The sequence below is a fragment of the Bufo gargarizans genome, chromosome 2 (assembly GCF_014858855.1).
Source record: "Bufo gargarizans isolate SCDJY-AF-19 chromosome 2, ASM1485885v1, whole genome shotgun sequence".
NCBI classification, from domain to species: domain Eukaryota; kingdom Metazoa; phylum Chordata; class Amphibia; order Anura; family Bufonidae; genus Bufo; species Bufo gargarizans.
This window is the reverse complement of record NC_058081.1, coordinates 438,891,581-438,963,669: the sequence shown is the minus strand read 5'-3', so window position 1 is coordinate 438,963,669 and position 72,089 is coordinate 438,891,581.

The following is a 72,089-nucleotide window of genomic DNA, read 5'->3' as shown; positions in this document are numbered from 1 at the left end:
CATATCAGGGAAACTGTCTGAGCCTCAAGTTATGCAGCAGTCTCTTATGCTGTTTGAAGACTCTGCTGGCAGGGTTTCCCAAGGGCATCCACCTAGCACTTCCCCAGCGGTGGAAGACATAGACTGCACTGACGCACAACCACTTATGTTTCCTGATGATGAGGACATGGTAATACCACCTCAGCATGTCTCTGATGATGACGAAACACAGGTGCCAACTGCTGCGTCTTTCTGCAGTGTGCAGACTGAACAGGAGGTCAGGGATCAAGACTGGGTGGAAGACGATGCAGGGGACGATGAGGTCCTAGACCCCACATGGAATGAAGGTCGTGCCACTGACTTTCACAGTTCAGAGGAAGAGGCAGTAGTGAGACCGAGCCAACAGCGTAGCAAAAGAGGGAGCAGTGGGCAAAAGCAGAACACCCGCCGCCAAGAGACTCCGCCTGCTACTGCCCGCCGCCATCTGGGACCGAGCACCCCAAAGGCAGCTTCAAGGAGTTCCCTGGCATGGCACTTCTTCAAACAATGTGCTGACGACAAGACCCGAGTGGTTTGCACGCTGTGCCATCAGAGCCTGAAGCGAGGCATTAACGTTCTGAACCTTAGCACAACCTGCATGACCAGGCACCTGCATGCAAAGCATGAACTGCAGTGGAGTAAACATCTTAAAAACAAGGAAGTCGCTCAGGCTCCCCCTGCTACCTCTTCTGCTGCTGCCGCCTCGGCCTCTTCTGCTGCTGCCGCCTCGGCCTCTTCCTCCGCCTCTGGAGGAACGTTGGCACCTGCCGCCCAGCAAACAGGGGATGTACCACCAACACCACCACCACCTCCGTCACCAAGCGTCTCACCATGTCACACGGCAGCGTTCAGCTCTCCATCTCACAAACATTTGAGAGAAAGCGTAAATTCCCACCTAGCCACCCTCGATCCCTGGCCCTGAATGCCAGCATTTCTAAACTACTGGCCTATGAAATGCTGTCATTTAGGCTGGTGGACACAGACAGCTTCAAACAGCTCATGTCGCTTGCTGTCCCACAGTATGTTGTTCCCAGCCGCCACTACTTCTCCAAGAGAGCCGTGCCTTCCCTGCACAACCAAGTATCCGATAAAATCAAGTGTGCACTGCGCAACGCCATCTGTAGCAAGGTCCACCTAACCACAGATACGTGGACCAGTAAGCACGGCCAGGGACGCTTTATCTCCCTAACTGCACACTGGGTAAATGTAGTGGCAGCTGGGCCCCAGGCGGAGAGCTGTTTGGCGCAGGTCCTTCCGCCGCCAAGGATCGCAGGGCAACATTCTTTGCCTCCTGTTGCCACCTCCTCCTTCTCGGCTTCCTCCTCCTCTTCTTCCACCTGCTCATCCAGTCAGCCACACACCTTCACCACCAACTTCAGCACAGCCCGGGGTAAACGTCAGCAGGCCATTCTGAAACACCGCACAGGAGTTGTGGCAGGGTATAGAACAACAGACTGACGAGTGGTTGCTGCCGGTGAGCCTCAAGCCCGGCCTGGTGGTGTGCGATAATGGGCGAAATCTCGTTGCAGCTCTGGGACTAGCCAGTTTGACGCACATCCCTTGCCTGGCGCATGTGCTGAATTTGGTGGTGCAGAAGTTCATTCACAACTACCCCGACATGTCAGAGCTGCTGCATAAAGTGCGGGCCGTCTGTTCGCGCTTCTGGCGTTCACATCCTGCCGCTGCTCGCCTGTCTACGCTACAGCGTAACTTCGGCCTTCCCGCTCACCGCCTCATATGCGACGTGCCCACCAGGTGGAACTCCACCTTGCACATGCTGGACAGACTGTGCGAGCAGCAGCAGGCCATAGTGGAGTTTCAGCTGCAGCACGCACGGGTCAGTCGCACTGCGGAACAGCACCACTTCACCACCAATGACTGGGCCTCCATGCGAGACCTGTGTGCCCTGTTGCGCTGTTTCGAGTACTCCACCAACATGGCCAGTGGCGATGACGCCGTTATCAGCGTTACAATACCACTTCTATGTCTCCTTGAGAAAACACTTAGGGCGATGATGGAAGAGGAGGTGGCCCTGGAGGAGGAGGAGGAAGAGGGGTCATTTTTAGCACTTTCAGGCCAGTCTCTTCGAAGTGACTCAGAGGGAGGTTTTTTGCAACAGCAGAGGCCAGGTACAAATGTGGCCAGCCAGGGCCCACTACTCGAGGACGAGGAGGACGAGGATGAGGAGGAGGTGGAGGAGGATGAGGATGAAGCATGGTCACAGCGGGGTGGCACCCAACGCAGGTCGGGCCCATCACTGGTGCGTGGCTGGGGGGAAAGGCAGGACGATGACGATACGCCTCCCACAGAGGACAGCTTGTCCTTACCCCTGGGCAGCCTGGCACACATGAGCGACTACATGCTGCAGTGCCTGCGCAACGACAGCAGAGTTGCCCACATTTTAACCTGTGCGGACTACTGGGTTGCCACCCTGCTGGATCCACGCTACAAAGACAATGTGCCCACCATACTTCCTGCACTGGAGCGTGATAGGAAGATGCGCGAGTACAAGCGCACGTTGGTAGACGCGCTACTGAGAGCATTCCCAAATGTCACAGGGGAACAAGTGGAAGCCCAAGGCAGAGGAGGAGCAAGAGGTCGCCAAGGCAGCTGTGTCACGGCCAGCTCCTCTGAGGGCAGGGTTAGCATGGCAGAGATGTGGAAAATTTTTGTCAACACGCCACAGCTAACTGCACCACCACCTGATACGCAACGTGTTAGCAGGAGACAACATTTCACTAACATGGTGGAACACTACTTGTGCACACCCCTCCACGTACTGACTGACGGTTCGGCCCCATTCAACTTCTGGGTCTCTAAATTGTCCACGTGGTCAGAGCTAGCCTTTTATGCCTTGGAGGTGCTGGCCTGCCCGGCGGCCAGCGTTTTGTCTGAACGTGTATTCAGCACGGCAGGGGGTGTCATTACAGACAAACGCAGCCGCCTGTCTACAGCCAATGTGGACAAGCTGACGTTCATAAAAATGAACCAGGCATGGATCCCACAGGCCCTGTCCGTCCCTTGTACAGATTAGACATTAACTACCTCCCCTTAACCATATATTATTGTACTCCAGGGCACTTCCTCATTCAATCCTATTTTTATTTTTATTTTACCATTATATTGCGAGGCTACCCAAAGTTGAATAAACCTCTCCTCTGTCTGGGTGCCGGGGCCTAAATATATGCCAATGGACTGTTCCAATGTTGGGTGACGTGAAGCCTGATTCTCTGCTATGACATGCAGACTAATTCTCTGCTGACTTGAAGACAGATTCTCTGTTACGGGACCTCTCTCCTCTGCCTGGGTGCTGGGCCTAAATATCTGACAATGGACTGTTGCAATGGTGGCTGACGTGAAGCCTGATTCTCTGCTATGACATGCAGACTAATTCTCTGCTGACATGAAGCCAGATTGTCTGTTACGGGACCTCTCTCCTCTGCCTGGGTGCTGGGCCTAAATTTATGAAAATGGACTGTTGCAGTGGTGGGTGACGTGAAGCCTGATTCTCTGCTATGACATGAAGACTGATTCTCTGCTGACATGAAGCCAGATTGTCTGTTACGGGACCTCTCTCCTCTGCCTGGGTGCTGGGCCTAAATTATGACAATGGACTGTTGCAGTGGTGGCTGACGTGAAGCCTGATTCTCTGCTATGATATGAAGACTGATTCTCTGCTGACATGAAGCCAGATTGTCTGTTACGGGACCTCTCTCCTCTGCCTGGGTGCTGGGCCTAAATATATGACAATGGACTGTTGCACTGGTGGCTGACGTGAAGCCTGATTCTCTGCTATGACATGAAGACTGATTCTCTGCTGACATGAAGCCAGATTGTCTGTTACGGGACCTCTCTCCTCTGCCTGGGTGCTGGGCCTAAATTTATGAAAATGGACTCTTACAGTGGTGGGTGACGTGAAGCCTGATTCTCTGCTATGATATGAAGACTGATTCTCTGCTGACATGAAGCCAGATTGTCTGTTACGGGACCTCTCTCCTCTGCCTGGGTGCTGGGCCTAAATTTATGACAATGGACTGTTGCAGTGGTGGCTGACGTGAAGCCTTATTCCCTGCTATGACATGAAGACTGATTCTCTGCTGACATGAAGCCAGATTGTCTGTTACTGGACCTCTCTCCTCTGCCTGGGTGCTGGGCCTAAATATCTGACAATGGACTGTTGCATTGGTGGCTGACGTGAAGCCTGATTCTCTGCTATGACATGCAGACTAATTCTCTGCTGACATGAAGCCAGATTGTCTGTTACGGGACCTCTCTCCTCTGCCTGGGTGCTGGGCCTAAATATATGCCAATGGACTGTTGCACTGGTGGCTGACGTGAAGCCTGATTCTCTGCTATGACATGAAGACTAGATTCTCTGCTGACATGAAGCCAGATTGTCTGTTACAGGACCTCTCTCCTCTGCCTGGGTGCTGGGCCTAAATTTATGAAAACTGGACTCTTACAGTGGTGGGTGACGTGAAGCCTGATTCTCTGCTATGATATGAAGACTGATTCTCTGCTGACATGAAGCCAGATTGTCTGTTACGGGACCTCTCTCCTCTGCCTGGGTGCTGGGCCTAAATTTATGAAAATGGACTCTTACAGTGGTGGGTGACGTGAAGCCTGATTCTCTGCTATGATATGAAGACTGATTCTCTGCTGACATGAAGCCAGATTGTCTGTTACGGGACCTCTCTCATTGTCTGGGTGCTGGGCCTAAATTTATGAAAATGGACTCTTACAGTGGTGGGTGACGTGAAGCCTGATTCTCTGCTATGACATGAAGACTGATTCTCTGCTGACATGAAGCCAGATTGTCTGTTACGGGACCCCTCTCCTCTGCCTGGGTGCTGGGCCTAAATTTATGAAAATGGACTCTTACAGTGGTGGGTGACGTGAAGCCTGATTCTCTGCTATGATATGAAGACTGATTCTCTGCTGACATGAAGCCAGATTGTCTGTTACGGGACCTCTCTCCTCTGCCTGGGTGCTAGGCCTAAATTTATGAAAATGGACTCTTACAGTGGTGGGTGACGTGAAGCCTGATTCTCTGCTATGATATGAAGACTGATTCTCTGCTGACATGAAGCCAGATTGTCTGTTACGGGACCTCTCTCCTCTGCCTGGGTGCTGGGCCTAAATATCTGACAATGGACTGTTGCATTGGTGGCTGACGTGAAGCCTGATTCTCTGCTATGACATGCAGACTAATTCTCTGCTGACATGAAGCCAGATTGTCTGTTACGGGACCTCTCTCCTCTGCCTGGGTGCTGGGCCTAAATTTATGAAAATGGACTCTTACAGTGGTGGGTGACGTGAAGCCTGATTCTCTGCTATGATATGAAGACTGATTCTCTGCTGACATGAAGCCAGATTGTCTGTTACGGGACCTCTCTCCTCTGCCTGGGTGCTGGGCCTAAATATATGCCACCGGACTGTTGCACTGGTGGCTGACGTGAAGCCTGATTCTCTGCTATGACATGAAGACTGATTCTCTGCTGACATGAAGCCAGATTGTCTGTTACGGGACCTCTCTCCTCTGCCTGGGTGCTGGGCCTAAATTTATGAAAATGGACTGTTGCAGTGGTGGGTGACGTGAAGCCTGATTCTCTGCTATGACATGAAGACTGATTCTCTGCTGACATGAAGCCAGATTGTCTGTTACGGGACCTCTCTCCTCTGCCTGGGTGCTGGGCCTAAATTTATGACAATGGACTGTTGCAGTGGTGGCTGACGTGAAGCCTGATTCTCTGCTATGATATGAAGACTGATTCTCTGCTGACATGAAGCCAGATTGTCTGTTACGGGACCTCTCTCCTCTGCCTGGGTGCTGGGCCTAAATATATGCCAATGGACTGTTGCACTGGTGGCTGACGTGAAGCCTGATTCTCTGCTATGACATGAAGACTGATTCTCTGCTGACATGAAGCCAGATTGTCTGTTACGGGACCTCTCTCCTCTGCCTGGGTGCTGGGCCTAAATTTATGAAAATGGACTCTTACAGTGGTGGGTGACGTGAAGCCTGATTCTCTGCTATGATATGAAGACTGATTCTCTGCTGACATGAAGCCAGATTGTCTGTTACGGGACCTCTCTCCTCTGCCTGGGTGCTGGGCCTAAATTTATGACAATGGACTGTTGCAGTGGTGGCTGACGTGAAGCCTTATTCCCTGCTATGACATGAAGACTGATTCTCTGCTGACATGAAGCCAGATTGTCTGTTACGGGACCTCTCTCCTCTGCCTGGGTGCTGGGCCTAAATATCTGACAATGGACTGTTGCATTGGTGGCTGACGTGAAGCCTGATTCTCTGCTATGACATGCAGACTAATTCTCTGCTGACATGAAGCCAGATTGTCTGTTACGGGACCTCTCTCCTCTGCCTGGGTGCTGGGCCTAAATATATGCCAATGGACTGTTGCACTGGTGGCTGACGTGAAGCCTGATTCTCTGCTATGACATGAAGACAGATTCTCTGCTGACATGAAGCCAGATTGTCTGTTACAGGACCTCTCTCCTCTGCCTGGGTGCTGGGCCTAAATTTATGAAAACTGACTCTTACAGTGGTGGGTGACGTGAAGCCTGATTCTCTGCTATGATATGAAGACTGATTCTCTGCTGACATGAAGCCAGATTGTCTGTTACGGGACCTCTCTCCTCTGCCTGGGTGCTGGGCCTAAATTTATGAAAATGGACTCTTACAGTGGTGGGTGACGTGAAGCCTGATTCTCTGCTATGATATGAAGACTGATTCTCTGCTGACATGAAGCCAGATTGTCTGTTACGGGACCTCTCTCATCTGTCTGGGTGCTGGGCCTAAATTTATGAAAATGGACTCTTACAGTGGTGGGTGACGTGAAGCCTGATTCTCTGCTATGACATGAAGACTGATTCTCTGCTGACATGAAGCCAGATTGTCTGTTACGGGACCCCTCTCCTCTGCCTGGGTGCTGGGCCTAAATTTATGAAAATGGACTCTTACAGTGGTGGGTGACGTGAAGCCTGATTCTCTGCTATGATATGAAGACTGATTCTCTGCTGACATGAAGCCAGATTGTCTGTTACGGGACCTCTCTCCTCTGCCTGGGTGCTAGGCCTAAATTTATGAAAATGGACTCTTACAGTGGTGGGTGACGTGAAGCCTGATTCTCTGCTATGATATGAAGACTGATTCTCTGCTGACATGAAGCCAGATTGTCTGTTACGGGACCTCTCTCCTCTGCCTGGGTGCTGGGCCTAAATATCTGACAATGGACTGTTGCATTGGTGGCTGACGTGAAGCCTGATTCTCTGCTATGACATGCAGACTAATTCTCTGCTGACATGAAGCCAGATTGTCTGTTACGGGACCTCTCTCCTCTGCCTGGGTGCTGGGCCTAAATTTATGAAAATGGACTCTTACAGTGGTGGGTGACGTGAAGCCTGATTCTCTGCTATGATATGAAGACTGATTCTCTGCTGACATGAAGCCAGATTGTCTGTTACGGGACCTCTCTCCTCTGCCTGGGTGCTGGGCCTAAATATATGCCACCGGACTGTTGCACTGGTGGCTGACGTGAAGCCTGATTCTCTGCTATGACATGAAGACTGATTCTCTGCTGACATGAAGCCAGATTGTCTGTTACGGGACCTCTCTCCTCTGCCTGGGTGCTGGGCCTAAATTTATGAAAATGGACTCTTACAGTGGTGGGTGACGTGAAGCCTGATTCTCTGCTATGATATGAAGACTGATTCTCTGCTGACATGAAGCCAGATTGTCTGTTACGGGACCTCTCTCCTCTGCCTGGGTTCTGGGCCTAAATATCTGACAATGGACTGTTGCATTGGTGGCTGACGTGAAGCCTGATTCTCTGCTATGACATGCAGACTAATTCTCTGCTGACATGAAGCCAGATTGTCTGTTACGGGACCCCTCTCCTCTGCCTGGGTGCTGGGCCTAAATTTATGAAAATGGACTCTTACAGTGGTGGGTGACGTGAAGCCTGATTCTCTGCTATGATATGAAGACTGATTCTCTGCTGACATGAAGCCAGATTGTCTGTTACGGGACCTCTCTCCTCTGCCTGGGTGCTGGGCCTAAATATATGCCACCGGACTGTTGCACTGGTGGCTGACGTGAAGCCTGATTCTCTGCTATGACATGAAGACTGATTCTCTGCTGACATGAAGCCAGATTGTCTGTTACGGGACCTCTCTCCTCTGCCTGGGTGCTGGGCCTAAATTTATGAAAATGGACTCTTACAGTGGTGGGTGACGTGAAGCCTGATTCTCTGCTATGATATGAAGACTGATTCTCTGCTGACATGAAGCCAGATTGTCTGTTACGGGACCTCTCTCATTTGTCTGGGTGCTGGGCCTAAATTTATGAAAATGGACTCTTACAGTGGTGGGTGACGTGAAGCCTGATTCTCTGCTATGACATGAAGACTGATTCTCTGCTGACATGAAGCCAGATTGTCTGTTACGGGACCTCTCTCCTCTGCCTGGGTGCTGGGCCTAAATTTATGAAAATGGACTCTTACAGTGGTGGGTGACGTGAAGCCTGATTCTCTGCTATGATATGAAGACTGATTCTCTGCTGACATGAAGCCAGATTGTCTGTTACGGGACCTCTCTCCTCTGCCTGGGTGCTAGGGCCTAAATTTATGAAAATGGACTCTTACAGTGGTGGGTGACGTGAAGCCTGATTCTCTGCTATGATATGAAGACTGATTCTCTGCTGACATGAAGCCAGATTGTCTGTTACGGGACCTCTCTCCTCTGCCTGGGTGCTGGGCCTAAATATCTGACAATGGACTGTTGCATTGGTGGCTGACGTGAAGCCTGATTCTCTGCTATGACATGCAGACTAATTCTCTGCTGACATGAAGCCAGATTGTCTGTTACGGGACCTCTCTCCTCTGCCTGGGTGCTGGGCCTAAATTTATGAAAATGGACTCTTACAGTGGTGGGTGACGTGAAGCCTGATTCTCTGCTATGATATGAAGACTGATTCTCTGCTGACATGAAGCCAGATTGTCTGTTACGGGACCTCTCTCCTCTGCCTGGGTGCTGGGCCTAAATATATGCCAATGGACTGTTGCAGTGGTGGCTGACGTGAAGCCTGATTCTCTGCTATGACATGAAGACTGATTCTCTGCTGACATGAAGCCAGATTGTCTGTTACGGGACCTCTCTCCTCTGCCTGGGTGCTGGGCCTAAATTTATGAAAATGGACTCTTACAGTGGTGGGTGACGTGAAGCCTGATTCTCTGCTATGACTATGAAGACTGATTCTCTGCTGACATGAAGCCAGATTGTCTGTTACGGGACCTCTCTCCTCTGCCTGGGTGCTGGGCCTAAATATCTGACAATGGACTGTTGCAGTGGTGGCTGACGTGAAGCCTGATTCTCTGCTATGACATGCAGACTAATTCTCTGCTGACATGAAGCCAGATTGTCTGTTACGGGACCTCTCTCCTCTGCCTGGGTGCTGGGCCTAAATTTATGATAACTGGACTCTTACAGTGGTGGGTGACGTGAAGCCTGATTCTCTGCTATGATATGAAGACTGATTCTCTGCTGACATGAAGCCAGATTGTCTGTTACGGGACCTCTCTCCTCTGCCTGGGTGCTGGGCCTAAATTTATGAAAATGGACTCTTACAGTGGTGGGTGACGTGAAGCCTGATTCTCTGCTATGACATGAAGACTGATTCTCTGCTGACATGAAGCCAGATTGTCTGTTACGGGACCTCTCTCCTCTGCCTGGGTGCTGGGCCTAAATTTATGAAAATGGACTCTTACAGTGGTGGGTGACGTGAAGCCTGATTCTCTGCTATGACTATGAAGACTGATTCTCTGCTGACATGAAGCCAGATTGTCTGTTACGGGACCTCTCTCCTCTGCCTGGGTGCTGGGCCTAAATATCTGACAATGGACTGTTGCATTGGTGGCTGACGTGAAGCCTGATTCTCTGCTATGACATGCAGACTAATTCTCTGCTGACATGAAGCCAGATTGTCTGTTACAGGACCTCTCTCCTCTGCCTGGGTGCTGGGCCTAAATATATGCCAATGGACTGTTGCACTGGTGGCTGACGTGAAGCCTGATTCTCTGCTATGACATGAAGACTGATTCTCTGCTGACATGAAGCCAGATTGTCTGTTACGGGACCTCTCTCCTCTGCCTGGGTGCTGGGCCTAAATATCTGACAATGGACTGTTGCATTGGTGGCTGACGTGAAGCCTGATTCTCTGCTATGACATGCAGACTAATTCTCTGCTGACATGAAGCCAGATTGTCTGTTACGGGACCTCTCTCCTCTGCCTGGGTGCTGGGCCTAAATATATGCCAATGGACTGTTGCACTGGTGGCTGACGTGAAGCCTGATTCTCTGCTATGACATGAAGACTGATTCTCTGCTGACATGAAGCCAGATTGTCTGTTACGGGACCTCTCTCCTCTGCCTGGGTGCTGGGCCTAAATATCTGACAATGGACTGTTGCATTGGTGGCTGACGTGAAGCCTGATTCTCTGCTATGACATGCAGACTAATTCTCTGCTGACATGAAGCCAGATTGTCTGTTACGGGACCTCTCTCCTCTGCCTGGGTGCTGGGCCTAAATATATGCCAATGGACTGTTGCACTGGTGGCTGACGTGAAGCCTGATTCTCTGCTATGACATGAAGACTGATTCTCTGCTGACATGAAGCCAGATTGTCTGTTACGGGACCTCTCTCCTCTGCCTGGGTGCTGGGCCTAAATTTATGACAATGGACTGTTGCAGTGGTGGGTGACGTGAAGCCTGATTCTCTGCTATGACATGAAGACTGATTCTCTGCTGACATGAAGCCAGATTGTCTGTTACGGGACCTCTCTCCTCTGCCTGGGTGCTGGGCCTAAATATATGCCAATGGACTGTTGCACTGGTGGCTGACGTGAAGCCTGATTCTCTGCTATGACATGAAGACTGATTCTCTGCTGACATGAAGCCAGATTGTCTGTTACGGGACCTCTCTCCTCTGCCTGGGTGCTGGGCCTAAATTTATGAAAATGGACTCTTACAGTGGTGGGTGACGTGAAGCCTGATTCTCTGCTATGATATGAAGACTGATTCTCTGCTGACATGAAGCCAGATTGTCTGTTACGGGACCTCTCTCCTCTGCCTGGGTGCTGGGCCTAAATTTATGACAATGGACTGTTGCAGTGGTGGCTGACGTGAAGCCTGATTCTCTGCTATGACATGCAGACTGATTCTCTGCTGACATGAAGACAGATTCTCTGTTACGGGACCTCTCTCCTCTGCCTGGGTGCCGGGGCCTAAATATCTGAGAATGGACTGTTCCAGTGGTGGGTGACGTGAAGCCAGATTCTCTGCTATGGGACCTCTCTCCAATTGATTTTGGTTAATTTTTATTTATTACATTTTTATTTTAATTCATTTCCCTATCCACATTTGTTTGCAGGGGATTTACCTACATGTTGCTGCCTTTTGCAGCCCTCTAGCCCTTTCCTGGGCTGTTTTACAGCCTTTTTAGTACCAAAAAGTTCGGGTCCCCATTGACTTCAATGGGGTTGGGGTTCGGGTTCGGGACGAAGTTCGGATCGGGTTCGGATCCCGAACCCGAACATTTCCGGGAAGTTCGGCCGAACTTCTCGAACCCGAAAATTCAGGTGTTCGCTCAATTCTACAATTGAGTGAGATCACATGTTGCAAAAGGTCAGGGACATGCACAAGAAACAGATGAGGGTGACACAAGTGCAAACCAAAGAGATGTAGATGATGATGCAGTGAATCGCACGTGGGCGCCGGGTGAAGAGGGGGCATCATCATCATCAGTGGGCAAGTGTGGCAGCATGCCTGTGAGACAGCAGGGTGGAAGTGTGCCCGTAAGAAAGCAGGGTGGAAGCAGTGGGAGATCTACAGCCAAACGCGGGAGAGGTACACTGTCTGCTACTTGGGAGACTACCTGTGAGGAGCACACTAGCAGTGCACAGGTTCATAAAAGCAGCAGAAGGACGCTGACACGTAGGCGTGCCGTGCCTCCTCTTACCTCTCCCGGCACCCCCCTTCATGTCGACCTGTCTCGTGGTCAAGCTCCACAACCCCGCTCCAGTTCTTCTACTCTCTCCCCTCGGCACACGGCATCTTTCCAGGTGACCCGATCTCTGGCTGGAAAGAATCAGAAGCAGTGACATTGCTCTCAAGAGGTGGTAAACGGGTGATGCGGCGTAGGAACTAGCTCTAAACACACCTGAGGGATAATGGCGTGAGGATTCCTGTGAGGGCTGAGTCAATGGCCCTACTGATCCACTGACCCGACTCACTGCAGCGAAGCCGCTGATAATGCCGAAAAATCCGCAGATATTCCCTCTCCTGTCTGGGTGCCGTGAGTACTGAGTTACCAACTAGGGATAAAACTCTAGCTGGATTGCTGTGACTGCTGCGGGCTTTACTAACTCTGTTAACCTAACGCTTCAAGGAGGTAAGTGGACTAACAATATCTGCAATAATACCTATGATAGTTATAACACCAATTAATATTCACTAACGGCAATTAAAACGTAGAATATCTATAACAAATTAGACTGCGTGTTAAATACCTCCCCCTATTTCAAGATAAGGGGCCACGCAAAACATCGCTTCGAGAGTGTATTTCTATTTATAGAGTGCCCATATGTGATCTTATGTATTAGAATTCTTGAGGGGGTATTACTTCTACAGAGCGTCTATATGCATGAACACTGAAAAACTAGAAAACTGACATGTGGACAAGAGAATAAAACGGGTGCGCTTTAACCAGGTATTGGTAGTGGCCTGGAAAAAAGGCCCACTTGTGGAATTTAAGGACCTACAGTGACTAATCTATTTTGCGAGGAGGACATGGTCGCTTTTACATTCTGCTGGTATGCGCAACTTGATCAATTTCTCTCAAGCACCATGAAGATTGAAGCTGCACCCTTTCTTTTTTTTAATAGCTCCAAAGAATAACAAGATACCCGTTGAATTTACACTCTTATATTGTTCAGCTTGAACCACCAGGATTGAAGAATCTGTAATTTGACTTGTGCCTTGTTTAATGGGAAACTACTTGATGTATTTGCTGTCAATAAGGATAGTTGGTGGGGTAGTATGATTTAACTGCTGGACTTAATCTCGGATCAGCTGTTTCTATTGTGCCCCTTCTGCTGGTTGCGACCACCCTGGGTTATTCTTTAAACTTGTGGGGATAATTAAAATTGAGCATTGGATAGCTTAGGCCTTAAGGAGGCGAGGAGTTGAGGGAGACAGATAAAAGGGTGGTGTCTCTCTGTAAGGAGAGTTTATTATCTACCCCTCCTACATAGTTTTAGGAGATAAGAATATTAGTTAAAACCTTCACCTCCTCCCCGTCACTTCATTCCCAGATTATGCTGGCAAAATTACAAAATAGGAAATCGGTTGGGATAGCTTACCCTAAGGGTGGAGGCGCAAATAGTCTTATCACTAAGTTTGATAAATTCTTAAAATCTCCCCCACATAAAAACAGATTGGCACATAGAACTCAGGGGGGTAGTGATCCGGGGGGAAATAATCAAGATCAGGATAATGCAGGGATCTCCCTGGAGAAGATGGAAGGTGGAAAAACAAAAAGGGAATCCAGATAGCAAAATCGTTTTGATAAACAGAAAATTGACTGAGATTCTGGAAGCGGTCTCCCACTCCAATGAGGCGTTGGGAGACCTGTCTAACAAAATCTCATCAGTTCAATCTGATATCTCCTTAATAAAGGATGAAATGAGCAAGATGAGAGGGAAAATAAAAGATCTCCAGGAGTCTTCTCAAGAGATGAAGGAAGGACTAAGCAACCTAAGTAAAAAAAAACTGTCCTTGAAGGTAGAGAGTAAATATTTAAAAGACAAGTTAACAGATATGGAGGATAGATCAAGAAGATCGAACCTTAGATTCCTCCGCTTCCCAGAGGGAATCAAGAAAGAAGACACTATAGGCTTTATTCAAAAATGGCTATCTGAAATCATTGACTTAGAATCCCAATCCCCATGGTTTATTGTGGAGAGGGCTCATAGAATCCCAAGGAAACCCCCTCCCCCTGGCTATCCGCCTAGAGCCATTATTGTTAAAATGTTATGCTCTAATGATAGAGATCTAATTTTGAGGCTAAAGCGAGCACTACAGGATATCAAATATAACAATAACCGGATAGAAATATACCCCGATTTTTCTAGAGAAACTCAAAAGAAAAGAAGCGAATTCCGTGAGATAAAAAAAACAACTTATGTACTCGATGCTATATCCATCTAGACTCAGAGTTGTATATCAGGAACAGGTACAGTTTTTTCCAACCGTAGAAGAAGCAAAGAAATTAATGAAACTCAAAGGGATTGGTATTTGAGCTATTTTGTATGCAGGAAAGTTAGTAGGGTTGACCATGGGTGGGGGGGAGGCTGGGACGGGGGGGGGGGGGGACAGATTGAAAGAGATTTATGAGAATCTTTCTCATGGATCAGGATGATGGAGGTGGGGGGCTGAGGGGGAAGGGTTGGGTAGGATTGGGTTAAGTTTTTCCTTTTGTTGTGCTTGCTGCCTCTGGAGTCAACAGATATGGAAGCAACAGGAGGAGAGGGGCCGGCCTGCAATAATCTTCATATACGAGTAGGTTATGGCACATAGGGTTTTAGTTTGTAATGTGCGTGGGCTGGCGGACAGAATTAAAAGGTGCATAGTGTTTGATGTAGTTTGCAGACACTTACCAGCAATAGTTGCACTGACTGAAACACATGGTACCATGGAAAAAAAGAAACCTTGCAATATCATCCGTGACATTATAAACCGCCATTACCGTCTTAAGCATGGATCCGGTTTCAGCCTTGATTGACCGCATGCAGGGTCTTTCACTGGAGGTAGCAGATCTCCGTAAAACTGTGTCTCAGTTTCAGGTGAACGGTTCTGCTTGCGTTCATGGAGTTTGTTCTGAGCCTAAGATCTCGCTTCTGGATACGTTCTCTGGGGGTAGTGAGAATTTTGTTTGCTTTAGAGAGGCTTGCAAACTCCATTTTCGTCTACTTCCCCATTCCTCTGGTGATGAGGAGCAGAGGGTGGGGTTCATCATCTCGCTGCTTAGGGATAACGCTCAGTCTTGGGCCTTTTCGCTGCCGGTGGGGGCACGGCCTCTCCGATCGGTGGATTAATTTTTTGTAGCCCTGGGGCAGATATATGATGACCCAGATCGTATTGCTCTGGCTAAATCTAAACTGTGTCTTTTATGCCAGGGTAAACAGTCTGCAGAGGTATATTGTTCTGAATTTCGGAGATGGGCAGCTAATACTGGTTGCTGCACTCCGAAGTCAATTTTGCCATGGTCTTTCGGAGGGATAGAAAGATGCATTTGCGTTTCATGAGAGACCTGCCTCGTTGGACTCTGCCATGTCTCTAGCTGTCCGTATTGACAGGCGTCATAGAGAAAGAGGAGAGAACACTCCTTCCTGTCATATTCAGTCCAAGGACAGTGGAGCAGTCTCATTCAGTTCGCAGGGGCCTCTCTCAATCCCCTCTGAGCAGGAGGCCATGCAGCTGTTTTTGCTTGCCTCTGATAGTAGAGGATTCAGCTCAGTGGAGAGTTTGTTTCTCTTGTGGGTGAATAAATCATTTGGCTAATGCTGGCCCCTCTAGGAGATTCAGGGAGTTTTCTGAGGGTAATAAAGAAACAAAAAGAAAAAACCCCTCTAAAAACTTTCCATTTGCTACTATTGGCAAGGTTGATGCGGAAATTGAAGGTTTGCCTTTTGCTTGTAGTTCCCGTTTTGTCCTACCTGCCCAGGTGGCGCTAGATAGCAAGAACATTGTTTGTGAGATTTTTGTAGATAGTGGAGCAGCTGTCAATCTCATTGATAATCAATTTGCTATAACACATGGTTTCCAGGTATGCACTTTGGAAAAGGATATACCTGTTTTTGCTATCGATTCCGCTCCACTTTCAAAAAAATCGTTAAAGGGCATAGTTCACAATATCCGTTTGACTGTGGGTGATGCTCATGTTGAGGATATGTCATGTTTCGTCCTAAGCGGATTACCTACTTCTGTAGTGTTGGGGCTACCCTGGCTCACTAAACATAACCTCACCATTGCTTGGCAAGCGAGGCATATAAATGGTTGGAGTGACTTTTGCAGAGAGAATTGCCTCACGGCGTCTCTTTCAGAGGTTTCTACCAAGACTGTACCATCTTTTCTCTCTAAATTTTCGGATGTGTTTTCCGAGAGTGGTGTCCAGGAGCTTCCCCGTCACCGGGAGTACGATTGCCCTATTAATCTCATCCCAGGCGCCAAGCTGCCAAAATCTCATTTATACAATCTCTCCCAACCTGAAAGAGTCGCTATGCATACTTATATCTCTGAGAGCCTGAGAAAGGACACATTCGACCCTCGAAGTCACCTGTTGCCGCTGTTTTTTTTTGTTAAGAAAAAAGATGGTTCTTTAAGACTATGTCTGAATTTCAGGGAGCTGAACTGTATCACAATTCGTGACCCATATCCGCTTCCTCTGATCCCAGACCTGTTTAACCAGATTGTTGGGGCTAAAGTTTTTTCTAAGTTGGGTTTAAGAGGGGCATACAACCTAGTCAGGGTCAGGGAAGGGGACGAATGGAAGACAGCCTTCAATACCCCTGAGGGTCATTTAGAGAATTTGGTTATGCCATTTGGTTTGATGAATGCTTCCAACATTTTGTGAACAGCATTTTTTATCATTTAATGGGGAAATTTGTACTGGTGTATCTAGATAACATTTCGATTTTTTCTCCTGATTTAAAAACTCATAGGGACCACCTACGTCAGGTCTTGCTCATTCTGCGGGAGAATAAATTGTACACTAAACTGGAAAAATGTGTGTTTGCGGTTCCGGAGATTCAATTTCTTGGTTTTCTTCTATCCGCTTCTGGTTTTTGCATGGGCCCTGAGAAGGTCCGCGCTGTGCTTGATTGGGAGCTTCCTGAGAATCAGAAGGCTCTGATGCGGTTTGGGGGTTTTGCCAATTATTACAGAAAGTTCATTTTGAATTATTCCTCTGTTGTTAAGCCACTCACTGATATGACTAAAAAGGGGGTAGATTTTTCCTCCTGGTCAGTAGATGCGCGTAAGGCCTTTTCTAGTATCAAAAAGAGTTTTGCTTCCGCTCCCATTTTGGTACAACCTGATGTCTCTCTACCTTTTATTGTGGAGGTGGACGCCTCTGAGGTGGGTGTGGGTGCGGTCTTATCTCAGGGTCCCTCTCCTGCCAAATGGCGACCATGTGCCTTTTTCTCAAGGAAACTCTCCTCCGCAGAGAGACATTATGATGTGGCAGATAGGGAGTTGTTGGCCATCAAATTAGCTTTTGAGGAATGGCGCCATTGGCTAGAGGGAGCCAGACACCCTATTACCGTGTTTACCGACCATAAGAATCTGGCCTACTTGGAATCAGCCAAGCGTCTGAACCCGAGACAGGCCAGATGGTCTTTATTCTATTCTAGGTTTAATTTTGTTGTCACGTTCCGCCCTGGGGTTAAAAATGTGAAGGCTGATGCCATGTCATGTTGTTTTCCGGGAGGGGGTAACTTTGAAGACCCGGGTCCCATTTTGGCTGAAGGGGTGGTCGTCTCTGCTCTTTATCCTGATTTGGAGGCAGAGGTTCAGGCAGCCCAGGCAGAGGCTCCTGATCTTTGTCCTCCTGGGAGGTTGTTTGTGCCTCTCGCTGTACGACACAAGGTTTTTAAGGAGCACCACGATACTGTCCTTGCTGGGCACCCGGGGAATAGAGCCACAGTGGATCTCATTGCTCGGAGATTCTGGTGGCCGGCTCTTCGTAAGACGGTTGAGGGTTTTGTGGCAGCCTGCGAGACCTGCGCTCATGCCAAGGTCCCTCATTCACGGCCATCGGGTTCTCTCCTCCCGTTACCCATTCCTTCCCGTCCTTGGACGCATCTGTCCATGCACTTCATAACGGACCTGCCTCGTTCCTCGGGGAAGACTGTGATTCTGGTAGTAGTGGACCGTTTTAGCAAAATGGCGCATTTCATTCCCTTTCCTGGGTTACCCAATGCTAAGACGCTGGCGCAAGCATTTGTTGATCACATTGTCAAATTGCATGGCATTCCTTCAGACATCGTTTCTGATAGGGGCACGCAATTTGTTTCCAGATTCTGGAAGGCCTTCTGTTCTCGCTTGGGGGTTCGGTTGTCGTTCTCTTCACCCGCAGTCGAATGGTGAGACCGAACGCGTCAATCAGAATCTGGAGACATATCTGCGCTGTTTTGTGGCAGAGAATCAGGAGGATTGGTGTTCTTTTTTGTCCCTTGCTGAGTTTGCTTTAAATAACCGTCGCCAGGAGTCCTCTGATAAGTCACCATTTTTTGGTGCATATGGGTTTCATCCGCAGTTTGGCACATTCTCTGGAGAGGGGTCTTCTGGTTTACCTGATGAGGAGAGATTTTCCTCGTCTTTGTCATTTATTTGGCAAAAGATTCAGGGTAATCTGAAGAGGATGAGTGAGAGATATAAGCGTGTGGCGGATAAGAGACGTGTGCCTGGTCCGGACCTGAATGTGGGTTATCTGGTGTGGTTGTCTACAAAGAATATCAAACTGAAGGTTCCCTCCTGGAAGTTGGGTCCTAAGTTTATTGGGCCTTACAAGATCTTGTCCGTCATCAATCCCGTTGCCTTCCATCTTGATCTTCCTCAGACTTGGACGTTCCATAATGTTTTTCACAGGTCCCTATTAAAACCTTATGTCCAACCCACTGTACCCTCCTCTTTGCCTCCTCCTCCGATTGTTGTTGACGGTAATCTTGAATTTCAGGTCTCTAGGATGGTGAATTCTCGCATTATACGCGGTTCTCTCAAGTACCTCGTTCATTGAGGGGGTTAAGGTCCTGAGGAGAGGATGTGGGTCCCAGTGGAGGACATTAAGGACACTCGTCTCATCAGGGCTTTCCATAGGTCCCATCCTTAAAAGGTGGCCTCTGAGTGTCCAGAGTCCACTCATAGAGGGAGGGGTACTGTCACCGCCAGCTCTCTGAGAAGGTCTGGCAGACTGTAACGGGGTTCCGAAGGCGCACTCGGTCTCCCATCAGCTGCAGACCTGCTGCTTAGCTTCGGGAGCAAGGATCTGTGTTTGACCTCGTTCCCAGGGCGGCTTTGCTAGCTGGGAGGCTCCCTGCTCCTAGGTCTGCCTTGAGCGCCGAGCTGATCACTCAGTGCTCGACTGGTCAGTCTGTCGGTCATGTGACGCTGGCCACATCATATGACCCTCACTCCCCACTATAAATACAGGCAGCCTGCTGGCCACAGGTTGCCTGTTAATTTAGGTTCCTGGCAGTTGTTGGATACCTGTGTACTTACCTGATCCTGTTCCCTGACGATCCTTTGCCTGCTCCTCCTGTACTGCGCATCCTTCATGGTATATTGACCTCGGTTTCCATCTGACCTTTCTTTGCTTATCCCTCTGTACTGCGTTGTCCTCTTGGTTTTGACCCGGTCCGTTCACTATCCGTTATTTGTCTTGTCTGTCCTTCCCGCACGTATTCTAAGTTAGGGACTGCCGTCCAGTTGTCCCCTGTCATCAGGACTCATGAGGCAAGTAGGCAGGGCCAGGGGTGAGGGTGGAGCGCAGTGGTCACTATCCTCCCCCCTGTGTGTGTGTGTGTACGTGACCGTTACACAGACGTTCTTCTGTAGCTCTTGCATGATGTTCTTTGTTTTGGTTTCACTTTGTCATCTCCTTTCCTTCTCCCAACTGTCACCTATTCACACTAATTGCCTCCCTTTATATTCCCTCCCATACTGCCTCACTTTGTGGTTTATACTACTTCCTGGATTGAAGTGATCACTGCTGGAGACTTCTGTTACTGCATGTTCAGATAAGGCCTTTATTGTATTGTGTTTCTTTGCTGGCTTGATTCTAGATGACCCTGACTCCGTCCGTATTAAGTGCAGGGAGCCGGTGGTCGTGTCCCCTCACTATTATAGGGTTTTCAGGTGTCACACAGTCTAGGTACGAGGGCATGCATTCGTCTACCTCTGAGACCCTTGTATGTGCTTAGCAGTCAGGGTGAGCTCCTAGGGTTTTACAGGGGTCACCTTTATGCTCCTTAGTTTGGGATCAAGCCAGTCGGATGTTTATCCATAACTTCCAGCTATCTGCAATATCATCCGTGACACATAGCCTTCACTACCCCTGATTTCATAGATAGAGTAGAATACATGAAATATGAACCTTGTGAGGTCTCGGATCATTCTCCTATTTTTTGGGTATTCAGGCAGATAAATCCAACCCGGCGGATGAGGAACTTTAGGTTGAACCCTTATTGGATGAGTTTGATTGATGAACAAGAGAGAATCTTATTTTCTCCAAAAATAAAGAGGAGAAAAGCCATATTTGCTAAAATGGAAAAATAATTAGAAGATAGGGTAGGTGAACTAAAAATTGAGATAATTAGGGATAAAACTAGCAAAAAGTTGCAAGAACTAAATAAAGCTTGGGAGGATCATAAAAACTATCTTTTTAATAAGGCCCAACAGAAGATTTTCTTTAGTGGCCAAAACAACTTCTGCAAAGCCAGAAAACCGAGTCGGCTGATCTCCTCTATAATTCAGAACCAACAAAGTCGGAATAAAATCCAAAGTATTAGAGCAAGACATTTTTTTCTACATTATACACCTCAGATCATTCTGGGACCGAAAAGGAACTGGATAATCTCTTTGAGAAATTAAATACAGTCCTGATCAAAAGTTTAAGACACTTGAAAAATGGCAAAAATCATATTTAGCATGGCTGGATCTTAACAAGGTTCCAAGTAGAGCTTCAACATGCAACAAGAAGAAATGGGAGTGAGACAAAACATTTTTTGAGCATTCAATTTGATGAAAACAATGAATAAACTGAAACAGGCTGCTTTTCAGCTGATCAAAAGTTTAGGACCACACCTCCCAAAAAATAAATAAACCCTCCCAAAACAGAAATCTAACTTCCAAACATGAACTCAGTAATAAGTAGCTCCACCGTTATTGTTTATCACTTCAAAAATTTGTTTTGGCATGCTTGATGCAAGCATTTGCATTAGGTGAGTGGGAACATTTCTCCAAGTGGAGAAGACGGCCGCACGAAGGCCATCTAATGTCTAAAACTGTTGTCCATTTTTGTAAACTTCCCTTGCCATCCCAAAGGTTCTCAATTGGATTTAGATCAGGGGAACATGCAGGATGGGCCAAATGAGTGATGTTATTCTCCTGGAAGAAGTCCCTTGTCCTGTGGGCATTGTGTACTGTAGCATTGTCCTGTTGAAAAACCCAGTCGTTACCACACAGACGAGGGCCCTAAGTCATGAGGAATGCTCTCTGCAACATCTGGACATAGCCAGTGGCCATTTGACGCCCCTGCACTTCCTGAAGCTCCATTGTTCCACTGAAGGAAAAACCAACCCAGACCATTATGGCGCCCCCTCCACTGTGGCGCGTAGAAAACATCTCAGGTGGGATCTGCTTGTCATGCCAGTAATGTTGGAAACCATCAGGACCATCAAGGTAAAAAAAATTCTCATCAGGGAATAAAACTTTCTTCCATCTTTGAATGTCCCATGTTTGGTGCTCTCTTGCAAAGTCCAAATGAACAGTTCTGTGGCGTTCAAGGAGACAAGATCTTTGAAGACGTTTTTTGTTTTTGAAGCCCTTCAGTCTCAGATGCCGTCTGATGGTTATGGGGCTACAGTCAGCACCAGTAAGGGCCTTAATTTGGGGCGAGGATCGTCCAGTGTCTTGACAGACAGCCAATTGGATCCTCTGGCTCAGTGCTGATGACATTTTTTTTGGGTCTTCCACTTGACTTTTTTCTTCCATATCCCTCAGGATCATTTAGGAATTTAAGAAATTCCAAATGACTGTCTGTAATGACCGGCGTCACACAAAGGGAGGGAAAAGGGAAGGCCCTGCCCAAGGGAGAGGGAAAGGTGGTGACCCCTGAGTCACCTTGCGGCTGGCACCTGACTGCCCTGACGTCCCTAGACGGGTTCCTCACCCGTACGCCGATCATGTGCCTAAACCCTGGCTTTCCCTAAGATGAGCCCTAGGTAGTGAACGGGGTGGTGGGATCACTAGTCCCCACCACTGACACTAAGAGGAAAACACCAAGGAGAGGACAGACAATACAGACAAACATATAATCCCAGGTGGGCGACAACAGCAGACCACAAAGGCCCAACAGGGATCCAGAGGGTAACGTTCTGGAACAACAACCAGGGAACGCAGCAACACAGCTCCAGTGGGTCAGTATAGAAGTCCAGGCAGGAAGCTCTGGGTTATCTGAAAGGGTTAAGGATGCGCTTGCACTACATGAGACCCCCTTTTCCCTTGATGCGGTTATGTCCCTTTCTATCCGAATAGATAGACATCTTAGGGACAGATTGAAAGACCCAGAGCAATTGGTAACCCCTCCCAAGCAGCAGTTAGTCTGTACGGACTTAGACGAGCCTATGCAGCTAGGAGAAACTACTCGTCAGGTCCATCCTCCGGAGGTTCGCCGTAGGCATGGGGTTTGTTTTTTCTGTGGGGAGAGGAGTCATTTCATTAATGTCTGTCCTTCTTTCCTCAAAAAACAAAAGACCGTCGGAAAACTACTAACCCCAGGCTGTGTGGAGGATGTCAGCCGGGGGGTATATGTTTCCTCCATACGAACATCGCAATTTGTTTTGCCAGCGGTTGTTGTTTTTGGCGCTAAGACGGAGACTATTTCTTTTTTTTTAGACAGTGGAGCAGGAGAAAATTTGATAGATGCCCATTTTGCCCACACTATGGGTTTGTCTCTCTGTACGCTACAGAGACCTATTCCCATTTTCGCTATTGATTCTGCTACTCTGTCTCAGAGAAACCTCACCCACATTGTCCATAAATTACACCTTCGGGTAGGGGACCACCATAACGAGATGCTTTCATGTTATGTTCTGGAGGGGCTTCCCACTCCGGTGGTGCTGGGCCTTCCCTGGTTGGTAGCGCACAATCCAGTGGTGGATTGGCAGGCCAGGGAGATATTGGAGTGGAGTGAACATTGCAGAGAAAATTTCTTAAATAGCAATTGCTTAGTTGCCTCCATAGCTACCCTACCTACATTTGTTTCAGACTTTGAGGACGTTTTTTCTGAAAAGGGTTGCAAAGCAAACCCAGAAAGCTACCATAAAGAAACAGCCCTATCTTTCTACATAGAGCGTGCAGCCAACCGCTGCGACTTCCTGACCCCGGGTATAACGGAGTCAGACGTGGTTCTCGCCCCCACTTGTGACATTGTCTTACTGCGTCCCACCTCAGCAGCGATGGTGTGCTGTGAGAGACCCTGCTTATGCAGTTCAAAAAATGAGTTTTTTTGCCTTTGCCATCACAATGTGTGACTACCTGACAGAAAATGAATCCACATCTTTGCACAGATTTGGCCTTTTAAAGGCATGTGGTCCTAAACTTTTGATCAGCTGAAAAACAGCCTGTTTCAGTTTATTCGTTGTTTTCATTAAATTGAATGCTCCAATTATTTTTTTGTCTCACTCCCATTTCTTCTTGTTGCATGTTGAAGCTCTACTTGGAGCCATGCTAAATATGATTTTTTTTCCATTTTTCAAGTGGTCCTAAACTTTTGATCAGGACTGTATCACAACCCTGTTGGAAAAGGAAAGGGCCCCTCTAAATGCACCAATTCAACACAGGGAGGTTCTCCTCCCGCTTCTCCTACGAGTCCTCAATGAATCCTATATAGCAGGCTCCCTTCCGAGCTCGCTATCAGAGGCCATTATTGTCCTTATCCCAAAAAAAGACAAAGACTTAAACGACCCAAGTTCTTACCGTCCAATTTCCTTGTTCAACACAGATTTTAAGATATGTGCAAAAATATTTGCAATCCGACTAAAAAAAGTGATAGGAAAATTGATTCACTCAGACTGGTTTCATACCTAATAGACATGCCCACACTAATATTCGTAGGGCTATGACTAACATCCAGGTGGGGAAAGGTGAGTACCACTCCATCCTGTCATTTGATGCCACAAAGGCCTTTAACAGGGTGGAGTGGAACTTCCTTTGGAGGGTGATGGCTGAAATGAATCTGGGGAAATAATTTATTAGCTGGATAAAGCTGTTGTACAGCTCCCTGACAGCGTGAATAAGTATTGATGGGTCTTGCTCAACCCCATTTGGGCTTCAGCGAGGTACCAGACAGGGATGCCCCCTCTCTCCTCTTCTTTTCGCATTATTCTTGGAACTTCTCGCTTGCTTAATTAGGCAGGATGAATGTATCTCTTGGTTTGGGGTGAGTGGATCTCAGGATAAAATCTGTCTTTATGCGGATGATATTCTCATTTTTCTAAAAGAGGGAGGAGTAACCACGGCTCACATTATGAAGGTAATTAATGAATTTTGTTACCTCTCCGTTCTGACTCCAGAATGCAGAAAGAATAGATGAACATGAAGAACTGCTCGCTGCCACAGAGATAGTTTACCTCGGAGTAAAGATTAGTGCCTTTGCAGGGGATTTTAACAAACTTAATCTAGCCCCGTTGGAGGATAAAATAAAAAACTAAATTAGAGTCTGGCAGAAATTGCCTCTTGGGCAAGCAGATAGAATAGCACTTATTAAAATGGTGCTGCTTCCTCAAATTCTATATATTCTCTCTTCTTGCCCGATCTAGATCAATGATGCTTACTTTAATCACATTGATAGGCTCTTTAATGACCTGATATGGGTCCAGAAAAGAGTCTGAATTAAGCAGAGGTTTGTGTGGCTGGCGGAGGAGAGGGGGCGGAGGAGAGGGGGCGGAGGAGAGGGGGGGGGGATCCCTTCCATATATCCAAGGTTACTATATGGCCGCACAAATTCAATGGTGCATGTGGCAAAGAGAGAATGACCTAGTGCAATATCTTATTAGAGACTTTGAGGGGTCCCAGAGAGACATTTTTAGTATTTTAGAAACGGGGTACTTAGCTACCCGAGGGAAAGATTGCCCCATAAGTGAAATGCTACAACTGGTTTGGTATAAAATTAAAAAGGTGTTAGGGATTACACAGGGTTTAAGTTTCATTCCACTCTGGCATAATTTTAATTTAAAGGAACTTTTGAAAATATAAGATAGCACATATTGGCAAAAAAGGGGAATAGTGCTTGTTTTGCACGTAGCTGAAGCTGGGAGTATTAGAACCGCTAAAGAAATTCTTCCCGGCTCTCAATTAGACAACATGTTCTGGTTCAGGTATACACAATTACAACACATTTTTCTTAGTATTAAGAATAAGCACTTTTTAAACGTAGAAGATAATAGTTTCACAGATTTTAGTTTTCACCGGAAAGATGTAAAAACTAACTAATATGATACACTTTAAAAGTGAAAAGAAGTGGGAACGGGAGATCGGAGGAGACACTAATATTAATTGGGTAAGGGTATATAAAAATATAAACTGGGTAACCACCTCTGCAAACTTTAGACTCATACAATTTAAAATAGTACACCAATTGTATTTTTCCCCACAACAGATAGCGAATATTTACGGTAAAACGGAAGCTAAGTGCCCAAAATGTCAATCTGGACAGGCCGATTTTTATCATATGATCTGGAGCTGCCCAATAATACAGCAATACTGGGCAGAAATTAATGAATTATTGGTTAACAAACTGGGCAATAGCCCTGAAATAGGAATCGAGTTCGGGATTTTGGGAACACTGGGACCTGATAACCTTAATAGGCAGGAACTCATAGTCTGGCTGAAGAGCATGTTATTAGCTAGAGTAATAATTGCAAGAAAATGGGGATCAGCTGACCTCCCTACCCTTGCAGAATGGAAAAAAAAAACTGATGGATAAGGTGAAGTACTATGAAAAAATCGCATGCATATCAAAAAAACTGTTAGCACAATGGGAAAGGTCATGTGCAAAATGGTCATAGCTTGAGTGTTGGGGTCGGTCGGGACCCCTCTCCTTATGTGATGTATTTAAGCCACTTGGGTGTTCGAGGATGTTGCATGTTCGATGGGTTTCCCACCGATTCTGCTGGGCCCCAGAGACAGCAAGACAATTTTGGGTTGGGGTAAGGGAGAAAAACAATACTCCTTTTTTTATATTGGATATAGGAACAGAGGGTGGGAACATTGACAGTCCTTTTGGTGAAGATATATCTGTCTCTACCATAATTGTATGAAGTGTTTGATTGTATTAATGTTAAATGAGATATTGTCGTCGTGTACCCCCCACTATACTCGTATTATATGGAAAAATAAAGAGACAAAAAGAAAATTATAAAAAAAAGCAGTGGCAGGCAGGCATCACGCAATGGTGGAGGAAGAATTCCATACTTGCCAGTGTGGGAATTTTTCACCAAGTTGCTGGGGGATGTTAGTGTTGTGTTATACAGTATGTATGGGCAGAAGGTGAGGCACAGCAGGGTGCTAATGTTGACACAATGGCCCTGCATCAACACATGGAGCATAAAATGGTGTGGGAAAACCGTGGCATTCAATTAGTGTTATAGCCTGCTGCATCTCCCACCTGCCCACACCCCCCCTCCAGCAGTCAGGGCTCGTCAACGTCAACAGAAGGAAGCTGTTGTTTCTTCCCATCAACTTCAATGTCGTCTATTGCTCCTGATGCTCCTCTTTATCACTTGTTTCAACAGCAATCGATTACCTACGTCAGTGGTGCTGAACCTATGGCACGGGTGCCAGAGGCGGCACTCAGAGCCCTCTCTGTGGGCACCCGCGCCCTAGAAAAAGTCTGAGGCGAACCAATATGCCTTAGACTTTTCCTGCCATTCATCAGTGTAGGGCGCACTATGAATGGCACAGACAGCGCAGTGGATGTAGGCAAGCTATTATAGTACATGGAAGATATATTATATTAGACTGTAGTATATAGGTTAAATTGCCGCGTTGGCACTTTGTGATAAATAAGTGGGTTTTGGGTTGCACTGACCTAGGTGATTGCAAAAAGACAACAGTGCAAACTTCTCTTTTCTTGGCTTTACTTCTTCCAAATCTTCCTTTGCGGTCTCCATATCTGAGAAAAGTCAACAAGATGCAGAGAGGGGAAGCTGGATATTCCTGATGCTGTATCAGCGGTATTAGATGATGTGGAAAAAAGTGGAAAAGCAGATGGCAGAAGAAAGGCAGCAGAGCGGTTTTGTTGGAGAAGTGGGTTTGCATGACCATTTTTCTCTCCTCTTTTATCAGTTCGTTGGATCCAACTACTGGTTACCTGCTGCACCACGAGGAACTCTTCATATATAGATTCAGGATGCAAATGTTAAAGGTAAGTATAACTTTACTTATTAGGTAAAATGTATATAGTTGTCAACTATGTGGCCACTAGTTGTCAACTTGTTGTCAATATGTAATTCTCATACAATCTGGGTATTTTCAGGCCAAAACTTAATTTAATTTGCATATTGGGCCACGCATCTAACCAGACATACCCTATACCAACAACAGCCCCTGTTTGGCCATTATATTGTATGGCAGTTAGTTTTTAGGCACCTGTGTCTTATGGCAATAATCAAGTGGCCATGTTTGATCCAGCCAACATGTTCGCCCCTTCTGGTATTACCCGTAATACATGTCTAAAGCAAAATCTATAGTCCAGCAAAATAAGCAAATCCTTAAAATCCATAACTTTATTTAATCTGTTATAAAAAACGGGACTAAGTCCCGATTATCAATAAATCTAATGGCCAATAATGTGATACAACTAAAGACCAGACTTACAAAAGTATCAGGGGATCTACCAGGAACAGGCAGGGGGAGGGGACCTGACTGGCCCTTCACTAACCCTGTCTAGACCCTTAGCCCAGGGATGACCCAATATGGTAGGGACTCCCTGTCCACATACCTAGTATACTCTTGTTGTCCCTATTTTAAACATATAACAAATCCCATACCCAATGATAACCTTAACCACTTCCCATCTGGGCCATTTGCCCCCTTCCCGACCAGGCCTAATTTAGCAAAACTGACATATCTCACTTTATGTGGTAATAACTTTGGAACGCCTTTATTTATCCAAGTCATTCAGAGATTATTTTCTCGTGACACATTGTACTTCGTGATAGTCATAAATTTGAGTCAAAATATTTCACCTTTATTTATGAAAAAATCCCAAATTTACCCAAAAATTTGAAAAATTCGCAATTTTAAAAATTTCTATTTCTCTGCTTTTAAAACAGAAAGTGATACCTCATAAAATATTTATTATTTAACATTCCCCATATGTCTACTTTATGTTGGCATAATTTTGGAAATGTCATTTTATTTTTTTAGGACGTTAGAAGGCTTAGAAGTTTAGAAGCAATTCTTCAATTTTTTAAGAAAATTGCCAAAACCCACTTTTTAAGGACCAGTTCAGGTCTGAAGTCACTTTGTGGGGCTTACATAGTGGATACCCTCATAAATGACCCCATTGTAGAAACTACACCCCTCAAGGTATTCAAAACCGATTTTACAAACTTTGTTAACCCTTTAGGCGTTCCACAAGAATTAAAGGAAAATGGAGATCAAATTTTTAAATTTCACTCTTTTGGCAGATTTTCCATTTTAATCAAATTTTTTCTTTAACACATCGATGGTTAACAGTCAAACAAAACTCAATATTTATTACCCAGATTCAGCAGTTTACAGAAACACCCCACATGTGGTCATAAACTGCTGTATGGGCACATGGCAGGGCGCAGAAGAAAAGGAACTCCACATGGTTTTTAGATGCCATGTCCCATATGAAGCCCCCTGATGCACCCTTACAGTAGAAACTTCCAAAACGTGACCCCATTTTGGAAACTAGGGGATAAGGTGCCAGTTTTATTAGTACTATTTTTGGGTACATATGATTTTTTGATCATTCATTATAACACTTTATGGGGCAAGGTGACCAAAAAAATTGGTTGTTTTAGCACAGTTTCTATTTATTTATTTTTACAGCGTTCACCTGAGGGGTTCAGTCAAGTGACATTTTTATAGAGCAGATTGTTACGGACGTGGCGATACCTAATATGTATACTTTTTCTCATTTATTAAAGTTTTACGCAATAATAGCATTTTTGAAACAAAAAATTATGTTTTAATGTGTCCATGTTCTGAGAGCCATGTTTTTTTATTATTTTTTTTTAGATTTTCTTATGTAGGGGCTCATTTTTTGCGGGATGAGGTGACTGTTTTATTGGTACCATTTTGTGGGACATACGCGTTTTTGATCACTTGGTGTTGCACTTTTTGTGATGTAAGGTGACAAAAATTGCTTGTTTTGACACAGTTTTTTCTTTTTTTTACGGTGTTCACCTGAGGGGTTAGCTCATGTGATATTTTTATAGAGCTGGTTTTTACGGATGCGGCAATACCTAATATGTATACTTTTTTTATTTGTTTCACTTTAACACAATAATAGCATTTTTGAAACAAAAAAAAATATGTTTTAGTGTCTCCATGTTCTAAGAGCTATAGTTTATTTTATTTTTTGAGAGATTTTCTTATGTAGGGGCTCATTTTTTGAGGGATGAGGTGACGGTTTTATTGGTACCATTTTGTGGGACATACGCATTTTTGATCACTTGGTGTTGCACCTTTTGTGATGTAAGGTGACAACAATTGCTTGTTTTGACACAGTTTTTTTTTTTTACGGTGTTCACCCGAGGGGTTAGGTCATGTGATATTTTCATAGAGCTGGTTTTTACGGACGCGGCAATACCAAATATGTCTATTTTATTTTATTTTTTCTATTTTTAACATTTTTTTTGTTCCTTACTTGGGGACTTTTTTTTTTTACATGTGAAACTTTTTTTTATTTAATTTTTTCAACCCTTTATTTATTTTACACTTTTCGTCCCCATAAGGTCATACAAGACCTCTGGGGGACATTTACTTCACTTTTTCTTTTTTTTTTCACTGTTGATTTCTCCTGTAACTGGGGCTGACATAGTAGCCCCAGTTACAGGAAAAATACACCCCCCAGAGAGGCTGTACAGCGCAATACAGCGCTGTACAGCCTCAGTGCAGGGCTGATCGAGGTCTGTGAAAGACCTCACACAGCTCCTGCACTCTCGGGTCCCGGCGGTCACATGACCTCCAGGCCGGAACAGGAAGCGCATAGCGCTTCCTGCTCTGCATACACAGCGCTCGGTGAGCGCTGTGTATGCAGCGATCTAGAAGGCAGGGACACCTGGGCACTGTCCCTGCCTTCTCTCTGGGTTGCCCTGCTGTCACTGACAGCGGGCAACCCGATCAGCAGCTGCACGATCAGCGTGCAGCTGCAGTTTCTGAACGGACGTTTTAAAACGTCCATTCAGAAATAGAGATCCACCCATAGGACGTTTATATCCTATGGGCGGACAGAAAGTGGTTAATGTATTTCTAGTGTCCCCACCAGATATCAATCTGTAATAGGGGCTATCTAGTACATATAAGTGACACCTCAAAAAAGCGAAATACCATCCGATTCATAGTATATATTTGTATAGTGTTTTTCAATTTTATATAGAAATCATTCTTGTTTTTAAAGAGATTCATGTATACAGTGTTAAAAATAATTTCTGTTCTTTCGGTATAGCGATTTACAATTTTAATGTATACATTTTTATATTTATTTTCAGTCCCTTTTTGATAGTTCATCATTGTTTGTTTTCAGAGCATATTTTTTGTTATGCATTTTTGTTTTTTCCTTCCAACATTCCAAAAATCATATAAGGGCTTATTTTTAGGCCTCGTGCACACGACCGTTCAGTTTTTTGTGGTCCGCAAAACACGAAAGCCGCCCGTGTGCCTTCCGCAATTTGCAGGTGATACCTAATATTTTTTTTTGTTTATATATATTTATATGTAAAATAGGGAAAAGAAGGTGAGTTAAAACTTCATATTTTTTTTTTTTTTTTTACTTTTACAGTGACAACTTTTAACCCCCTTAAGGGGCTAGAAACGGGAATCTTTTGATCCTTTGTCCTATTTACCATAATAGAGATCTATTAGGGTGAATAGGATTTTGACGCACTCCTTGCACTCATGCACCCGCCGCATATGGAGCAGGCTCACTGCAGAGGCCTGCTCCATACATTTCCTCAGCCACCATGACATACGGGTATGCCAGATTCATTGTGATTTTCATAACAAATCTAATTTCTTGTCAAAGCTTGGGGAATCACATTTTTAAAAATTTCACTCATCTCTAATTGCTACACCCAACCACCTTCATTCACAGCCAAGCACTGAATAACGTTCTGCTCGGGCACCTTCCTGCCTGCTACAGCACTGATTGGATCATCCAGGCTGTCAGCCTGTGAGCCAATCAGGGCAAGCCATCCACCAACTTCCTTTCAGGGTCATGTGAGAACCCTTCTTCCTCACTAGTGCTTCTTTCCCTCTGACATGAGCACTAAAATAGTGCTATGCGCCATTTTTGTGGATCTATCAAAAACGAATCTGGTTTGGTCCAAATTGGTTCGCTCATCCTAAGGTAAAACAACCATTTTTATGAGACCTCTCATGTTAGCCATGTACAGTGGTATGTTTAGCCACAGTTTAATCTTTGCCCTAATTTAGTCAATTACTGGGGTAACATTTAGTATAATTTCACAGTAGCATTATAGAGGCTGCTGGAACAGCCTGTCGGAGCTCTCTGGATCTGGCATTGCCGGGCGCTACCTGAATGTGAACAGCAGTTTTAGTCTGGCCGATTCTCTGCATATTTTCAGGGTTGCAGATGGACCTCCACCGATCCACATGACAATGAATGGGGCTTACAATGCCACACCCAGAGAGCTCCAGCAGGGAGCAGCCCATCAGATCTCTGAATGCTAGTGTGAATCTAGCCTTAGCTCAGTGTATCTTGACAAGTCTCTATGTATATTATTTCCAAGGGAATTAAAGGAATCCCCCTACACATGTTCCTCATTTCTGACTGATAGATCGACACATCTAGCTACATAAAAAAGGTCTTCCACCACTTAATTTTCAAGCCAGACTATAACGCCAATTCCTCGACCCGCCTAATATCTCTTTCTAGGGCATGCTCCAGAAACAACAGAATATCATAAGTATACTGGATATTTTGTCCTCTCTTCCTAATTGCATCTAAACCTTGAGAAACCCTGATCTTGTCTAATTCGGCTCCCAGAAACTCAATATACAGTGCAAAGATGTGGGGAGCAGATATTGCTTGTTATATTGAACATTGTAGACTTCCTAATTATAAATCCACACTGATTTTTTACGACCAGCATTGATAAAATCCTACTCAGGCTCATTAGAGAATCTTAGCCAGAGTCTTAGCATTTTAGTTCACAAAAGATTTTAGATGTTAAAACTCTAGACTTAACTTGTATTTTCCAGATTTCAGAATCAATAAATACTATACCTACCTCCTTCAAAGATCAGGTCAAAGCCTTGTTCAATAAATATCACTGGAGCTAAAATGTTGCCACATTGTTGATAGTATTCAAATAGAAGCACATTTGGGCTAGGGACCTTAGATCGGGGAGCAGTTGTAATTTCCAACAGCAATATATGTATGTACCGTATATACTAGCTGAAGGACCCGGCTTCGCTCGGGTATATTTAATCTATTTCATTTAATGTTTGTGTGTGTTGTTAAAAGATATCAACACCCTGCCCCCTTAACAGTGACTTCCACAGTCCCACACCCCTTAACACTGACCCCCCGATAGTGCCCCGTCCCTTAACCACTTCAGCCCCGCTAGGTGAAACCCCCTTCATGACCAGGCCACTTTTTACACTTCGGCACTACACTCCTTTCACCGTTTATCGCTCGGTCATGCAACTTACCACCCAAATGAATTTTACCTCCTTTTCTTCTCACTAATGGAGCTTTCATTTGGTGGTATTTTATTGCTGCTGACATTTTTACTTTTTTTGTTATTAATCAAAATATAACGATTTTTTTGCAAAAAAATGACATTTTTCACTTTCAGCTGTGAAATTTTGCAAAAAAAAAGACATCCATATATAAATTTTTCGCTAAATTTATAGTTCTACATGTCTTTGATAAAAAAAAAATGTTTGGGCAAAAAAAAAATGGTTTGGGTAAAAGTTATAGCATTTACAAACTATGGTACAAAAATGTGAATTTCCGCTTTTTGAAACGGCTCTGATTTTCTGAGCACCTGTCATGTTTCCTGAGGTTCTACAATGCCCAAACAGTATAACTACCCCACAAATGACCCCATTTCGGAAAGTAGACACCCTAAGGTATTCGCTGATGGGCATAGTGAGTTCATAGAACTTTTTATTTTTTGTCACAAGTTAGCGGAAAATGATGATGATTTTTTATTTTATTTTTTTTCTTACAAAGTCTCATATTCCACTAACTTGCGACAAAAAAAAAAAAATTCTAGGAACTCACCATGCCCCTCACAGAATACCTTGGGGTGTCTTCTTTCCAAAATGGGGTCACTTGTGGGGTAGTTATACTGCCCTGGCAATTTAGGGGCCCAAATGTGTGAGAAGAACTTTGCAATCAAAATGTGTAAGAAATGACCGGTGAAATCCGAAAGGTGCACTTTGGAATATGCGCCCCTTTGCCCACCTTGGCAGCAAAAAAGTGTCACACATGTGGTATCGCCGTACTCAGGAGAAGTTGGGGAATGTGTTTTGGGGTGTCATTTTACATATACCCATGCTGGGTGAGAGAAATATCTTGGCAAAAGACAACTTTTCCCATTTTTTTATACAAAGTTGGCATTTGACCAAGATATTTTTCTCACCCAGAATGGGTATATGTAAAATGACACCCCAAAACACATTCCCCAACTTCTCCTGAGTACGGCGATACCAGATGTGTCACACTTTTTTGCTGCCAAGGTGGGCAAAGGGGCACATATTCCAAAGTGTGCCTTACGGATTTTGCAGGGCATTTTTTACACATTTTGATTGCAAGGTACTTCTCACACATTTGGGCCCCTAAATTGCCAGGGCAGTATAACTACGCCACAAGTGACCCCATTTTGGAAAGAAGACACCCTAAGGTATTCCGTGAGGGGCATGGCGAGTTCCTAGAACTTTTTATTTTTTGTCACAAGTTAGCGGAAAATGATGATGATTTTTTTTTTTTTTTTTTTTCTTACAAAGTCTCATATTCCACTAACTTGCGACAAAAAATAAAAAATTCTAGGAACTCACCATGCCCCTCACAGAACACCTTGGGGTGTCTTCTTTCCAAAATGGGGTCACTTGTGGGGTAGTTATACTGCCCTGGCAATTTAGGGGCCCATATGTGTGAGAAGTACTTTGCAATCAAAATGTGTAAAAAATGGCCTGCAAAATCCGAAAGGTGCACTTTGGAATATGTGCCCCTTTGCCCACCTTGGCAGCAAAAAAGTGTGACACATCTGGTATCGCCGTACTCAGGAGAAGTTGGGGAATGTGTTTTGGGGTGCCATTTTACATATACCCATGCTGGGTGAGAGAAATATCTTGGCAAACGACAACTTTTCCCATTTTTTTATACAAAGTTGGCATTTGACCAAGATATTTTTCTCACCCAGGATGGGTATATGTAAAATGACACCCCAAAACACATTCCCCAACTTCTTCTGAGTACGGCGATACCAGATGTGTCACACTTTTTTGCAGCCTAGATGCGCAAAGGGGCCCAAATTCCTTTTAGGAGGGCATTTTTAGACATTTGGATCCCAGACTTCTTCTCACGCTTTAGGGCCCCTAAAAAGCCAGGGCAGTATAAATACCCCACATGTGACCCCACTTTGGAAAGAAGACACCCCAAGGTATCCAATGAGGGGCCTGGCAAGTTCATAGAATTTTTTTTTTTTTCGCATAAGTTAGCGGAAATTGATTTTTTTTTTGTTTTTTTTCTCACAAAGTCTCACTTTCCGCTAACTTAGGACAAAAATTTCAATCTTTCATGGACTCAATATGCCCCTCAGCAAATACCTTGGGGTGTCTTCTTTCCAAAATGGGGTCAGTTGTGGGGTGTTTGTACTGCCCTGACATTTGAGGGTCTCCGCAATCATTACATGTATGGCCAGCATTAGGAGTTTCTGCTATTCTCCTTATATTGAGCATACAGGTAATGAGATTTTTTTTTCCGTTCAGCCTCTGGGCTGAAAGAAAAAAATGAACGGCACAGATTTCTTCATTCGCATCGATCAATGTGGATGAAAAAATCTCTGCCAAAAAAAAAAAATGGAGGGGAAAGGCGTCTGCCAGGACATAGGAGCTCCGCCCTACATCCATACCCACTTAGCTCGTATGCACTGGCAAACCAGATTTCTCCATTCGCATCAATCGATGTGGATGAATAAATCATTGCCGGGATTTTTTTTTTTATATATAGATATATATATATATACAAAGTGCTTGCCAAAGCATAGGAACGCCGCCTCCTCCTCAGCTCGTATGCCTCGGCAAACGTATCTGTCACTGCAGAGGAGAAAATCCCGTCTTGCAGCGCCGCATACACCGACTTGCGTGTAATCTGACAGCAGCGCAATGCTTCTGTCAGAATGCACATCGGTGCTGCAGCTAGTAGATCGGTTGGTCCACCTGGAAGGTAAAAAGACAAAAAAAAAAAAAAAAGAAAAAGCCAGGCCACAACGCAATAATTTTATTAACTTTGGAACAGAACATGTAACTTTAACTTTTGGAACTAAACATTAACCTGTTTGCTTACCTGTTTTTTTTTTTTTTTTTTACCTTTATAGAACAAACCTCTCCTTCCCCATGGGTCAATGTGCAAAGCGCAAATCGCCCAAAGATGTGGCGAAGTGCGTTATGCACTTTGTCCCATGTGAAAGGAGACGTTTGCAGCAGCTGTGAGTGAATGGGCCCTAATAGCCCTGTGTGCCTATCCTGGTGAGATGTGATCCCTATGCTAGGTGTACCTGTGTGTGGTACTTTCGGAAACACTCCCCTAAACATAGGGCAGGGTGGTCGGGACAGTCAGGACAGAAATAGCGGGTGTCACGCCTTATTCCACTCCTGCTACAGACACGACATTTTTTTCGGGGTGGCGGTCGGTTTGAGGTACCAGCAACGACACTGGGGAAGTGTCGCTCGTGTAGACGGCTAACTACACTGGTGGATGGGGCCACGGAACCTCCTGGATACAGGAGGTTCGCGATGATCTCTTCCTGAAATTTGAGGAAGGATCCAGTTCTCCCAGCCTTACTGTAGAGAACAAAACTATTGTACAGAGCCAATTGAATTAAATATACAGACACCTTCTTATACCAGCGTCTGGTGCGTCGGGAAACTAAATACGGAGACAACATCTGGTCATTGAAGTCGACCCCTCCCATGTGGAGGTTATAGTCGTGGACTGAGAGGGGCTTTTCAATGACACGGGTTGCTCGCTCAATTTGTATTGTCGTGTCTGCGTGAATGGAGGAGAGCATGTAAACATCACGCTTGTCTCTCCATTTCACCGCGAGCAGTTCTTCGTTACACAGTGCGGCCCTCTGCCCCCTTGCAAGACGGGTGCTAACGAGCCGTTGGGGGAAGCCCGCGCGACTAGTTCGCGCGGTACCACAGGCGCCAATCCGTTCTAGAAACAAATGCCTAAAGAGGGCCACACTTGTGTAGAAATTGTCCACATAAAGATGGTACCCCTTGCCGAATATGGGTGACACCAAGTCCCAAACTGTCTTCCCACTGCTCCCCAGGTAGTCAGGGCAACCGACCGGCTCCAGGGTCTGATCTTTTCCCTCATAGACCCGAAATTTGTGGGTATAGCCTGTGGCCCTTTCACAGAGCTTATACAATTTGACCTCATACCGGGCACGCTTGCTTGGGATGTATTGTTTGAAGCCAAGGCGCCCGGTAAAATGTATTAGGGACTCATCTATGCAGATGTTTTGCTCAGGGGTATACAAATCTGCAAATTTCTGGTTGAAATGGTCTATGAGGGGCCGAATTTTGTGGAGCCGGTCAAAAGCAGGGTGGCCCCTGGGACGGGAGGCGGTGTTGTCGCTAAAGTGCAGGAAACGCAGGATGACCTCAAATCGTGTCCTGGACATAGCAGCAGAGAACATGGGCATGTGATGAATCGGGTTCGTGGACCAATATGACCTCAATTCATGCTTTTTTGTCAGGCCCATGTTGAGGAGGAGGCCCAGAAAAGTTTTAAATTCGGAAACTTGGACTGGTTTCCACCGGAAAGGCTGGGCATAAAAGCTTTCCGGGTTAGCGGTGATAAATTGTGTGGCATACCTGTTTGTCTCTGCCACGACTAAGTCTAAAAGCTCCGCAGTCAAGAACAGCTCAAAAAATCCCAGGGCCGAATCGATCTGAGCTGTCTCAACCCGAACTCCAGACTGGGCGGTGAAAGGGAAAACTACGGGTGCGGCTGAAGTTGGGGACTGCCAATCAGGGTTTGCCAGCACCTCTGGGATTCTAGGGGCTCTACGGGCACGTCTTTGCGGTGGCTGCGACGGGGTCACTACTGCACGTGCCACCGTACCAGCTTCAACTGCCCTTCTGGTGCTCGCTACTTCACCAGGTTGTACGGCAGTGCTGGTACTAGGTCCAGGAAGGGCTGGGCTGCTGGTGTATGCCTCACCACGTAATCCGACAGCACCAGCCCCACTCTGCTGCTCTTGAAGCGGATCCTGCGCAACCTGCGGTCTAGCGACACGGGGCCGGGTACGCCTGGTGCTATCAGGGACCTCAGCCTCCTCGTCCGAACTTTGGGTCAGAGAGCCACTGCTTTCTACAAGTTCGTATTCTGACCCGCTGGATTCATCAGATGAGGGTTCCCACTCCTCATCCGACTGGGTCAGAAGCCTGTAGGCCTCTTCAGAAGAATACCCCCTGTTAGACATGTGGGCAACTAAATTTCGGGGTATTCCCTGAGACTACCCAAGAAAAAAAAAGCAAGCCTGTCTTACAAATGGGAGGCTAGCGAAGTACCGGAGGCTGCTGCGGTTGATAAAAAATATCAAAACTGATTTTTTTATCGCCGCAGTGCGTGTAAAGTGAATGTGCAGTGATAAAAAATAAATAAAAATTTTGTCACTGCGGTGGGGCGGGCGTGGGCAAACGCACGTGTGGGCGACCGATCAGGCCTGATCGGGCAAACACTGCGTTTTGGGTGGAGGGCGAACTAAAGTGACACTAGTACTATTATAGATCTGACCGTGATCAGTTTTGATCACTTTCAGATACTATAAAAGTACAAATGCTGATTAGCGATATGCTAATCAGCGAATAACGGACTGCGGTGCGGTGGGCTGGGCGCTAACTGATCGCAAACTACCTAACCAAGGGACCTAAACTATACCTAAAACCTAACGGTCAATAACAGTGAAAAAAAAAAGTGACAGTTTGCACTGATCACTTTTTTCCTTTCACTAGTGATTGACAGGGGGGGATAAAAGGGGTGATCAAAGGGTTAATTGGGGTGATCTGGGGGCTAAATGTGGTGTGGTGGGTACTCACAGTAATGATGTGCTCCTCTGCTCCTCTGCTGGAACCAACCGACCAAAAGAAGGAGCAGAGGAGCACAGCAGCCATATAACCCCATCATATTTACTAATATGTGGGGTTATATGGCTGCTGATAGTTTTTTTTAAAAATCAGCAGCCTGCCAGCCAATGATCGTGGCCGGCAGGCTGCTGACGAAATACTCTTCTGCGAAATGCCGGCCCGCGATGCGCATGCGCGGGCCGGCTGTGACGTAATCTCGCGTCTCGCGAGAGGACGCGCCGATGCGTCCAGGAGGAACTAAACAACCACCTCCCGGACGCATCGGTGCGTACAGCGGTCGGGAGGTGGTTAAAATTGGACCTCCACAGCAGCCCAACCCCCTTAAGGGTCCATTGACACATCCGCAAAAGGGTCCGCACCCGTTCATCAATTTTGCGGAACGGGTGCTGACCCATTCATTCTCTATGAGCCCAGACGTGAAGCGGAGAGCACACTATGTGCTCTCCGCTTCCGGTCCGCAGCTCCGCAAAAGATAGAATATGTCCTATTCTTGTCCGCAGCTGTGGACAAGAATAGGCATTTCTACAGCGGGTGCCGGCCAGATATGTTGCGGATCCGCAATTTGCGGATCCGCAACACACCACGGACGTGTGAATGGACCCTTACTTTGACCTTTACAGCAGCCTTCTCCTTTAACAGTGACTTTCACAGCACCCCCTTGACAGTGACCTCCACAGGGGCCCGCCCCTTTAACAGTGGCCTTTACTGGATCGGTGGCGTGTCCTTTTGAACAGCTCACTCTAAGTCTATATGCACACGACCGTGCCGTTTTTTGCGGTCCGCAAACCGCGAATCCGCAAAAAATGGAAGCTGCCCGTGTGCCTTCCGCAATTTGCAGAACGGAACGGGCGACCATTGATATAAATGCCTATTCTTGTCCGTTTTGGGGACAAGGATAGGACATATTATATTTTTTTGCTGGGCCGCGGAACGGAGCAACGGATGCGGACAGCACACGGAGTGCTGTTTGCATCTTTTGCGGCCCCATTAATAGGTCCGCATCCGAGCCGCCAAAACAGCAGCTCAGATGCGGACCCAAACAACGGACGTGTGCATGAGGACTAAGACAGCAGCACTGTGCTGTCTGAGTGTGAGCTGCAGGGAGAAAGTCACCCTCCCTCCCACCTCTGCAGCTGACAGAAGTAGATTTTTAACTTCATTTTTTCAATCTCAGTTGGCTGAGGAGTGAGAGGGGGGGTGGCCTTACCAGATTAGGGGCGTGTCCTTTTGAACAGCTCACTCTAAGGGTCCATTTACACGTCCATAGAATGGGTCCGCATCTATTCCGCAATTATGCGGAACAGGTGCGGACCCATTTATTCTCTATGGGGCTGGAAGAGATGCGGCCAGCACACAGTGTGCTGTCTGCTTCCGCATATCCGGAGCGCGGTTTTAAGTCTTTTGAGGGTGGACACATTGTGGCAGGGGGCGTGTCTGGGCTCCTTCCTGCAAAAGTGACGCCTCTCTGGGCACCTTACTGGCTCATTTGCATATAAAATAAACTGGATTTTCAGAGGATAAAAACATCTAATGCTGGAACAAAGGCACATCTAGAAATAAGGTACTAAGTGCTATTAGGCCATGGCTTTACTGCAATAGCGATTATCCTGGTGACAGATTTCCTTTAAAACTCTCCTACAGCAGTGAAAATAAATGGTTGGGTTGTTATGGAAACCTGAAGTAAAACTGTATGTGGAGGCTGAAAGACCTGAAAGCTTCTATTGGCTGATAAGGGTCATGTGACCAAGGTTCTATTGGCTAATACATTTTTGGGGGAATATCTCAGTAACGGTATGTCCTAGAGAGCTGAGACCTGCTCTAAAACCTTCCCGGAAACCTGATGTACCTGTGTGCCACATTTTGTGATTGTAAATGCGATGGTGCGGATTCCTTTAGCAGACACACACACACTCAGCTTTATATATTAGCTATATAAATATATATTTATAAATATACATACAATATATAGGGTGTATACTCAAGCAAAGGGGTAATAATGTTTAGTACTTTTGACTTTCAGGCTCCATATCTCACCATCCACTACTGCTTCTAACATGACACTACCATCATTTTATAGACAATCATCTTGGCTATCTCTAGCATAAATTGGACTTGCAACTATTTAGTATATGATTAGTTTTGCTGATTATTTTCATGTAACTGCATTGTTACTGTTTTGCTCCTAAAGTATCTGTTACCAGGTCTCTTCTACATGTTCCCAATGTTGGTGCATAGTGGTCAACTCATTTGGGAAGGAATACAGCTCTTTCTTCAACTTTTTATTTTTCTTCTTATGTTTGATTGGGTTGAGGTCTGGAGACTAATCCAGCACCTCTTTCATTGTCATTGAACCATTTCTACGCCAATCGCAACATATGCTTTGGGTCGTTGTCCTGTTGGAACACTATGTTGTCCTTTTCACGAGTGTACAAAGTAACTCATCTGGTAGTATACTCACATATAGCTCAGCTTCGAGACCACCATAGATCCTGGTCAAGTATCCAACGCCTTTGGCTTTAAAACAACTCTATATCATCAGGCTTCCTCCACCAAACTTGACGGTTCCTTCAATTTCTCGATCAGTCCCCTTTTTTCCTTCAATTTCTCGATTAGTCCCTTTTTCCCTTGTTTCTTCCAAACCCATTTGCACCCATCAGAGCCCAGTTTATTGACTTTCGACTCATCGCTCCAAATAGTCCATTTCCAGTCTTCTACTGACCAGTGTTTGTACTTTTTTGAAAACTTAAGCCGATGCTTCTTATGACGATATTGAAATCGAAGCTTCTTCACCTTTTTTCGGGCCACTATTCCAGGCTTGTGTAATGCACATGGTACGGTGCTTGCATGGACCTCTGTTATATGGATCTATCAGGTTCTGATCCACGAACTCGGATCTCTATTTAAATGCCATTCTGGCCATACACCATTGCCACTGATAGTCTTATTTGGCTCACTAGCTAGGTTCCTTGTTCCCTGTTCATGCATTTGCGTACTGATTCTTCTGTGCTTCTGACCTCGGCTTTTCTTCTGACCACCTGCTGTCTCTCATTTGGTACTACGTAACCCGTCTGGTTCTGATGCTTTTTCGTATGACTATGCTTTAGTGTTTGTCTGTAGTGATGGATGAACATCGGCCGGGAGAGTTCGCAAACACGATCTAATGTTTACAAACTGCAAGTTTGTGGCGGGCCCTATTCACTTTAATGGCAGGCAAACGTGGAAAATCTTCAGGTCATATTTGCAGCCACCAAATACTTACTAGAAGTGAACAAATAGTCCCACAACATGGAAAGTGACATACTAGAGGGGTTATCAATAACAATAATTCCCACAAAAAGTGAGTATTTTAATCAAGGGTCGTCTTAAAGAGAAATTCTCAAAAATGTACACTGCTGGAGCCTAGAAAAGTCTTATTTTAGGGCACGGGAGTACGGGCCCTAAAAATTAGGCATTCACCTGACATAAAAGAACAAGTGATTATGTGGCTCGAGGTACATTATGCGGTCAATTAATAAAAAATTTATTGTAGCCCACTTATGTATAGGCCCCAAACATTAGGCATTCACAGTACAGAAGATATCAAGTGATTATGTGGCTGAGGGTAGATTAGACGGTCATTGGATAACAATTTTACTGCAGGCCAGTGGAATATAGGCCCCAAAAATTAGTAATTCACCGTACAGAAAAGATCAAGTGATTATGTGGCTGGAGGTACATTAGAAGGTCACCGTGTTACAATTTTACTGCAGGCCTGTTAGATTACAGGCCTCAAAAATTAGACATTCACTGTACAGAAAATATAAAGTGATTATATGGCTGGAGGTATATTAGACGGTCATTGGATAACAATTTTACTGTAGCCCACTGGTGTACAGGCCCCAAACATTAGGCATTCACCGGACAGAAAAGATCAAATGATTATGTGGCTGGAGGTATATTAGATGGTCAGTGGAAAACGATTTTGCTGCAGGCCAGTGGAGTACAGGCCCCAAACATGAGGCATTCTTTGGACAGAAAAGAACAAGTGATCATGTGGCTGGAGGTATATTAAATGGTCATTGGATAACAATTTTAATGTAGGCCAGTACGAATACATGTCAAATACATATGTTTAAAACAACTAAAAATATAAAATTGGATTAAACATGGCTAACGAAATCCCCCCTCTTAAATAAATAATATAATTATAATAGGTGAAATTAGATAATACGTGGTCGTCACAGGTGTTGAATTCCTCCGAAGTCCCAACAATTATGCATTCACCTTAAAGAAAAGATCAAGATTAAGAGATTATGTGGCTGGAGGTATATTAGACAGTCATTGGATAACAATTTTACTGCAGGCCAGTGGAGTATAGGCCCCAAAAATTTGGCATTCACCATACAGAAAAGAAGAAGTTATTATGTGGCTGGAGGTACATTTGGGGGTCACCGTATAACAATTTTACTGTTGGCCAGTTAGATTACAGGCCGAAAAAAATTATGCATTAACTGTACAGAAAAGATCAAATAATTATGTGGTTGGAGGTATATTAGACGGTCATTGGATATCAATTTTACTGTAGGCCAGTGGAGTACATGCCGTAAACATTAGACATTCACCGGACAGAAAAGATCAAGTGATTATGTGGCTGGAGGTGCAGTACAGACCAAAAGTTTGGACACACCTTCTCATTCAATGAGTTTTCTTTATTTTCATGACTATGAAAATTGTAGATTCACACTGAAGGCATCAAAACTATGAATTAACACATGTGGAATTATATACATAACAAAAAAGTGTGAAACAACTGAAAATATGTCATATTCTAGGTTCTTCAAAGTAGCCACCTTTTGCTTTGATTACTGCTTTGCACACTCTTGGCATTCTCTTGTTGAGCTTCAAGAAGTAGTCACTTGAAATGGTTTTCACTTCACAGGTGTGCCCTGTCAGGTTTAATAAGTGGCATTTCTTGCCTTATAAGTGGGGTTGGGAACATCAGTTGCGTTGTGGAGAGGTCAGGTGGATACACAGCTGATAGTCCTACTGAATAGACTGTTAGAATTTGTATTATGGCAAGATAAAAGCAGCTAAGTAAAGAAAAACGAGGGGCCATCATTACTTTAAGAAATAAAGGTCAGTCAGTCCGAAAAATTGGGAAAACTTTGAAAGTGTCCCCAAGTGCAGTCACAAAAACCATCAAGCGCTACAAAGAAACTGGCTCACATGCGGACCGCCCCAGGAAAGGAAGACCAAGAGTCACCTCTGCTGCGGAGGATAAGTTCATCCGAGTCACCAGCCTCAGAAATCGCAGGTTAACAGCAGCTCAGATTGGAGACCAGGTCAATGCCCACAGAGTTCTAGCAGCAGACACATCTCTAGAACAACTGTTAAGAGGAGACTGTGTGAATCAGGCCTTCATGGTAGAATATCTGCTAGGAAACCATTGCTAAGGACAGGCAACAAGCAGAAGAGAACACAAGGAATGGACATTAGACCAGTGGAAATCTATGCTTTGGTCTGATGAGTCCAAATTTGAGATCCTTGGTTCCAACCACCGTGTCTTTGTGCAACGCAGAAAAGGTGAATGGATGGACTCTACATGCCTGGTTTCCACCGTGAAGCATGGAGGAGGAGGTGTGATGGTGTGGGGGTGCTTTGCTGGTGACACTGTTGGGGATTTATTCAAAATTGAAGGCATACTGAACCAGCATGGCTACCACAGCATCTTGCAGCGGCATGCTATTCCATCTGGTTTGCGTTTAGTTGGACCATCATTTATTTTTCAACAGTACAATGACCCCAAACACACCTCCAGGCTGTGTAAGGGCTATTTGACCATGAAGGAGAGTGATGGGGTGCTGCGCCAGATGACCTGGCCTCCACAGTCACCGGACCTGAACCCAATCGAGATGGTTTGGGGTGAGCTGGACCGCAGAGTGAAGGCAAAAGGGCCAACAAGTGCTAAGCATCTCTGGGAACTCCTTCAAGACTGTTGGAAGACCATTTCAGGTGACTACCTCTTGAAGCTCAACAAGAGAATGCCAAGAGTGTGCAAAGCAGTAATCAAAGCAAAAGGACTTTGAAGAACCTAGAATATGACATATTTTCAGTTGTTTCACACTTTTTTGTTATGTATATAATTCCACATGTGTTAATTCATAGTTTTGATGACTTCAGTGTGAATCTACAATTTTCATAGTCATGAAAATAAAGAAAACTCTTTGAATGAGAAGGTGTGTCCAAACTTTTGGTCTGTACTGTATATCAGACGGTCATTGGATATCAATTTTACTGAAGGCCAGTGGAATATAGGCCCCAAACATTAGGCATTCACTGGACAGAAAAGATCAAGTGATTATGTGGCTGGAGTTATATTAGCTAGTCAGTGGATAACAATTTTACTGCAGGCCAATGGAGTACAGGCCCCAAAAATTATACATTCCCGTTCAGAAAAGCTCAAATGATTATGTGGCTGGAGGTATATTAGACGGTCATTGGATATCAATTTTACTGCAGGCCAGTGGAGTATAGGCCCCAAACATTAGGCATTTACCGGACAGAAAGATCAAATGATTATCTGGCTGGAGGTATATTAGACGTTCATTGGATATCAATTTTACTGTAGGCCAGTGGAGTAGAGGCCCCAAACATTAGGCACTCACCAGACAGAAAAGATCAAATGATTATGTGGTTGGAGGTATATTAGACAGTCAGTGGATAACAATTTTACTGCAGGCCAGTGGTGTACAAGCCCCAATCATTAGGCATTCACTGGACAGAAAAGGCCTTTTATGCAGCTGTATTTACATAAGCCAGGGACCATTTTTTGTTCTGGGTGGTGGCGGGTATGTGTGGGCTGGCATGAGGAAATTAATTTGAATGTGGTCATCACAAGTGTTGAATTCCTCTGAGATCCATGCCTTATACATTTTTAGAAATGTGTGGTAGTCCACACTGTCGTGAGCCAGGCAAGTGCTCTTATCAGTCACGATCCCTTCTGCTGCTCTGAACGTTCTTTCGGAGAGCACACTTGATGAGGGGCGAGCCAAGAGTTCCTTGGCAAATTGTGCCAGCTCTGGCCACAGGTCAAGCCTGCACACCCAGTAGTCCAGGGGTTTCTCGCTTCTCAGAGTGTCCACATTGGCCGTTAACCTGATGTAGTCGGACACCTGTGGGTCTAGGTGTTCTCTGAAGCTGGATCCGGAGGGCAGCTGTCGATGGGTTTGCCTGCAAGAATGATCTCATATCCAAAGTGACCAACACATATTCAAACCGCCTTCTTCTTGCAGGCGTGGTAGGATTGGTACCCGCACCTGTTTCGCTGTGGGTGGAAATTCCTCTGCAGCACCCGCAACAGCATAATGCAGCATCTCTCACAGCAAGGCCTGGAAATGCTGCATTCTGACAGCCCTCTGTGATGCTGGAAACATGTCCACCATTATGTGTTTATGAGTCTAAGTACGTTGCCACCCATTATTGGTCCTTGCCCTTTATGCTTTTTATACGGGGGTCCCTCTTTAAACACTGAAGCATGAAAGCCCCCATTTGCACTAAATTGGAAGTGGTGGAGCGCCCTGGCTCTTGCTCATCGCCCAGGAGAATGTCATCCTCGTTCTACTCCCCCCAGCCATTGACAACACCAGGGATCCCCGAAAAGTTTAAAGCCTGCTCTTTTGCTCTTCCTCCTCCTCCTCCTCCCAGCCACCATCCTCCTCTAACTCCTCTTCAGACTCCTGCTGACTTGTCTCAGAGCTTTCTATGTTTGAAAGTATATTATAAGTATATCACACCCCCCAGTATGTCACACCTATTGATAGCACACTTATACCAGGCCTTAAAAGGACTTTTGTGGCCCTATTAGCTAACGTTTGGTGTCCCTAACAGTCTTTCCCTGCTCCACACAGCAACCTCTCCCTACACTGGAAAAATACAGAATGTAAAATGGCTGCCAGATCTGGTTTATTTATAGGGTAGAAGGTGTGTCCATGTGCTGAAACATCTCAATTGGCTGTCCTGTCCCACCTGATGCGTCATGGGTCAAAGTTCGGCAGAATGCAAAAGAATATGGCACCGGTGGACATCGCCACATGTTTGCATGTTCGGCGAACCGGGAACAAGCAAAGTTTGCTGTGAAACGACCGCCGGGAGAACAGAAAAGCCACATCTATTTGTCTGTTGGTGTTTGTCTGTCTCTGGACTTAATTAGAGTAGGGACCATCATCCAGTTGTGGTTCTGCCAAGTAAGGTTCAACTGCAAGTAGGTAGGGAAAGTGGGCTGTGTTCTAGGTTAGGGCTCCATGTCCTTGTCTGTCTCTACCTACAAGCGTTACACATACTTAATAAAAAACATTCAAGATGTACATGAGTAAATACATACATCTTAGGTCTATTTTACATCCACGTATCTTTATAAAATCATGAGAAATGGAAAGACCAAAAATCTGATTTTAAGCTGGAATAAAAAGTAAATAAATGAGTAACCTATAAAATACAAGGATTACAGTTCTTGAAAAGTAAGTGCACCTCCAAACCAATTTATTTCCTAAAAACAGAGAACATGATCATTGCATTTGCCTTGATGGACTGTTGACAACCATGTTCACCTTCAGATAACTTTGTGATAAACAGGAATTATTTTTAGAAAAAGTGTCATTCAGACCTAAAACACACACCCAAGCATATGAAGTAAGCATATAAATGTAATGTATTATGGTGTGCAGATCTCTTTTATATCCCAAGCATATACATTAACAAGAGCTTGTGCTCTTAAAAATAGAGTACTGTTCTATCAGGGGACAGCTGTTCCGTTTCACAAAAAACGGAATGCACACGGACGTCATCCGTATTATTAGTGGATCCGTTTTTTGGGGACCGCAAAATACTGAAAAAAACATACTGTCGTGTGCAAGAGGCCTGATTCTGCAGTTTGCACAGGGCACATGACAGGGCACAGAAGGCAAGGAGAGCCATATGGTTTTTGGAGGGCAGATTTTGCTGGATTGGTCTTTGGGCACCATGTTGCATTTGAATAGAGCCTGAGGTTCCCTCACAGTCAAAACCCCAAAAAGTGACCACATTTTGTAAACTACACCAATACATTTTTAAGTGGTATATCGAGCACTTCACTCAACGGGGGTTTCATTGAAGTTTTTATACTTGGGTGTGAAAATGAAATTTTTTAAAATTTTATTTTACAAGAAAATGGTGCTTTAGGCCCAAACTTTCTTTTTCACAAAAGATAACAGGAGAATATCCCCCAACAGATTGCTACCCACTTTCTCCTGAATACAAGCTTGACTGATTTCTGACTGTCCCTGACTCCCTAACATCATTTTTCTGGCAGACACTGCTAAACCCAACCACCGTCATTCACAGCTCAACACAGAATGATATTCTGCTCATTCTACTAGGGCACCTCCCTGCCTGCAGCAGCACTGATCTGCTCATCCAGGATGTCTGTCAGCCTGGGAGTCAATCAGGGCAAGGCCTTCACACTTCCTTTCAGGCTCATGTGAGAACCCTTCTGCTTCCTCCCTAGTGCTTTTTCCCGCGCACATGCGCAGTAAAATGGCACTATGCGCCATTTTAGTGGATTCATCCAAAATGAAGCTGAAAAGATTTGAGGTTGTCTGTCGTCCGAAAAATAGACAGTTTGGACTGTATAGAATTTTTCATCCTCCAATACAAACTGTAATCCTAATTAACAATGATAACTCCCTGAACCTTATATGATGCATTAACTGAGGCCACTTTCAGACAGGTATAATATAGATGCTTTGTTACTCCTATATTATGGACAATTTTTATAGAGCCGATAGCAGTGGACGCGGGGATACCTAATATGTGTGTTTTTTCTCTTTCTTTTTCAATTTTGTATTATAAAATCAGGGGAAATTTGCATTTTTTCTTTTTTTTACTTTAAACTTTAAGTTGTATTATTAAAAACACTTTTTTGGACTTTTTTTTACATTATTTCTGTCCCACTCTAGGACTTCAACTTTTGGGGGTCTGATTCCCTCTGCAATGCATTATAATACATCTGTATTGTAATGCATTTCCTGTGAGTGTATTACACAGAGTAATACACTAACAGGTTGCCTAGGAGACCCAGCCTGGGGCTGGATCTCCTCGGCTTCCATAGAAGGTAGATCCTGATGCCTTGCAAAGCATTGGTTAGCCTCTGCAATGCATCAGGCTGCTTTCTCACCCATCGGGTCCCTGCCACAGCAGTGCAGAGACCCAATGTGCTCCTTCACTGACTGCAAACCCCTTCTATGCACCGGTCAGCGCTGACCGCAGCATAGAAGGAGTTAATCCACCAGCATCAGCTTTTACAGGGACTTCCATGCCCCTGCAGTGATCACCATGACGTATTAGTACGTCAAAATGCGGCAAGTCACTTGCCACCATGACGTACTAGTACGTCTTGTGTCAGGAAGGGGTTAACAGACTTAAGTGTGCAGTGTTTACTATATTTTTCACCCCCCTAAGGCTGCTTTCACACTAGCGTTCGGGTTTCCGTTCGTGAGCTCCGTTTGAAGGAGCTCACGAGCGGACCCGAACGCAGCCGTCCAGCCCTGATGCAGTCTGAATGGAGGCGGATCCGCTCAGACTGCATCAGTCTGGCGGCGTTCAGCCTCCGCTCCGCTCGCCTCCGCACGGACAGGCGGACAGCTGAACGCTGCTTGCAGCGTTCGGGTGTCCGCCTGGCCGTGCGGAGGCGTGCGGATCCGTCCAGACTTACAATGTAAGTCAATGGGGACGGATCCGTTTGAAGATGCCACAATGTGGCTCAATCTTCAAGCGGATCCGTCCCCCATTGACTTTACATTGAAAGTCTGGACGGATCCGTCCCAGGCTATTTTCACACTTAGCTTTTTTTAGCTAATATAATGCAGACGGATCCGTTCTGAACGGAGCCTCCGTCTGCATTATTATGGGCGGATCCGTTCAGAACGGATCCGCCCGAACGCTAGTGTGAAAGTAGCCTAAGACGCTGTTTCTTCCCTAAAGTGGGAGAAAAATGTTACTGCGTCTTATGGCACGAATACTAATGAGCGTGATCTATGTACCTTACACTATGTGTGTCGGGTCACAGCATAGTTGTGGCAGAAAGAATACAGAGTGCGCTTGAGGTGAGGAGCGGTGGCATCCGGAGCAGGATAGGTAAGTGTTTTATTTTATTTGCTCTGCGGCATGTTGGCTCATAAATGTCATGGGGGCTCATAATGGGGGCCCATAATGGCATGCGAGCTGATAAATGGCATGGGGAGCTGAAAAAAAGAAGGTGATTGCACAGTGTATGCAGACAAATGTATGTTGCTGGTTCTGGAGGTGCTGGGTAAAAACCTATAAAACACTCATGAACTTCTGTTTGTTTGTTTTTTGTTTGTTTTTTAAAGGGAACCTATCATGTGGATATTTGATTATAATCTAACTAATTATACATACTCATTAACTACTAAAAAGTGCCTTAGATGTATTCACTTACTGGTGTGACAGATGGTTACCTCATAAAAATAGGGTTCAGATAGCCAAACGGCTAATGGTTTCCCGTTTAAGGTCAAATTATAAAATATAACATTTATTAGATATTCTTTAAAAAATGAACGGGAAGTTAGAAAAGAAAAAGGTATTTAAAATTACAGTGTGCTGGTGCTTTATAACAGTATACACTTATTTTTGTCAATAGGTTTCTGCTTTTATTTTTTATTGCAGTCTTTCCCTTAGTGTATTTAAGTCCTGAGGAGTAAATCCTATTCTATTTCCCTCCTTTCGGTCTAGTGGGATTGTGACGAGATATATGCTCTCTGTCAGCCCTACACCGGGATGAATGGAGTACTTGTAACTCTATCCTTAAATTCCTCTTTAAGGACTAAATAGACTGTTAGGATCGGTTAAACCCAGTGTCTGCAGTGCACCAGGGTCCGATCAACAAAGCACACTACACTGCTCTAAAACCTAAGATTGCAGCTCCCCCGACATGTTTCACCACGGATGTGGCGTCTTCAGGGGCAATGGAGCTACTAACAATGTTGTTAGTAGCTCCATTGCCCCTGAAGACGCCACATCCGTGGTGAAACATGTCGGGGGAGCTGCAATCTTAGGTTTTAGAGCAGTGTAGTGTGCTTTGTTGATCGGACCCTGGTGCACTGCAGACACTGGGTTTAACCGATCCTAACAGTCTATTTAGTCCTTAAAGAGGAATTTAAGGATAGAGTTACAAGTACTCCATTCATTATGAGCTGGAGCTTTTCAATACAAGATGTTGGCAGATTGACTGGGTCAATTAAAGAAAGTGACCCAGCATTTTGATAAGATAATCAGTCACTTATTTATGTTGCCCTTAGTTAGGACACCATAAAACTGGTGACAGGTTCCCTTTAAATAAGGCTATTCTTGTACAGAAAAAAATAAGGTAGATGATTGCAGAATTTGACGTTCATGCATTCATTTTCTTTTGCTGCTAGTATCTGCCCTCAGTAGGAAACGCACACAGAACTGAGTGACCACCCTATTCTTTTGAATTCACTCTAAATGGATTTGTTCATCTCAAATTTAAATCTCGAATTTTTCTGACTTCAATTGTACACAAATTGTTATAACAGTTGTGTAAGTATGTAAATAGAGATAGTTGTCAGTCACTGAGTTGTACAATGGGGCAGACTTAGGTTCAGAAATAGCAGAGATATACAGTGCCTTGAAAAAGTATACATACCCCTTGAATTTTTCCACATTTTTTCACGTTACATCCACAAACTTAAATCTATTTTATTGGGATTTTATGTAATAGACTAACACAAAGTAGCACAAGTATGTAGCAAGTATGTGTGAAGACTTAAAGGTAGGTAAGCAATGTCATAGAGCAGCAGGAAATGCTAGCAGAATGCTTGGGTGTATAGGGAGAGGCATTACCAGTAGAAAGAGGGAGGTGCTCATGCCGCTCTACAGAGCACTAGTGAAACCTCATTTGGAGTATTGTGCTCAGTACTGGAGACCATATCTTCAGAAGGATATTGATACTTTGGAGAGAGTTCAGAGAAGAGCTACTAAACTGGTACATGGATTGCAGGATAAAACTTACCAGGAAAGATTAAAGGACCTTAACATGTATATCTTGGAAGAAAGACGAGACAGAGGGGATATGATAGAAACTTTTAAATACATAAAGGGAATCAATAAGGTAAAAGAGGAGAGAATATTTAAAAGAAGAAAAACTGCTACAAGAGGACATCGTTTTAAATTAGAGGGGCAAAGGTTTAAAAGTAATATCATGAAGTATTACTTTACCGAGAGAGTAGTGGATGTATGGAATAGCCTTCCTGCAGAAGTGTTAGCTGCAAATACAGTGAAGGAGTTTAAGCATGCATGGGATAGGCATAAGGCCATCCTTCATATAAGAGCCAGCGGCTATTCATAGTATTCAGTATATTGGGCAGACTAGAAGGGCCAAATGGTTCTTATCTGCCGACACATTCTATGTTTCTATATGTTTAAGTGAAAAGAAAACCATACATGTTTTTAAATGTTTTTAATAAATAAATAATTTTAAGGTGTGGGATGCATTTGTATTCAGCCCCTTGTACTCTGATACCACTAAATAAAATCCAATGTGACCAATTGCCTTCAGAAGTAATCTAATTAGGCTACTTTCACACTAGCGTTTGGTGCAGATCCGTCATGGATATGCACAGACGGATCTGTTCAGATAATACAACCGTCTGCATCCGTTCAGAACGGATCTGTTTGTAATATCTTTAACATAGCCAAGACGGATCCGTCTTGAACACCATTGAAAGTCAATAGAGGACGGATCCGTTTTCTATTGTGCCATAGAAAATATATCCGTCCCAATTGACTTACATTGTGTGTCAGAACGGATCCGTTTGGCTCCGTTTCGTTTGTGTTCTGTGAAGGTTTCAGTGGTTTGTTAGTGAACATTAGTGATCAAATAGTGTCATGAAAACCAAAGAACACACCAGACAGGTCAAGGATAAAGTTGTGGAGAAGTGTAAATCAGGGTTAGGTTATAAAAATATCCCAAACTCTGAACATCTCACAGAGTACTGTTCAATCCATCATATGAAAATTTAAGGAGTATGGCACAACTGCAAACCAACATGACATGACGTTCAATCTAAACTGACAGCCCAGGCAAGAAGAGCACTAATTAGTGAAGCAGCCAAAAGGCCCATGGTCACTCTAGTTGCAGAGATCCCCAGGGCAGGTGGGAGAATCTGTCCACATGACAACTATTAGTCATGCCACAAATCTGGCCTTTATGGAAAAGTGGCAAGGAGAAAGCCATTTTTGAAAGCAAGACATAAAAAGTTTGCAGTTTGTCACAAGGCATCTAAGGGACACAGCAGACATGTGGAAGAAGATGCTCTAGTCATATAAGACCAAAGTTGAACTTTTTGGCCTAAATGCAAAACACTATGTGTTGTGGAAAACTAACACTGCACATCACCCTGAACACACCATCCCAACTGTGATACATGGTGGTTACAGCTTCATGTTGTGGGGATGCTTTACTTCAGCAGAGACACTGAAGCTGGTCAGAGTTGATGGGAAGAAGAATGGAGTTAAATACAGGACAATCCTGAAGGGAAAATGTTAAGAGTCTGCAAAATACTTGAGACTGGGATGGAGGTTCACTGTCTGCCAGGAAAACGACCCTAAAAATACAGCCAGAGCTGAAATGGAATGGTTTAGATCAAAGCATATGTGTTAGAATGGCCCATTCAAAGTCCAGACCTAAATCCCATTGAGAATCCATGGCAAGAAATTCACAGACATTGTCCATCTGACTGCACTTGAGCTATTTTGTAAAGAAGAATGGGCACAAGTTTCAGCCTCTAGATGTGTAAAGCTGGTAGATACACAACCCCAAAAGACTTGTAGCTGTAATTTCAGCAAAAGGTGGTCCTACGAAGTATTGACTCAGGGAGGCTGAATACAAATGCACACCACACTTTCCAGATTTGTATTTATTGAAATTTTGAAAACCATGTATCATTTTCTTTTCACTTCACACATAATTGCTACGTTGTATTGCTTGTGGGTGCAATATAAAAAAAAAATTGAAAATTTCAAGACACTATAAATGTATAAGTTACAAGTTTTATTGAATCTTTTCCCATAAAACTTTTTTTTTTATATAATTTTTGGTAATTTATAAAAAAAAGTCTCTTTGATAATGTCTATATCTAAAACAATTCTAAAATCATGTCCTCAAGGCCTGTTATCTGTGCAGAAGACAGGAAGGAGTGGATAAGTTGTGGCATCCCCTATTATAAATGGTGTGATGCTGTGTTATCTATAATTTTAATCCTGCCTGTGATGATAATAGGATGGTTGCTGAAAAGTTACAGAACAGGATATTTTCACATATTATTAGATAATTGCCGTTGCTGAAAAAACACGATTTTAGATTTTTTTTTAAAACATAGATAGTTACATAAAAACAAACAAGAATCAAATAAATTAAAAAAATATAAGTTTAACATTAAACTCTGACTTTCTCATTCTATCTCAGTATACACAGCAAGGCTGAAAAGTGAGCTATAGAAAACAAAATATATTACCTATTTGTGTGTGTTCCAAAAGCCAGTTTGAAAACTGGAATATTTTAAGATCATGTGAAAAGTAATATTGCATTTAAAGAATATAAGGGAGATTTATTAAGACTAGCATTTCAAACAGTTAAATGGCTCTTTAGAAATGAGGTTGTCTACTAAACAAAAAAATATGAGTGGGTACAGATTTTCTTCGATTATGTGATTTTTTTGTTGTTTAAAACATTATAAATCCACAAGTCCTATTGTTAACCATACCCTGAGATAACCCAAAGTAGCAAAAAATTAAAAATGAGCCGAAAACTAGTGCAACTTGCATGACAAATTCCTCAATATGTGATTTTCAAATTACACAGTTCCCTTTAATTTATTTATATTTAGTTGTGTGTTAAGCCCATTTCATACACACATTAAAGGGAAGGGCTACATTTTATAGCAGTATTGGTGGGATGTGCAACGTGCGCCTCCCCAGAGGGCCCCCAAGAGCCCCTCTATATCGCGTCCCAGGTTTAGTAGGAATGCAGAGTGGTGTAGTGCGGCCTAAATGTCTCTTTAAGTGTGTTACGGTGCTCCTACCTGGATACTGCTGGACCCTAAGCTTTGGCTCCGAAGCAATAAATAGGGAGAATAATTGAGGGATTTCAAAGAATAACTTGAGTCCAGACCTTGCGATGAAGTTCAATAGCAGCTTTACTTGAATAAACATTTATTCAAACAGTTTTCAGGCTTTGCCTTGGTTCCTGCAGGCTTTAGAATGAACTGGCAGGAAAACTCAACTCTGCTTTATCTCTTCCTCTCTGCTGTGCTGACAAGCTAGCTTAGTAACTTTGATTCCTTCTTTATGCTGCACTCCACTCTTTAGTCTGATGTAGTTTCAGCTCAGGAATAGGTTAGCGTCCTGTCAGCTCCAACATGGAGTCTAAACCGAAACAATCTAGAACTGCCACCCCTCCTTCTGGTAGCAAGCAGGACTAGCCCACTTCTGCCCAAAGGGGGGACAATGGAATGATGAGTTCATTCGGGCTAAGATAGCTCTGCCAGAAACACTGCCACCTGCAGGTGAACCAGGCATATTACATGTATTACAGTTGCATAACAATATTATAGATGCGCATATACATAGCCTGGTAACAGGCTGAGGTCAGGGGAGGCAGTGTACAACAAATTTAAGAAATAAATCCTAGGTCAGGGCAGGTGACAATGGGGTAACATGAGAAACAAGCTAAGGTTAGGGCAGGCAGCAAGGAGTCAGAATCGGTTATCAGGCTGGAGTATGGTACACAAGTAGTGTAGACAGTGAATAACACCTTAGCAGGTAACTAAAGACTAGGTAACCTAAAGTTCAGGAACCTTCCACCTGGTGAAGGCGCCTTAAACACACCCAAGTTGCCAGCCATAGGCTGGAACAAATCAGGGCTCACGTACTGGCCCTTTGGTCAAAATCACCTGCAAAACAATGGAATAAAAAGCCATATTTATCCCTAGATGATAACAAAAACTAACAAAAATATTTAAAAATGTGTATTCGCTCACCCTTAGTTGCGGTGCCACACCACATGGGTGTCCATGGTGCTCACTGGGGAAACCGGACAGTCGTGTGTCAGTTCAGTGCATTTATTGGCATACACACTGGCAATATTGATTCACTAAACATGACAGGTATTGAAAAAGGGAAAACCAGCTCGGAATGCAGATTGGGAGCATAAGGTCCATAATCGAGAAGGCTATTGGGTCTGGAAGCTGAACACAAGGGCTCCAGATGCTCTTAACTTGCGTATTTCTAATAGAAGATACAGTGCCTTGCAAAAGTCCACCTTCACTTTTTTCGTGTTTTGTTTCAGCCTTAAGTTCAATGTTTTCTTAATCTGAATTTTATGTGATGGATCAGAACACAATAGTCCAAGTTGGTGAAGTGAAATGAGAAAAATATATAAATAAAACTATTCTTTAGAAATAGAAAACAGAAAATTGTCATGTGCTTATGTATTCACCCCCTTTGTTAGGAAGCCCATAAAAAGCTCTGGTGCAACCAATTACCTTCAGAAGTCACATAATTAGTGAAATCATGTCCACCTCTGTGCAATCTAAGTGTCACATGATCTGTCATTACATATACACACCTTTTTGAAAGGCCCCAGAGGCTGCAACACCTGAGCAAGAGGCATCACTAACCAAACACTGCAATGAAGACCAAGGAACTCTCCAAACAAGTAAGAGACAATGTTGTTGAGAAGTACAAGTCAGGGTTAGGTTATAAAAAAATATCCAAATCTTTGATGATCCCCAGGAGTACCATCAAATCTATCATAACCAAATGAAAAGAACATGGCACAACAACAAACATGCCAAGAGACCACCACCCACCAAAACTCACGGACCGGGCAAGGAGGCCATTAATCAGAGAGGCAGCACAGAGACCTAAGGTGACCCTGGAGGAGCTGCAGAGTTTCACAGTAGAGACTGGAGTATCTGTACATAGGATGACAATAAGCCGTGTGCTCTATAGAGTTGGGCTTTATGGCAGAGAGGCCAGAAGAAAGCCATTACTTTCAGTAAAAAACAAAAAGGCACATTGTGATTTTGCAAAAAGGCATGTGGGAGACTCCCAAAATGTATGGAGGAAGGTGCTCTGGTCTGATGAGACTAAAATTAAACTTTTCAACCATCAAAGAAAATGCTATGTCTGGCTCATCACCCAAAGGAAACCATCCCATACAGTGAAATATGGTGGTGGCAGCATCATGCTGTGGGGATGATTTTCATCAGTCAGGACTAGGAAACTGGTCAGAGTTAAGGGAAAGATGGATGGTGCTAAATGCAGAGATATTCTTGAGAATTTTTTTTCCACTCTGTGGTGATTTAAGACTAGGACGGAGGTTCACCTTCCAGCAGGACAATGACCCCAAACACACTGCTAAAGCAACACTTGAGTGGTTTAAGGGGAAACATGTAAATGTGTGGGAATAGCCTAGTCAAAGCCCAGATCTCAATCCAATAGAAAATCTGTGGTCAGACTTAAAGATTGCTGTTCACAAGGGCAAACCATCTAACTTGAAGGAGCTGGAACAGGTTTTTTTTTAAGAGGAATGGGCAAAAATCCCAGTGGTAAGATGTGGCAAGCTCATAGAGACTTATCCAAAGCGACTTGGAGCTGTGATTGCTGCAAAAGGTATTGACTTTAGGGGAGTGAATAGTTATGCACATTGATTTTTTCAGTTATTTTGTCCTATTTGTTGTTTGCTTCACGATAAAAAAAATAAACATCTTCAAAGTTGTGGGCATGTTCTGTAAATTAAATGATGTAAATCCTCAAATAGTCCATGTTAATTCCAGGTTGCGAGGCACCAAAACACGAAAAAATTCAAGGGGGTGAATACTTTTGCAAGGCACTTGTATATCAGAGAACTATATACACTCACCTAAAGAATTATTAGGAACACCATACTAATACGGTGTTGGACCCCTTTTTGCCTTCAGAACTGCCTTAATTCTACGTGGCATTGATTCAACAAGGTGCTGATAGCATTCTTTAGAAATGTTGGCCCATATTGATAGGATAGCATCTTGCAGTTGATGGAGATTTGAGGGATGCACATCCAGGGCACGAAGCTCCCGTTCCACCACATCCCAAAGATGCTCTATTGAGTTGAGATCTGGTGACTGTGGGGGCCATTTTAGTACAGTGAACTCATTGTCATGTTCAAGAAACCAATTTGAAATGATTCGAGCGTTGTGATATGGTGCATTATCCTGCTGGAAGTAGCCATCAGAGAATGGGTACATGGTGGTCATGAAGGTATGGACATGGTCAGAAACAATGCTCAGGTAGCCCGTGGCATTTAAACGATGGCCAATTGGCACTAAGGGGCCTAAAGTGTGCCCAGAAAACATCCCCCACACCATTACACCACCACCACCAGCCTGCACAGTGGTAACAAGGCATGATGGATGCATGTTCTCATTCGGTTTACGCCAAATTCGGACTCTGCCATTTGAATGTCTCAACAGAAATCGAGACTCATCAGACCAGGCAACGTTTTTCCAGTCTTCAACAGTCCAATTTTGGTGAGTTTGTGCAAATTGTAGCCTCTTTTTCCTATTTGTAGTGGAGATGAGTGGTACCCGGTGGGGTCTTCTGCTGTTGTAGCCCATCCACCTCAAGGTTGTGCGTGTTGTGGCTTCACAAATGCTTTGCTGCATACCTCGGTTGTAACGAGTGGTTATTTCAGTCAACATTGCTCTTTTATCAGCTTGAATCAGTCGGCCCATTCTCCTCTGACCTCTAGCATCAACAAGGCATTTTCGCCCACAGGACTACCGCATACTGGATGTTTTTCCCTTTTCACACCATTCTTTGTAAACCCTAGAAATGGTTGTGCGTGAAAATCCCAGTAACTGAGCAGATTGTGAAATACTCAGACCGGCCCGTCTGGCTCCAACAACCATGCCACGCTCAAAATTGCTTAAATCCCCTTTCTTTCCCATTCTGACATTAAGTTTGGAGTTCAGGAGATTGTCTTGACCCGGACCACAACCCTACATGCATTGAAGCAACTGCCATGTGATTAGTTGACTAGATAATCGCATTAATGAGAAATAGAACAGGTGTTCCTAATAATTCTTTAGGTGAGTGTATACCTGTATATATATTAGATTTGAGTACTTATCATAGACATTTTCTATATAGACATAAGGTTCACCATTTCTTCTGTGAACAGTCTTTGAGATTAAACACCTGTGTCCACGAACTTCAACCTGCTGGGAGTGACGCTGGAGGTGAGACACATTTAAGGGAGTATTCATGTGAACTTACATGCCATGAGGAAGGATGTTTTGCTACATCCAAAACGTAGCTTTTTTATGTCTATTTTGTAACTGTTGGATGGTTTTAAAGCTCTAATAATAAAAACAATGGAGTTTTAAACAAGTGCCAGAGGATTATTCCGGCTTCATCTACAATAAAAACTACAGGATGTCCTGAAAAGCCCTCATTCAGCTCCACTGATAGAAAAATAAATGTTTTCAGTCTTAAAATATAATGACACAAAAAACTATTTTATGGTGCAAAATAAAACATTAAAGAAAACTATATAAATATATATATATATATATATATATATATATATATATACATTCACCTAAATAATTTTTAGGAACACCTGTTCTATTTCTCATTAATGCGATTATCTAGTCAACCAATCACATGGCAGTTGCTTCAATGCATGTAGGGTTGTGGTCCGGGTCAAGACAATCTCCTGAACTCCAAACTTAATGTCAGAATGGGAAAGAAAGGGGATTTAAGCAATTTTGAGCGTGGCATGGTTGTTGGAGCCAGACGGGCCGGTCTGAGTATTTCACAATCTGCTCAGTTACTGGGATTTTCACGCACAACCATTTCTAGGGTTTACAAAGAATGGTGTGAAAAGGGAAAAACATCCAGTATGCGGCAGTCCTGTGGGCGAAAATGCCTTGTTGATGCTAGAGGTCAGAGGAGAATGGGCCAACTGATTCAAGCTGATAGAGGAGCAACGTTGACTGAAATAACCACTTGTAACAACCAAGGTATGCAGCAAAGCATTTGGGAAGCCACAACACGCACAACCTTGAGGCGGATGGGCTACAACAGCAGAAGACCCCACCGGGTACCACTCATCTCCACTACAAATAGAAAAAAGAGGCTACAATTTGCACAAGCTCACCAAAATTGGACTGTTGAAGACTGGAAAAATGTTGCCTGGTCTGATGAGTCTTGATTTCTGTTCAGACATTCAAATGGTAGAGTCCGAATTTGGCGTAAACAGAATGAAAACATGCATCCATCATGCCTTGTTACCACTGTGCAGGCTGGTTGGTGGTGGTGGTGTAATGGTGTGGGGGATATTTTCTGGGCACACTTTAGGCCCCTTAGTGCCAATTGGCCATCGTTTAAATGCCACAGGCTACCTGAGCATTGTTTCTGACCATGTCCATCCCTTCATGACCACCATGTACCCATCCTCTGATGGCTACTTCCAGCAGGATAATGCACCATGTCACAAAGCTCTAATCATTTCAAATTGGTTTCTTGAACATGACAATGAGTTCACTGTACTAAAATGGCCCCACAGTCACCAGATCTCAACCCAATAAAGCTTCTTTGGGATGTGGTGGAACGGGAGCTTCGTGCCCTGGATGTGCATCCCTCAAATCTCCCTCAACTGCAAGATGCTATCCTATCAATATGGGCCAACATTTCTAAAGAATGCTATCAGCACCTTGTTGAATCAATGCCATGTAGAATTAAGGCAGTTCTGAAGGCAAAAGGGGGTCCAACACCGTATTAGTATGGTGTTCCTAATAATTCTTTAGGTGAGTGTATATATATATATATATATATATATATAAATATTTGGTATTGCTAAAATCATACTGACCGGCAGAATAAATTTAAAATGTCAATTAGTGAACTTCTTGCCATCTAAACCCTGCTGTGTCCCAAAATAGCCAAATATAACCATGTATGGGATGTAACTGTATTCCGGAAAAAATTTGTAACAATCTGTGGGGTGCTTTTTCTCCTATTAACCCTTGTGAAAAATGAAAACCTTTGAGCTAAAATTACATATTTTTGGAAAAATACATTTTTTAATATACTCTATCCAATTCTGATAAATTATATGAAATACTTGTGGGAGTAAAATGCTAACTACAGTACACCCCTAGATGCATTCCTTGATGTAGGTGTAGTTTTCAAAATGGGTCTTTCAGAGTTAGTTCTTACATTTTGGCATCGCAAGGCCTCTGCAAACCTGAAATGTTGGCCAAAAATCATTCTAAAATAAATCTATGGAGGCCCCAAAATCCTAAATTTATACCTTAATTTCAGAGGCATTTCAGAGGTTGGAAAAAAAAAAAGGTTTTAAATTTCACTTCCATTTTGTTTTAAAACCTATTAAAAATCAAAAATGCTCAAATCCTTGCAATGTCTTAAAATAAAAATGTAAACCCCTTTAACAAACTTACTTTAAGGGGTGCAATTTATAGAATAGGTTTATTTATGTGAATTTGAGACTTTTCAATGCATCTGCAACCTTTCTAGTTGCAATCAGCATTTCACTGCGCTCTGTCTTCAAAAAGGGGGCATGGCGAGGGCAGAGTGAGAGTGTGGCAAATATGGCACAATCACTCCTGGCTAATTCATCATTATTTGCAAAATTGGCGTAAATAATGTCCGAACAGCGGTAGATTTAATTCTGCAGCATACAGAGCTGGAGGAGGCAGGTTATTTATGACGAGATCTGTACCTCATTATATATTATATGCCTGCTTAGGCAGTGTAGGCCATATCAAGGCCAGGTTGGCACACGCCGACGTTGATAAATCAGGACTATCATCTTTCCAACATTCCCAAAATATAAAAGCTTGAAAAATGATGCCAACATAAAATGGACATATGATGAATTATTAACTAGTTTGTGAGGTATCAGTAGGTCTTTAAAGGAGAGAAACACACATTTTGAAGACTGATAATTTTTTGAAACATATTACATTTTGGATTTTTTTTTATAAATAAAAAGAAAATATATCAACCAAAATTTAACACTAACATAAAGTGCAAACTGTCATCAAAGAAAACTATTTTTTTTTAAATATTAAAATCACTTGGACAAATAAAAGCAAATTCCAAAGAGCTTAAGATTAAAAAAAGACTCACCTGTTAAATCCCTACCACTACTGCGCCAATGCATCGCTACTGTGCACATTCACATTCAGTGCTATCAGCATCATTGAGGCCAGTGATCAGTGATGAGGTCTTGTGGGACATCACTGCTGCACCAACAATAGGCAGGGACCACTAGAGCGTTTTTGCTGGAATTATGGGGGGATTTGCCATGTGGGTTATGGCAATTTTTTTTATTTTATCCAATTCCCTATAGTTGTGCTACTTCTTTAACTACTGAGGTTATTCAATGAAGTCTCACGTGACTTTGCGAAAAGTTGACCAGCTCATCAGAGCCCATACATGTTAATACTGTACGGAGATGGATCTCCGTACAGTATTATTCCATACTTTTGAACTAAGCGACTTCGGATGAGGCTTTGCTCATCACTAGTCATCACTGATCGTGGGAGTCCGACACCTGGGATCACTGCCAATCAGGTGTTTGCTTAGGCACTGGCACTTGCAGTAGCACCACAGCCTTCTCTCAGCCTTTCTTAAGCAATTGACAACACGTTCAATGGTCACGTGGTCCAGGCTCAGCTCAGCCCCATTCAATTGAATGGGTCTGAGCGTGATACTAAGCACAACCAATATGCAAGGTATTTCACTGTGCTTAGTGAGCTGCAAGAAGGCCGCGGCATTCACAGGAGCACTGGTCCTTTCTCAAACAGCTGATCAGCAGGAGTCCCATTTGTCAGACCCCCACCGATCAGATACTGATGACCTATCAAGATGATAGGTCATCAGTTTAAAAATCCTGGAAAACCATTTTAATTATGATAAGGCCTCATGCACACTGCTGTTGTTTTGGTCCGCATCCGAGCCGCAGTTTTGGCCCATTCCATTCCGTGGTCCGCAAAAAAATATATAAACTGGCCTATTCTTGTCCACGTTTTGCGGACAAGAATAGGCAGTTATATTAATGGCTGTGTGTGCCGTTCCACAAATTGCAGAACACACACAGACGCCATCCGTGTTTTGCGGAACCGCGGTTTGCGGACAGCAAAGCACACAACAGTCATGTGCATGAGGCCTCACATTGATGAAAATATGCTCATAAAATTAGTTTTATGTGGCTACAGTAGAGTAGTCTTGAAATTCTAGCATAATTCCTGTTTGATGTTACTCAAGACCTTACTCATACCATTCCAAGCTTAGTGCACACATTTGTGTTTTATGTGCTTAGAAATAAAACATTTTCACACGTTTCTCCGTTGCTATTTCATATGGGGTTCTATATATCTCAGGAAAGCGGCATTATGCTTGTGGCAGATGGCAAAGTTTTGTTCATGCTCGGTTTAAATTGCAAGGAAATATTTCAAGTCATGCAATTAAACGAGAAAAAATGTTTGAATAAGCAAACATAGCAGTTAATTGAATCCATTTGTATCACAGACAGACACAAAAGTAATTCTAAAGTATAAATATTTATTAAGTTTTATATAGCTGTAAGTCATGTAATATCCATAATTGAGAACAAAAGGCTGTTTTAGGGAACTTAGTTCTGTTTTGTTCCAGTCAACATAGAGTACTAAAAATAAGTATTTACAGTGATAATCTACAGTATGGATAACGGCATGAGGAAAAAATATGGGCTTAAATTAGGCTTCTGATATTCTGTACATGGTAGGTGGAGAGCGCTTCTCTTGATTTTTTTTCACAATTTAAATGGTCACTAACTTTCCAACAAACTTTGCATAAATCAATAGTAATATGAATATTTGTAATATATTTTATCAGAGAAAATGCCTTTTCTACCTCTAGCAGCTCAGTCCTCCTTGTCCCTTCTCTATAGACTTCTATAGGCAGAATGTAAACTGATCTTTCAGTGAACCCACAACATGCCTCATCTCTCAAGATAGACTAGTTTAGGAGAGGGATAGAGTTGATAAGTGGAGAAAGAGACATTTTTCTGATATATTTTAAGTTTCTTATAGTCACTGGTGCTACTGAAAGGTTAGCAGTAATTTAAAGGTAAGTAATGCCTACCATGGGAAGTATAATACAATGTGAAATCTATATTCTTATTGATAAATGGCCTTATGGGGGGAGTATGGGGTTAGTCATACTCAGTCATGCTCTCTTCTGTATCTTTAGCACAAAGTTGGGGATAAATGAAAAGGGAGTATAACTGTAGGACCAAAACACTGACTTTGTTTCTAATCTGTTACGATAGAGATGCGTAACATTTCTTATATACATCCACTTTCAGCTTTGTGTTATAATTGAACATATTGGACACGCCGCACCAAAATATAGGGCATGCCCTTTTCTTTGCCGCATTTTGCGGATCTCAAACCAATTGAAGTCAGTGGGTCTGCACTGTGATGGGGGAGGGGTGTCACAGTTATACGGCCGTTCTGTGCTCCTGTAAGCAAGGCAGACATAGCAGAGCTGGAGAAGGTCCAGAGGAGGGCAACTAAAAGTAATAACTGGAATGGGGCAACTACAGTACCCTGAAAGATTATCAAAATTAGGGTTATTCACTTTAGAAAAAAGACGACTGAGGGGAGATCTAATTACTATGTATAAATATATCAGGGGTCAGTACAGAGATCTCTCCCATCATCCATTTATCCCCAGGATTGTGACTGTGACGAGGGGACATCCTCTGCGTCTGGAGGAAAGAAGGTTTGTACACAAACATAGAAGAGGATTATTTATGGTAAGAGCAGTGAGGAGGTGAACTCTCTGCCTGAGGAGGTGATGATGGTGACTACAATAAAGGAATCCAAGAGGGGCCTGGATGTAGTTCTGGAGTGTAATAATATTACAGGCTATAGCTACTAGAGAGGGGTCGTTGATCCAGGGAGTTATTCTGATTGCCTGATTGGAGTCAGGAAGGAATTTTTTGTTCCCCTAAAGTGGGGAAAATTGGCTTTTACCTCACAGTTTTTTTTTTGCCTTCCTTTTGATCAACTTGCAGGTTAACAGGCCGAACTGGATGGACAAATGTCTTTTTTTCGGCCTTATGTACTATGTTACTAGATGTAGGCGAGCTAAAATGGACTCTGATAACTCTGATAACACATGTCACATTGTGATCTTGTGCCATTTTAGGACAAAAGCCATTGAAATACATTGAAAGAGTTGGTTAACTTTTTTGTGCTTTTTTTTTTCTTAAACGGGTTATCCAACCCCTATAATGAAACTCTCAATGTCCGAGCCCCTCATATAGATTATACTTACCCCGCTCCCTGGCACCTGCATCATTCCTGATGCCTGCGTGGCTGCCGTCGCTGCATCTCTCAGTTGCGCTGATCAAAACAAACAGCGACGGGGGGAGCAGCCAATAGCAGGCCTCAAAGGGGACGACCCATCCTAGCACCATGGGGGATGCAGTGGCAGCCGTGTGGGCATCAGGAGCGACACGGATGCTGGGGAGCAGGGTAACTATAATCTATATGAAGGCCCCGGGCATTATAGGGGTTAGATAACCCCTTTAACATGTTAACCACCAAGTTTAGCTTGGCTGCATCTTTATATTGCTGTCCCTATGTACTGTAAAACTGTTTCTCCCTGTATCCCCGAGTATTACACTAACTCCCCAGTGGTTAGTTAGTGAGCGCCCCAGAGAGCTAGAGATGCGGTAAGTGACCAACATTAACAGTTTGATAGAAAGATGGGAAGAAATTATATTACAATATATAGGACATTTATATTGTATACAGCAAAGATTAATGAAGATCCTGTCTCTGCATATAACAGTAAGTACAGTAGATGCTGAACACTAAAGTGGGTTTCCTCTGACAACTTCAAAAACTGTTTTTAATAAAACTAAACTGTATCACTTAAAAGGCATCTGTCTACCCTTATTTATCTGTATATTGATAGCCTAGCATGACCTCACAGTAAAAAACGGAAGTTCAGGAAAGGTGTGAGGATTAATGCCAATTCACTACAATAGAGCATTGTGAAAGAGGTGGAAACTACAGAACTTGAGCAGTTTTGTAACAGTGTAATTCACTGTCATACAGGTTGGCGTGTGTGCTTGCCTTAGTTGCTCTGCCGGACTGTCTGCAGGATTCCTGTGTAGGCTGGTTGCCTTGGGTGACATGTAGTTGAGGTGGCCTGTGCATGAACTGTGCCTTGTGTATGAATGCTCCCCGCGTCTACCAAAGTGTTTCCCTGACACTTGTGCCTTGCAGGCGGGCTGTGTGTACTGGCTGTAGGTTGTTCCACTTCTTGATGAGTAGTGTGATGTGTGCTGGCTGCGGCCTTGTGTGTGTACATAGGCCTGTGCATATGACACACTATTTTCCCTGTTTGTCTCAGTTCATGTAGGCTTAATGTTCTGGTCTGGTTGTGGTTTGCTAGGTGGTCAGCTATATTATCCAGGTAGCTGTCGGTTTGGAGGTGAGTCTGTCTCCAGCTTTGCTAGGTGCAGGTCCTAGGCACCAAACCTGGGATTTTTCCATCCACCCTTTCTGTGTGGTCACCTAGTGAACAGGGGCGTAGCTATAGGGAGTGCAGAGGTAGCAGTCACTACCAAGTCCAAAGTCCTTTGTGCCGCATAAGAAGACACTGGTATTATAGAAAGTGCATGCTGGTCTAGTTACACCTCTGGCTAGAGGGAAGGAATTAGATCAAGAATTTGCCATGGTGGGGGGTGCCGTTTCAATTTTTGCCTCAGACAGCATGAAGGTTCTGTGTTTCCCTGCTCCTTGCCACAAAGCACTGAGGGAAGGGCGCCCCAAGCTGAACTCTTGCACTAGGACACCTAGGAGCCTTTAGCTACGCCCCTGCTAGTGAAACATCCCTGGTCCCTGCTTGATGTTTCCTTGCATTCAAGTTCTGTCTGTTCAACCAGAGACTAACTCCACATGGGGGACAGGCATTTGTTTGTCTATGTTTGCAGCTCTGTCTGTTCGCCCATGAACTAACAGCATGGGGAACACGCCTCTGCTAGTCCATTTCTGTGTCTTGTTTTCTGGTTCCCGTTATGCATGGGTTCTAGTCTGTCTTTTGTTTGTCTGGATGTTGATGTTGTGCTTGCATCAATGTCACCACAATCAAAACAAATTAATGTGCAGGGTTTAAACTTTCTCACAGCTGCAGTCCCAGAAACAGGAGTAGGTCCGATTCAACTAAAAACGCATAGGTATGGGTCCGCGCTAATTGTTTTTCCACTAGAGGAATGTTCACAAGCAGTCACTCTCCTGGAGCCATATCTCCTTATTCCTGGCTTCCGGCTTCCTCGATCCCTGAACCGACCTGCAACAGAAAACTTTTCTTCCTTCAAAAGGACATATAGTACAGACCCGCCATCAGACAGTTCACCGTGCTTTTATTGTACTTACAAGACCAATTCTTGCCACATCACATATATAAAAAGTTTTTCTGTGTATGTGGGCATTAATAATGTCCTCATAGTGGCCCCCAGCATTAATAATGTGGCCCACAGCATTTTCTTTTGAACGTTAAAAACTGTTCCACTTATTTCACCACCCAAAATATGTAATGTCCTATTTTTTGTCAGCCGCTATTCACTAGCCGTTAAAAAAAACCAAAAAAAAACGTTGTGAATAGCTACATAGACTGCAAGTTATAAAAATGGCTGTGGGATGGACAATATTTAAACTGCTGTCACATGGCTATTTTCTCACGCTTGTGTGTGTGTAGCGAAAATAACATCACTCCCGTCCCTTCAGGCCCTCCAATACACAGTCCCATGTAAATAACATCCCTCCTTTCAGCCCCTCCAATACACAGTCCCATGTAAATAACATCCCTCCCTTCAGCCCCTCCAATATACAGTCCCATGTAAATAACATCCCTCCCTTCAGCCCCTCCAATATACAGTCCCATGTAAATAACATTGCTCCACTCACTTCACTTACCTCTCCTCATGTCACAGAAGTAATCACAGGGTCTACTCCACTAGTTTTCCTTTTCACAGCTGTGCTCCGCCCCCTCTCCGCACTGATGACATGATGGTGACATCATCGCAGGTCCTTCTCCACCACCTGCTCTGCCTCTAGCACAGATCACCTGACTGTGATGCAGTGCATAATGGTCAGTAGTCACCCTTATTTTTTCATTATCTGTGGACCAGCTGAGCAGGCGGCCCTGGGCAAATGTTTCAGTGTGGTAGCACTGCAGCGCAGGGATTCAATTGTAGTCATATGTGTTCAGCAGGCAGTACATTCGGGGCCTGGAACAAAACATCCGGGGCCCAGCCCCTGAATGTTTTAACCTATTGACGCTCAGGATTTTCATGGTAAACACACAGTTATAGTTAAAAATAGCTTTTTAATGTTCCCCACTACATAAAATATTGAGGGATGGTGGGAAGATTCTAATGAATGACCATATAGGGTGGTTTTCCATCTCATATCAAAATATTAGTTCACTGCCTAATAGAGCTGTTAAAATTAAATAACAAAACTTTATTAAGGGTACTAGATAAAATACAGCTGATCCCTCTCTTGTGTTTCAGACATAGGCAGATAGGACCAATAGTCAGGGGAACAGTATGTATTCAACTGAATCCCGGACTCACGTTGCAGAATTGATGGACACTGTTTATGGATGAACACAGTAGAAAATCATGTAACTGCGGTAGGTCCACAAATCGTGACAGCAAAGGACCAAATCTCTTTTTATTTTAGTAGAGGTTCTGGTCCAGCTATCCAACTTTTACAGAAGGGGTTAATTTCCAGAGCTGCCCGGAAGTGTCTATGTTACTAACACCAGGGCAGATTCAGGAGAGCCCCTGCTGCTGCTTGTATGAGGCTACTTAATAGGAACAAGCCCTGCTCAACGTGTTTCTGTTAACCCTGTAACGGGCAATTCTTCAGGAGCAAGGGTTTAAGCGGGTACTAGTTCCATAAGTGGTTGCCTAAAATAGGGAACAAGCGGAGAACGCTGCACATGAACCGTGCAACAGCATCGGCGCTGATACGGCCTCGCGCGCCCACCCGTTCCTACTCTATAAATAGGGATACGCTGGGAAGCCGAGCGAGGGAGCTGGCCTGGGTGACCAATCACAGGAGAGGGGCATGTAAAGGGGTGTGGAGTCCCAGGTCCTGTAGTGCCGCCCATCTACAAGGAGATATGCTCCAGCTCGTAACACATATTAACGGGGGATCCTCAGGTGGCCTATTAAGGTCAGTAGAAATGGGAAAATTAAAGCAAAAACATGGACATTTAAAGCAAAGGAAGATCTAGAGTTATATTACCACTGGAAACAGTGAAAGCATAAAATCTAGACATATCGTACTGCCATAAAAGAAGAATAGTCATAGATTAGGGAAAAGATATCTGTCAGTATGCGATATCCGTAACTGTCAGCGTATCCTGTCACCAATTAGAATGGGGTCACAGCGTGATGGTACAACCAAGTGCCATATTGTAATCCCCAAATCCACTATTAAATATATAGTTAGGTATGTACAGTGAGAAGATGACCTGTTATAGTCCCCAATAGGGACAGTGGGGGCCTCAGAAGGTATATTAAGAAATAGATGAGAAAATCCTGCAATACACCAAATTGGCAGGTATATTAACTGGTAGAAAATAATACAGACCAGCGGCTCAACCTATACACCGAACGGATGTGGGTGCTCACCTCTCGGTCCACCCAAACCGCACGGTAGACAAAATTAGTAATAAAAATGGAGGGGCACTCCGTATAAGGGAACAGGAGACGGTAGTAAAGATTAATATTTAATCTAAAATAAAAGACATCGCATCAAACAATCATAGATAAAAACATCCATATAATAGAACAATGCACAATTACAATAAAAAAAATTAAAATATGCCCATAGGAGCAAGGCCCTGAAGAAGGACTAGATGGTGATAAAAGTTCAACGGTTCATAAATAAGGACACTCCCCATAATGAAAGTCAGTCCCAATGAATCTTGATGTACCTAGACAAGGCTCCAAAACAGCAATATCTGGCAGCGTCAGATGGAAGATATAATTGATGCACACTGTCCAGCTCCACACTTCCAATATAGGAGGGCAAACAATAGTATCCAATCCTAGGAAGAGTCTCTTCTCAAATGTTGTAACAGAAGTGTAACAAAACGTCTCTTACCCTAGACCGTCACTAGGCTCAGTGAAGTGAATCAGAGACACAGCTGATCAAAGCTCAACGCGGCGTCCCACGTGGTATGGAGTCTGAACGTGACGTCTCACGTGACTCCTCGGCTAGGGCAATGATGACGTACTCAGTTTCTCTTTGGAAACACCGCCTCGATGCGAGACTGACTGTGCAGATCACCCCGACCGACGTTGTTTCTTCTCGGTCACTTGTGGTTACTTGGGGGGAATGGCTCACTGTCCTGACTAGCCCAAACGCGTTTCAGGGAATACACCCCTTCCTCAGTGGGGTGTATATTAACTGGTCTCATGGATAGATGAAGCAAGTGTAGCTACTTTGTTCGTTGAGACCCCTTGGTTTTTCCGTGCGCAGGCGAAAGATCCATTTAAGTTCTTTTCTCAAAAGTCTGTTGTTTATGTCACCACCTCTGGGCAGTTGACGAATTAATTATATTCCTTGAAATTGAAGCACCCCCAGATCACCTTCATGAGAATCAATGACGTGTCTGGCTATTGGGGTATCTCTCTTATTGCGAATATCCCCCAAAAGTTTGCCAATACGCCGTCTGAATTCCCGGATAGTCTTGCCCACATATTGAAGTCCACAGGAGCACGTTATAAGATAAATGACTCCTATGGACCTACAATTTATGAAGGCCTTGATTTCAAAAGTTCTTGTGGTGACAGTGCTAGTAAATGCTTTGCTGACTTTCATCAAATTACACGCATGTTCTAGTGTCGGTTGAGAATTTTTCTCACCTCTTGGTGTCCAGAATCAAAAGTACCAATGATTCTAGTGACCTCACTTTTGTTGTCCTTTGTTTTTGGGACTAATAGATTACTCCTGTCGCAACAGCGGGCATGGTGGTAGGCCTCATTCAGGACCACATCCGGATATCCTCTTGATCTAAATTTCAATCTAAGATCATCGGATGCATTTGTAAAGTCCATGCTATGTGAGCAGTTGCATCTAATTCTCAAATATTGTCCCTTGGGAATGTCCTTACGTAGGGTCCTTGGGTGCCAACTCTGCCATTGTAACAGGTTATTCGTGGTTGTTGGTTTTCTATATACCCGTGTAATGAGGTGTCAATCCTTTCCCCTAATAATATTCAAATCAAGGAAAGTTATAGAGTCACGATCAATTGTGGAGGTAAAGTATAGTCCCATGTCATTGATTTTCAGTTGACGCACAAAGGAATCGAAATGTGACGTATCTCCCTTCCACAATATCAAAATATCATCAATGTATCGCAACCAAACCTCGAACTGTTCACCAAACACAATTTCCTTTTCCCACGAGCCCAGGTAAAGTTTGGCAAAGGTTGGGGCACAGGGACTGCCCATTGCCACCCCCCTGATCTGGCGGAAAATCTTCCCATTAAAAAAGAAAATATTGTGCTGTAGGATAAAGTCAAGTAATGTAAGGGCGAACTCATTATGCTTAGAACAATGTACTCCTCTCTGGCTCAAAAAGTAGCTTATTGTTTCTAATCCCTTGGTATGTGGGATGAAGCTGTACAAAGCTTCCACATCCGGATGTGGAAGCTTTGTACTGCTCCATCCCACATACACCCACTGAATCTAAAATTCCCTTTGATATCGGTAGATAACCATGTGCGAGGTCGAGTAGATGTAAAAATACTATGCACTAGCCTGTTCTTTAAATTCTGACCTCTCCAAAATGTTATTGAAGGTGAGTCCCCAACTGCGTTTCCAATATCTGGATCCATCTTCAAGATGTTCTAGTGTCGGTTGAGAATTTTTCTCATCTTATAACGCGCTCCTGTGGACTTCAATATGTGGGCAAGACTATCCGGGAATTCAGACGGCGTATTGGCGAACTTTTGGGGGATATTCGCAATAAGAGATACCCCAATAGCCAGACACGTCATTGATTCTCATGAAGGTGATCTGGGGGTGCTTCAATTTCAAGGAATATAATTAATTTGTCAACTGCTAAGAGGTGGCGACATAGACAACAGACTTTTGAGAAAAGAACTTGAATGGATATTTCGCCTGCGAACGGAAAAACTAAGGGGTCTCAATGAATGAAGTAGCTACACTTGCTTCATCTATCCATGAGACCAGTTAATATACCTGCCAGTTTGGTGTATTCCAGGATTTTCGTATCTATTTCTTAATATACCTTCTAAAGGCCCCCACTGTCCCTATTGGGGACTATAACAGGTCATCTTCTCACTGTACATACCTAACTATATATTTAATAATGGATTTGGGGATTACATTATGGCACTTGGTTGTACTATATTCATCACGCTGTGACCCCATTCT